The 72,089-nt window shown below is 46.1% G+C and overlaps 2 pseudogenes; one reads left to right on the forward strand and one right to left on the reverse strand.

Moving 5' to 3' along the window:
* Positions 1-10,694: 10,694 nt before the first annotated feature.
* Positions 10,695-19,790, forward strand: LOC119271883 (annotated as a pseudogene).
* A 15,993-nt stretch (positions 19,791-35,783) lies between these two features.
* Positions 35,784-37,899, reverse strand: LOC119271159 (annotated as a pseudogene).
* Between the last annotated feature and the right edge of the window lie 34,190 nt (positions 37,900-72,089).

The following is a 72,089-nucleotide window of genomic DNA, read 5'->3' on the forward strand; positions in this document are numbered from 1 at the left end:
TGAATCTAGTCCTCGCGTCATTGTGCAATCGGAGGGATGTGATTAAATTTCCTCGGCGATTGTTGTGCGTGGAATCTAGCGGTTCATCAAATCGTCAATTCATCAATAATCCGAAGCCAGATCGATGTTGGAAATACCGTGTGCAAGAGACCGACAGGAGTTGTGTACGCGTACCAATCACTGAGTTTGCGGCTCCAATATCCCATATATTTTTCTACTATCAATACATTGACCAAGTCCAGGCAAAGGACAAGCTAGATCAGCCGAGTTCGGAATAAAATAAGAAAGGAAAGGATACGCCAGGAGATAGATCCGCCGCTGGAGCAGCCTGTCCAGCACAGTCAAAACCAAAATAGCAACAAGCATTGTTTCCTATCTGAAACAGGAGGCACGTGATGCCAGAGACAGCTGGGGGAAATTACTATTACTGGTAGTATTAATCCGATCAGATTTAAGCCCAAGTTCAAAAGGCAAAGTCAAAGATGTGTGCGAAAACCGAAGTCAAGTCATCAGCTACTACTCCATTATCCATTGGTACGTGTGAAGGCACTAGTACTTGCGCTAGTACAGAGTGCTAGTCCAGCCTTTTGCTTTTTACCAACATGTGCTACGTCCAGCAAGATCTATCATCGGTTGCGAAAGTTGCTCAGGCTGATTAAAGAAAGGAAAAAAAAAGGAGCAGCTGCCTTGTCCATCATTGGAAAAAAAAGAGGAAGAGAAAGACAGAATAACAGCCATGCATGGCACATCTACACTGATATTTGGTCTGATCAAATTCTAGCCTGTGCACAGATTATTTGTCGTCCGGATAAATCAGGTGATATTCATCCGAGTCTACTTTTAACACATATTATTTTTTGTTAAAAAACAATCTATTTTTGATGCAATGTTTTTATGCAGGATAATTATTTATGACAAATGTATTGTTATACCACGGACATGGAGCGTGTGCCGGCATAGTTTTGCAGTGGCGTTCTTCCGGGCCATGTTGCTCGACGGATACACATGCAAATCGCCGCCCCCGCTATTCGGTTTACATTCGTCCACGCATGCGGCCGACTCATTGTCCATGCCGGTTTACAAACATCATGGCCGACTCACCCGTCCGCACCGGTTTATCACACTGCGGCCGGTTCACCCGTGATTAATTTCAGCTTCATACAGTTATCATCAACTTCATGGCGGGTTATTTCCGGTCTAAACACATCAGGTGACACCCATATGAAATATATTTGATTAGAACATATTATTTTTATCAAAGAGCAGTTTATCTTTGCCTTGGTCTGCAATATTGTTTATGCAGGGCAATTGTTCATTACAAATGAGGCGTTATGTTATGGGCACGGAGCACGCGCTAGCAACGTTCTGCACTGGTGTTTCGTCCGTGTCCTACCACCCGGTGAATGAACGTGAGAAGGTCGCCGTCCCCGTGGCCCGGTTTACATCAGCTTGCCGGGAACGCGCCCGCGATTAACTCGCCCGTCCGAGCCGGTTTACGACACCGGTGCCGATCTTCCCCCTCCGCACCAGTTTACAATGTCGCGACCGACTCATCTGTCCGAGCTGCCTCTGATGTTGCGGTCGTCCTTGTCGTCCGTCTCTCGCGGCCTGGTCTACATCAACATATCGGGCCGCACCTGTCTGCATGAGCTATTTATTGAGTATGAGCAAGTCACAGCTCGGGTAGCCCGGTTTTTCTTTCAACAAAATGGAGGTAAATCATCATATACTATCAACCGCCGTCTGCACTGGGTGGTTCAATGGGCAGGCGCACAAATCTCCGCCACTACAGTTTGGTCAACTTCAAATCACCAGTTGGAAGGAACTATTGGCCGAGTTGCTGATACAGCTCATATGGGATCATTTACAACCCGTCGCAGTCACCTCAACCTTCTATGGATTCGCATCATGCTATCAACGCCAATGATATACAAGTTATGCCGGTTTATATCACAGTCAAATATGGAGAATCTCAAGCCAACTCCTCGAGTCACCTTGAGACTTGGGGGCTACAATGATATGACTTAGCAAACGTTGTCGGTTTTCAGTGAAGTCAAGAACCCCAATACGTTGGAGGGAAAGATAACCCGGTCCCGGATTCACATCGTGCTGTCAGAAGATTTCCGGATTAGAAAGTATATGACAGTTACAAAATCCCGGCTCAATGAAGAAGATCCGGGTCATCAGAAAGGATTCTGGTTTAAAATCCGGCTCAAGGGAAGTCAGTCTCACTGAAGCTCTCAAATATCCGGTTTACAATCCGGTTCAAGAGAAATTTATTCTCCCACAAAGCTCTGAAGCGCTCAAATCCGGTTTAAGAATTTCCGGTTCAAAAAGGAATTAACTTCTCGCAAGTTCGAGTTTAAAGGCCGTCAGAAAATTTCTGGCTAAAAATGAAGATTCCGGTTTAAAATCCGGTTCAAGGGAAAGATGTCTCCCACAAAGCTTTGAAGGTCTCCATATCCGGTTCAAGATCCCGGTTCAAGAAGAATTCATCTCTTGCAAAAAGTTAAAAATTGCCGAAGAGGACCTACTGCCATGATGCGCGGTTCAAACATGGGTATCCCGCCTTACTGGCCCGACATATTATTGATCACATGGGGCCTTCTGCTTCATAAAGCGGGATCTCTGGTCTTTTACATCATGTGTGGTTACACGGAGTTGTTCTAAAGCGGCCTCCGGTTTACCCCTTGAGTTTGCTTTTTAAAAGCATTGTGTTATATCACTTGGAGGATTGGTCGTGTCCGAACCAATACCATACCTCTTGATAGGCGAGAGCCACCAGATCACTTGGGGACTTGGTCACGTCTGAACCACTCATGCCTCTTGATCGGCCTAAGGCCACAGAATCACTTGGGGGCTTGGTCGAATCCGAACCATGACCATGCCACTTGATCGGCATAAATGCCACGGTTTCATTTGGGGACCTGGCTGACTAGAACCATAGTTACACCTAATGGGAGCTTGGTCGTGTTCGGCCATGGTAACACCATCTGATCAGCTCAAATAAACCTTTTTTTTGCAACGTTTTTTCATTGCACCCGATTTACACTTTTCTTTGAAGGAGTTTTTTTTGCTTTTTATTGCGTTTTTTAAACCGGCAAAGTTTTTTTAACCAATCAATTGACGGAACACAGTTCACGTCAATCCGGAGACTATTTTCCCGGTTTGATCCTTGTTGTTAACATCCTCTTATGGAGTAACACAGTGTTTATTATAACCCAACACGGTTTTATCATAAACCGGCACAATATGGAAGGAGTTATCAGTACTCAAGATTTGGGTCATCACCCTTACTACAAAAAGGTGGTAAAACCAACAATGTGATTCAATGTCACAGGTATGATATATTTCATATTTGATTATTCTTAAGTGCAGCCTTGGTTATAAACCCGGGTTATATGTTGGGCGTTATGACCCGTCCGGCGGTAAACCGCCAGGATACTTTACACTTGTTGTATGCAGAAACAGGTTGAATAAAGCATAATTACAAATCACCAGTTTTTATTGAACCGGCCTGGCTTTGGACTATAAGTTGCCAGTATATATTTGGATTGCGCCATTGGAATTATGGCCTTATAAATCATTGGGTATATTATTCAAATAGCCAACATGGCTGATTTTTATTATGGTTATCAATAACTAGTATTATGAGTAAGGTTTTCAAAGTCGCTTTAGCGCAATGGCTATCATATTATCAATAGAAATGATTCTACAATGGAAGGAATAGTCCCGAGTCGCTGCAGGCTTACAACCCGGCACTTGGGGGCTACATTATTCAAGTCAAGATTACATGCAAGTCTCATGTCGCTGCAAGCATGCATCATGACACTTGGGGGCTAATGCAAAGTCATTTTTATTAGTCTTATTAAAGACCCGACTCATCATATTATAATGAGCCGGCCCTTGGGGGCTACCAATTGCTCCTATCAACAATTCAAGGTACACAAGTTTTTATCCATTATATTAAAGGGTCCACTCCTCGGTTGGTAAAGCACAAAGCTCTTAACCTTGTGGACGTGGGTTCAAGCCCCATGATGGGAGTTACATCATATGATGTTATTTTCAATGAAGTATATATAAAGTCCCAGCTCAATATTATATTACTGACCCGGCCCTTGGGGGCTACACATCACTGCTAAAATCTACATGATTATATTTACAAAGTCCCTGCTCATTATTGCATAATGACCCGTCCCTTGGGGGCTACACTAATTGAAGTTTTTATAAGCAATTACAAGTCCCAGGTTGCTGCAAGCATGACAACCCGACACTTGGGGGCTACATATATGAAGTATTCAGTTTATATGATTGAGATGAACAAACCGGATTTCTTCAAGGTTGAAACACTTATTGGAGCAAGTCTTAAGTTATCATTTTGTTCTCCTCTTAAGACTTGGGGGCTACAGGTATTATGCATATAAAGGAGGAACATCTTCATTTCATTAGTTTTGAGCAAATCAGGAAGATCAATTACATGACCCGGTGTCGACAACAATTATGACCCGGCGCCATTAATATTTATAAACCGGCCATTTTGGTAATATTAAACCAGCAAGTTTTACATCTTCAAACCGGCTAAATATCAGATAAGTATTTTCAGACCCATATTTCTTAAAATCGGCGCTTTGGGAGCTGAGTCAAAGGTGTTATTCTTCATAATATTTCTCGGTGACAAACCAATGTCGGCAAATTGATTATGAAGCTGATCTGTTGACCCGGATTTCCTAGAAGGAGGAAATAACAAGGACTTAAGGATGATCAGGTACCGGTTTATAAAAATTCTTAACCCGGAGCATAACCTGTCAAATTTGTTCTTATGTTTATTTTGCAGTATAAGTTTACCATGAATAAATCCAAGCTAAACTTGGGGACTAATTTCGGGGATATACCCCGCGGTGTAAACCGGCCGGAAGTTAACCCGGCCGGACTTGGCGGTTTATCTGAAGACCCTGCTGACACTTGGCGAGTTACTGGCGACCCGCCCTGACCTGGCGGTTTACAAGCAACCCACCTGGTCATTATGACTCACTGGTGATCCGGCGAGCGGGACAGACGGATGACAAGGCCCAAGGCCCAGAAGGCCGGTTCACGTTTAACGGTGGGCCGGTTTAAGAAGAAAGGCATGAGGAACGTTTATCTTACAAGGAGTTAAGACCTGGACTTGTATCCGGTTTGTATTAGAGATAGACTAGTCCTAATCCTAATAGGACTCCACATGTAAACCGCCCCTTCAACATATATAAGGAGGGGCAGGGCTCCTCAAAGGGGGACAAGATTGACAAGTTCCACAAGTTGGACAAGTTAGGTTTAGACAATAGCTCCCGAGATAGAGCACTCTTGTAACCATGATCATCATCATCAATATCAATGAAGCAGAATGTAGGCTTTTACCTCCACTGTGAGGGGCCGAACCTGGATAAAACATCGTGTCTCTTGTCCCGCTCAACCCCTCTCAAGCTACCACATAGATGCGTTGGCCTCGCGACTAAGTCCTGACACTAAGGACATCTGCCGTGATAATTCCACGACACGCCCCGTGGCCGGGCTCCAATGGCCGCTGCTCCAAACTGCCCGAGAACTGCCACCGGTGCTCCGGTCCACCGCTGCATGCCGCTAAACTTCTCTGTCGACCCGCTATGGCCTTCTGTTGACTCGAGTCACTATCATGCTGGCCGCCTCCACTGAGCCACCCCCACTGTCATCGCTCCTGCGACCCGCCACAAGTTGAACCGCTGGACTCCGTCGCCGCGTACTTCGTTTCGCCGGCCGGTTTACCCTGCAACCTCTGAACCTTCACGGCCGATTCACTGCTGGCTCATCCCCCTGCCTCGAGACACTGCTGGCCCAGGAATACTACTAACTCGTCCTGCTACGAGTTCAAGTCTCAAGGTATAAGTATACGTACTTGCGGTTACTTCCTAATGTAGAGATGGAAGGAAAAATACTACGTCAAGTAGGACTCCACCGGATCAAAATTTGCTGTTGAAGATTTGTCTGAAGATCACGATTTACAAAAGGACCGGGACATGAGTCATAGCCGCTGTCGTCTGAGTCGCGACCCTCACTTGAGCCACTGGTTGCCACCAAGACAGCAACGGAAGAGCCGACACTTCATCAGCCGCGTGCCGCCGTCGCTGTAAATCGCCGTTGCAACCGAATGACACTGCGAAAGCAGTAACCCGCCTCGCCATATAAGAGGAGGTGTTGACCCGCACGGATGACTGCTAAAAATAATCAGTAGGAGTTAATTGTGCCTGATGATTCATCTTCATACTCGCCTCGTCATGACGACTGGGTTGATATCCCATAAAAAATCAAATCCTGGTGCTAACAGCCACCAGGCCATGGCATGTGTTCTGGCCGGTTTACTGTGGAGCAGTCGGTACGTGCAGACAAAAAGCATGCTACTACTCGCTGGTAGCACGGCCAATTAAATTTCCAGGTGCTATCTGTTCCATTTGTTTCTTTTTTATACATATTGTTTTTCCAAGAATGATTACTCTGGCCTATATCTTTCTATACAGGAAAAGTGCTCACTATAAAAGTGATGCCCTACTATGGACAAGACGCGATAGCTGTTCTGCGCCGGCATTTGTGCATATCACACTGGTGAACCGGAACACAAACCGCCGTCCCCGCAGCCCGGACTACATCAGCAATGCCGCGGCCGACTTTTTTGTCCGTACTGGCGTATAATCCAGCCATGTTGGATATCAACTGGACTGACATATCAGGTGAAATCCATCCAATATATATTTACATTATATATTGCTTTCTTTGAAAGAGCAATTACTCCGGCTTGCAAAGTTATCTAAATGCAGGACCCTAAACCGCCATATTGGTGCAAATTTTAAAGGCCGTCAGAAAATTTCCGGCTGAAAATGAAGATTCCGGTTGAAAATCCGGTTCAAGGGAAAGATGTCTCCCATGAAGCTTTGAAGCTCTCAATATCCGGTTTAACATCCGATTCAAGAAGGATTTATCTCTTGCAAAAGTTAAAAGGTGCCAAAGAGGACCTGCTGCCATGATGCGCGGTTCAAACATGGGTATCATGCCTTATTGGCTTATCATATTAATGATCACTTGGGGACTTGTGGTCACGTCTGAACCATAGTCACGCCTCTTGATCGGCCTAGTGCCACAACATCACTTGGGGGCTTGGTCATGTCTGAACCAATGCAACACCTTTTGATAGGCGTAAAGCCACAACATCACTTGAGGACTTGTGGTCACGTCTGAACCATAGTCACGCCTCTTGATTGGCCTAGTGTCACAGCATCACTTGGGGGCTTTGGTCGAACCCGAACCATCGCTACACCTCTTGATCGGCGTAATGCCAATGCATCACTTGGGGACTTGTGGTCACGTCTGAACCATAGTCACGCCTCTTGATCGGCCTAAGGCCACAGAATCACTTGGGGGCTTGGTCGAACCCGAACCATTGCCACGCCTTTTGATCGGCATAATGCCACTGTTTCATTTGGGAACCTAGCTGACTTGAACCATAGCTACGCCTATCGGGGGCTTGGTCGTGTCCGACCATGGTAACGCCATTTGATCGGCTCAATAGCCTCTTTTTACAAATGGTTTTATCATTGCCTTTGCTTGAAATTTTGTTTTGATAAATATTTCTTTTGTTGCATTTTTTAAACCGACAATTCTTAAACCGGTTCGACTATCAAATTACAAATTGACTGAACATGGTCAAATCTTAATCCGGAGGCTATCTGCCCGGTTTGATTTTCTGTTACCATCCTATTGTGGAGTAAACCGGTGTTTATCAACCCGGCTCGGCTTTCAACTACAAGTTCTCAGTACACGATCAAATTATAATCCGGAGACTATCAGCCCGGTCTGGTTTGACTATGAGTCGCCAGTATTATATATGGTTAAACCGGTGTTTATCACAACCCGGTACGGTTTTATCATAAACCGGCACAATATGAAATGAGTTATCATTACTCAAGATTGGGGTTATCACTCTTACTACAAAAAGTTGGTAAACCAACGATGTGATTCAATGTCACATGTATGATGTATTTCATATTTGATTATTCTTAAGTGCAGCCTCGGTTATAAACCCAGATTATATGTCGGGCATTATGACCCGTCCGGCGGTAAACCGCCAGGACACTTTAAACTTGTTGTATGCAGAAACAGGTTTAATAAAGCATGATTATAAATCACCAGCGTTTATCAAACCCGGCCTGGCTTTGGACTATAAGTCGCCAGTTTGAGATAAGATAATATCCAGTGTTTGTTGACCCTGCCTGGCTTTCGACTATAAGTTGCCAATATATATTTGGATTGCGCCATTGGAATCATGCGCTCATAAATCATTGGATTATATTATTCAAATATTCAAATAGCCAACATGGCTGGATTTTTATTATGGTTATTAATATTATGATTGAGGTTTTTCAAAGTCGCTTTAGCGCAATGGATATTATTTTGTCGATGAATATGATTTATTTTGCCATGGAAGGAATAGTCCTGAGTCGCTGCAGGCTTACAACCCGACACTTGGGGGCTACATTATTCAAATTGAGATTACATGCAAGTCTCATGTCGCTGCAAGCATGCATCATGACACTTGGGGGCTAATGGAAAGTCATTTTTACTAGTCTTACTGAAGACCCGACTCATTATATTATAATGAGTCGGCCCTCGGGGGCTACCAATTGCTCCTGTCAACAATTCAAGGTACACAAGTTTTCGTCCATAATATTGAAGGATCCATTGCTCAGTTGGTAAAGCACAAAGCTCTTAACCTTGTGGACATGGGTTCAAGCCCTACGATGGAAGCTACATTATAAGATGTTATTTTCATTGAAGTATATATCAAGTCCTGCTTCAGTATTGTCTTACTAAGCCGGCCCTTGGGGGCTACACATCACTACTAAAATCTACATAATTATATTTACAAAGTTCCTGCTCATTATTGCATAATGACCCGGCCCTTGGGAGTTACACTGATTGAAGTTTTTATAAGCAATTACAAGTCCCAAGTTGCTGCAAGCATGACAACCCGACACTTGGGGGCTACATATATGGAGTATTCAGTTTTTAGATGAACAAACCAGATTTCTTCAAGGTTGAAATACTTATTGGAGCAAGTCTTAAGTTATCACTATGTTCTCCTCTTAAGACTTGGGGGCTACAGGTATTATGCATGTAAAGGAGGAACATCTTCATTTTATCAGTTTTGAGCAAATCAGGAAGATCAGTTACATGACCCGGTGTCGACAACAATTATGACCCGGTGCCGTCAATATTTGTAAACCTGTAATGATAAACCGGCAAGTTCAAGTCTTAAACCGGCACAGTTTAACATTCTCAAACCGGCAAGTTTTACATCTTCAAACCGGCTGAATATCAGATAAGTATTTCAAGACCCATATTTCTTAAACCAGCGCTTTGGGAGCTGAATCAAAGGAGTTATTCTTCATAATATTTCTGTGACAAACCAATGTCGGCAAATTGATTATGAAGTTGGTCTGTTGACCCGGACTTCCCAGAAGGAGGAAATAACAAGGACTTAAGGGTGATCAGGTACCGGTTTATAAGAATTCTTAACCCGGAGCACGACCTATCAAATTTGTTCTTGTGTTAATTTTGCAGCATAAGTTTACCATGGATAAATCCAAGCTAAACTTGGGGCTAATGTCGGGGATATACCCCGCGGCGTAAACCGGCCGGAAGTATAACCCTACTGGACTAGGTGTTTCATTGGTAAACCGCCAAAGATTAGCGGTTTACGTATCTGGCAGTTCACTGGTATGACGATTCATGAGCCTGAAGACTCATTGGTGACCGGGCGCGTGTTTCAGATGGATGACAAGGCCCAAGGCCCAACATGCCGGTTTATGATAATCGTGGGCCGGTTTAAGAGAAAAGGCATGAGGAACATTTATCTTACAAGGAGTTAAGACCTGGACTTGTATCCGGTTTGTATTAGAAATAGACTAGTCCTAATCCTAATAGGACTCTACATGTAACCCGCCCCTCCAACATATATAAGGAGGGGCAGGGCTCCCCAAAAGGAGGGAGAGGGACAAGTTCCACGGGTTGGACAAGTTAGGTTTAGACAATAGCTCGCGAGATAGAGCAATCTTGTAACCGTGGTCATCATCATCAATATCAATGAAGCAGGATGTAGGCTTTTACCTCCACCGTGAGGGGCCGAACCTGGGTAAAAACATCGCGTCTCTCATCCCGCTCGACCCCTCTCAAGCTACCACATAGATGCGTTGGCCTCGCGACTAAGTCCTGACACTAAGGACATCTGCCGTGACAATTCCACGACAACTACGATACTGCAAAGGAGCATCCATGGTGCTGCTTGGCGGTGATTTGCTGCAACGTAGCATCCATGTAGATGCTCGTCGGCGACGGTGCTACAACGCAGCATCCATCTCTGCCGTTGACGGTGCTGCATCACCGGTGCTTCAATGGAGCGTTGCCTGGAAATTGGTGTCAAACTGGCAGAATAAAATAGAAATCATTGGTTAACTAATAAACCTCTTTGAGTTGATAAACAAAATCATATATAAGGAGATCGAGTTCAATCAAATCTATGTTTTCTTGTTCCCTCAAAAAAAATCTATGTTTTCTTGAGCACACGTGTTTGCGTTTGCAACTTTGCATCCTCATCGATCGATCTAGCGATCGAGAAGCTGAACCGCCCGGTCATGGCGTCGGAGCCGCAGAGGAAGGCGTCGACGCACAGGACAAAGCTCATCCGTGGCACACACCAGTTTGACATCGTCGGCTACAGCCAGCGGAAGCATCTCGGCAGCGTCGCCGACAAATACTGCTTCACCATCATCAGGTCCGGCGCCTTCAGCGCCGGTGGCCACACCTGGGAGCTCGGCTGCTGGTTCGATTATAAGGGTGAACTCTCGTCAATCTCCCTCGAGCTGCTCAGCCTCCGGATGACCAAGGACGTCGTCGCCAAGGCCAGTCTCCGGATCGAGGACCCGCTGGGTGAGTCGCCACCTGCCGTGTGGCGAAGCGGCAGCTCCAATGTCTTCTCCATCTCCACGACGGCTACATCGGGCATGACCTGGAAGCTCTCAGTTCCCCGCGCGTTCCTTGCCCATGAGAGCAGCTACGTGAGAGACGATCGCCTCACCATCCACTGCACCGTCGACCTCATAATCGAGGCGTGCACCCCCACCACCGAAGACACGCCACCACTTTGCATGGTGCCTCCACCCACCATCTCTCAGGATATCCGCAAACTTCTGCTCGCGGATGGACCAGAACCAGACATGAGACCACCTTGCTTGCAGCCAGACGTGACCTTCGTTGTGGAGCAGACCGAGATCCGGGCGCACAAGCTCGTGCTCGCCATGCAATCGCCGGTCTTCGCCGCGCAGTTCCGCTGGCAGACGAATGATGGTGCTGCTGCCGCGCGCGTCGTCATCGAAGACATGAGAACCTCCACCTTTAGGGCCATGCTCCGCTTCATCTACACTGATGAGCTGCCCATCAAACCAACAAGCAAACACCAGCCTGCTTGCAAGGAGAGATATGTGGCGAGGCGCCGTGGAGCCATGGCACGCGACCTCCTCGTGGCTGCAGATCGCTATGACGTAGAGAGGCTGAGGCTTATGTGTGAGAACATACTGTCCGAGAGCATGGACACCACCAATGTCATGGCCACGTTGCTGGTCGTGCGCGGCCGCTACAGCTGCCGCCAGCTCGAGGATTCTTGCATCGAGTACATAGCTTCCGAGTTCCGACCCTGCCATGTGCGCTGCTGTGACCAAGACACAAGAGTTCCAGGAGCTCATCATCAAAGAAAGCTGCACCTCTTTGATAACCGAGATCATGGAAAGAGTAGCCGCACATAACTCCTCGTCCTCGGACGTCGGACCGTATCAATGGCCTGCCACTTGGGAAGACCTGGTCTACTTATAACATGTCCCAAAAAGTGCATGGCGTGCACGAGTTCAGGATACCCAACTTCCTTTCCGTTCAGAGGAGCCATGGTGTTGGCCATGTGATCCATTCGGGTGCTTTCCACATCGGTGGTTACAACTGGAGGATAGAGGTGAACCCGGTAGGAGATGCAGCAGAGAACCAAGGGAACATCTCTGTGTACCTCAGGCTGTTGACTGATCCTCCAGACCGTGGTGTCGAGGTGTCCAGCACCTTCAACACTACCGGAAACTGGCCCTACCCCGACGGCCAAATCAATGCCGACGGCTGCCGTCGGCCTACTTTGCGCTATGCCGACAGCCACGTCTTGGCCGTCGGCGTATCTTGGCCGTCGGGCTATCACGAGCTAAGCCGACGGCACCCGTCGGCATACATATGTCGTCGGCCCAGCTGCGAACATGGCGACAGCAACCGTCGGCATACCCAGGCCGTCGGCATACCCGTGGGCCCGGCGACCCCGCCCGTGACCAGCGGCTAACGTCGTCAAATCTATGCCGACGGCCTGGACGGGCGGCCGTAGGCATATATCGTCATGCCACGTCACCGATCCGCGGCGCACCGTCCACGGCAAATGGGACCCCCACCACCACCCGCGGGAGAACCCCCACACGTGCCCACGTTCGATGAATGGGTGGCACTAGGCAGTGATGGTCCGGTTAGTACATTTGCCTAACTACTAGCAAACTAGTTCTCGTTCATGAAACACTATCATATCATATTTACCGTTAGAATCTTTTCTGAAACATGTAGGGGACCGGTGGCTCGACTCCTGCTCCGTCGACCCCAGTCACTCCGATCTGGCAGAGTGGTGGTGGTCGTGATGGCGGTTTTGGCGGAGGTGGTGGTGGTGGTTTTGGCGGAGGTGGTGCTTTTGGCGGAGGTGGTGGTTTTGGCGGTGGTGCTCTTGCTTGATGATTCCGTGCATGTGGCCATCGTGCCATGCCTTTCATATTCCTACTTTTATCATGTTTCATGTCTTGCACTACTTTTATGTTCATGAACTTCCGTCGGTGATGATCTTTAGATAATGTGATGAACTTGAGTATGTTTAGATGATGATGGTGAACTTGAGTATGTTTAGATGAACTTGAGTATGTTTACATGACGAATTGTCATATTTCTGCATAATTTCATATTGTTCTGTTTTGAAATGCTGTCAAATGAATTGAAAAAGAGAAAACAGAGAAAAAAAACTATGCCTACGGCAAAGCCGTCGGCATATATACGCCCAGGAGTTACTAGGGCTTGCCACGTGGCACATCTATGCCTACAGCAAAGCCGTAGGCATATATCAATATCTATGCCGACGGCTTTGCCGTAGGCATAGCCCTGCTGCCAGGAGAACCCAGGAGCTGCCACGTGGCAGAGATATGCCGACGGCAAAAGCCGTCGGCATAGATTCATCTATGCCTACAGCTTTGCTGTAGGCATAGCCCTGCGACGTGGCATTGCGTGATTCGTCAGCGCTTTTGACGGTGCCGTCCGTTGCCGTCAGACGAAAAACACTGCCGACGGCTATACTATGCCGACGGTCTGTCAAACTACGCTGACGCTACGCCGACGAGGCTATGCCGACGGCAGCCGTAGGCATAGATCTATGCCGACGGCCTAGGGGCCTATGCCGACGGCCCGTGGCCGTAGGCATAGCCCGCGAGTCCGGTAGTGCAAGATCTTTGACCCAAGTAGGAAGTCAAACATGGCCATAGATTACGTGGAACAACAAATATGTGCAGTATACGCCCAAAACAATGAAGGCTGGGGACTTGGAAGGTTAATCACCTTTGAGTCTGCAAAATCAAAGTACCTAGCACATGATGGCTCCTTAACCATACACTGCAACGTTGCTCTTATCACGCATCCCTACACTATTACCTGCTCTCCCACGACCAGGGCCATGATCACCGTGCCCGATTCCAGCATCACATCGCAACTCGGGAAGCTGCTGGTGAGCGGAGATGGGGCGGACGTGTGCTTTCTAGTCGAGAATAGCGAAATTCACGCCCACCGTCTTTTGATCGCCGCGCGATCGCCAATCCTATGTGAAGCGATGGCAGGAGCAGTCAACATCAGGGATGACAACCTCATACAGGTTGACGGTATGAAGGCTGATGTCTTCAAGGCCATGCTCAACTTTGTCTACACCGACAAGCTAGAACCTCTCGTTAGCACAGGGGCGGCAGGAGAGATGCTCGGGGCGGCATGTCGGTTCGGCCTGGACAGGATGAAGGCCATATGTCAAAACTTCTTGGCTGAGCACATCTCAAAAGATAACGCATTAGACATGTTGAAGCTGGCTCACGCTCACTGTCACAATTGCTCCAAGCTCGAGGATTATTGCATCGAGTTCATTCGTCCTTGGCCACTCTTAGCCAAGGAGCGCGAAGAAAACGGTGGGCATCCTTCAACTAACAGGCTAGACCTAGGTAATTTATAGAATATATTTGATCAATTATGCTTGCCATATATCTGCCAGCTCTTGGAGCTGATCAGTACCGACATGGCAAAGGATGTCATCGCCATGGCCGGCATAAGGATCGACGACACGCTAGTTGGCAGGTGGCCGCTGGCCATGTGGCGAAGCACAGTGCCAGTAGGCTCCTCACAATGAGTTCCGGCAGGGGCCAGAAAATTTCGAAGGATGTGACGAACAAGGTGAGCCTCGAGTAGCAAGTTTCTGGTTTACAAACTACACATTAGATAAATTTTGCTGTCATCTATTGGCATGTTCTTTTCTCATATGGTATATAATAGTTTTCGGCCGACTGAATTGACGCCTCTTTTTTATCTTCATCAACTCGTGTCGCTCTCCACAGAATTTTGCATGTTCCTGTATGAATTTTCAGTTTAATTTTGAGTTTACTAATCACATTTACCCTGCACAACGCAAAAAAAGATAAAAATACATTTGCCAGGCGGTCGAGTTTTTCATCTTCCTTGTTTGGTGGATAGTCAATCGATGGTGTTTTTAGAAAATTATTATGTGCCTTTCCTCGTTAGAGTTCCCAAGCAAACAACCATTTTAGGAAAGTTTATCCCTCTCTTTTTTTGCGAAAAGGACCCCAGAACTATATTAGCACAAGCTAGTGATACAGAGCACCCCATAAAGAAAAAAACTACAATCCGGTCCCTAGGGAGCCGAACCACCCCACACACCACCGTGAGCTGCCCGCGCGCTGCCGCTGCCGTTGCCGCTGCTCCCACACGAGGCCAGCGTAACCTTGACATCTGCTAGACGGATTAATCACGGACAGGAAGTCTTCAGCTAAGGCCCAACTGGACCAGCACGACGGACAGGGGAAGATCCAGCATCGCTCGACCACTGGAGCTGGCAGAACGAAGAACTGGAGTCGACCAAGAGGCCCTGTACAAGCAGCAACACCAGACGACACCGGCGCCACCGCCCAACCCCCAGCCATCCACAGCAAGACCAGAGCCTCCTTACCATGACAAAGACGAAGATGGGGGACCAAAGGCTCCAGCAGCAGGCCATCACCTTGGCGACGACAGCCCCGCGCAGAGCAGGAGCACCTCACAAGCACAGCCATCGACGCGACCTCGACCAGCGAGAAGGACGAAGATCACGCCAGATCCCAAGATCCGCGAGCACCAAAATCCGCAAGCTCGACGGCGGAGCCCCGGAGGACAGCGACACAGAGGGGAACGAGCGGCAGCACCCTTACTCTCCCCGGCAGCAACTCCGCCTCCACAGTGCCGCCGTCCAGAAACCTAACTACCCACAACGTATCTACACACCGGAGCGTAGATCCAGGGTTCCCCCACCCTCCCGCCGTTGAAATGACCGGCGGAGGGAGAGGGAACCCACGGGAACGCTGGCGGACGCAGAGGGGAACAGAGTCGCCTGGGATTCGCCCCTCTCTCCCTAGGAGCAGTTTCCCCATGACGAATAAGTTTATCCCTCTCTTATCCTTACACTGACAAAAAAGCAAATAGACAGGGCACAAATGCCGACCGGAACGTCTCCTCCCCTTGAAAGCGCATCGCCAGAAATTTTGAGATAAATTCAGGAATAGGAATGTGTTTGAAGAGACGGAGGATTAGTCGGGAAGGCGACTGCGCGGGCGACGCGCCTATTTCGGTGCTGGTGCCGACCGTGGAGGAGGCGGCGGGCTGGTCGGTGGTCCAGCCCGGCGCGAGCGGTCACTAGGGGAGCGGCGGGGCGGGCCGCGCCAGCTCTCCTGAGGCGGGAGGCGGCGCTCGACACAATCGCTTTTGGGCGCTGGCAGCAGAGGACTCGGAGGAGGAGGTCGAGGACGAGGCGCTGGTTTTGGAGCGGGGCCTGTGCGCGGTGCCTGCAGGGCCGTCGATCAGAGATTTCGTGGTCTTTGCGGCGAAGCAGAGTGCGGTGGGTTCGGGCTCGGGGCGTGGGAGGCGCTTTGCGCCGGGCGGCCGTGGCTCCAGGACCATGGCCTCGCGCATCTGGATACCGTCGAGGTTAGCGGCTCGGGCTCGGGTGCTGGCGTTTCGTCGGGGGCGGCGACGTTTATCCGATCCAAGACGGCGGCGAGCCTGCTGGTGGTTGAGATGGAGTTGTCCAGGGAGGACTGGCCGTGCCTGCCGGCGTCCCAAGTGGTGGCGGCGGCAGAGGCGGCGGTGGTGCTGTGCGGTTTGGAGACGATGCGCTCTGCACCGGGCCCTAGGGTTGGGCCGGATGGGCCGGCAGCGGGGGTCCTTACTGGGCCGGCGTCGGGTGCGGGGCTGGCTGAGGGTTCTGGGCCTGGGCGGCGGGGACAGACTGGGTGCATCTCTGCCCCACCAGTGGGGTTGGGCCTGGAGATGGCCTCGGACCTGCGGCCACACGTGCCCCAACGGCCCAACGCGCCTCGGCCCCTTACTCGCCCGACCACTGGGTATAAGTGGGTGAGGAGGGGTTACCTGGATCCCCATTTAGGGTTTCCAGCCACCACTCGCGAGGTGCGGCACCTCGCTCATCCGCCCGCACGCTCAAGATCTGCCTCCCTCCTCCCTCCTCCTCCATTCCTTCGCGGCGGTGGTGATGGGAGATCGGCGAGCAGACAAGAGACCGATGGAGATTTCAGACCCGGAGGCGGAACGATGCAGGGAACGGGAGCTACGCGACAAGGCGAAGCGCGTGATGCGCCATCGTTCGGGTGGCCGCGAGGCCAGAGAAGATCGTGGGGGATCTCGCGACCATGGCGGGCGTGAGGGGGATTCGGGTCCTCCTCCCCCATGGTGGATCCAGCGGCAGAAGCGCAAGAAGAAGAAGAAGGTTCAGCAGCGGCGGCGCGAGCTTGAGAGGAAGCATGAGGCTCATCCCAACTGTGGTGGGGGCCACGGGGATCCATTGGCCAAGAAGCCGCGTGTACCTATAGATCCACTGGCGATGGCGCTGCCCTCTGCGTCCAAGGGTACGGCGGAGGAACCCATCCCAGTGGAGGAGGCGCCGGATGTGGAGTGCTTCAAGTGCGGGCGACTCGGTCACTACCAATCCAAATGCAAGTTCTTGCCCCTCTGTGTGCTCTGCAAGGAAGAAGGGCACGGGTTCGCGCACTGCCCGACACGGGGCCGACAGCTTCACCTACAAATCATGGGAAGTGCCATCTCTGGGGAGGGTTTCTTTTGTCTAGAGTTTGAAGAGGAGGACGAGGACGAAGCCCCCATCGATGCTCGCATCAAGAACGTTGCCATCCTCTCTGCGGAGCCGGGGAAGCTTAATCTTCGGATTCTCAAACAAGAACTGAAGCACATGGTGACCGGAGAGAATGGGATTGGCAGGTCACACAGGTGGGCGATGACGATTTCGTGGTGGTCTTTCCTTCTGCAGATCTATTACACATGGCGAAATCTAGCGGTAAGCTATTTTTGTCGATCAATGACATTACTGCGCGTGTACGCGACATGCTTCACGAGGAGGTCCATCCCATGGTGATGCCGGCGACTTGGGTGCGGCTCCATGGAGTCCCAAATAAGCATATCCGTGAAGACCGCATCAGGGAGGGGTTCCGGATGCTGGGACGGCCAATCGTGGTCGATGAACTGTCTCTGATCAGGTTGGGGCCTGTTCGGATGAAGCTCGCTTGCAAAGCCCCGGAGAAGCTGAATGGTTCGTCGAGGTGTGGTTCAACCACGAGGGAGATCAAATCAAGGTGGAGCGTGAGACCTTGCCCAAAAGGGGTGGTGCGAGGGCCGAGCTTGGATCTGGTCGTTCCCATCCTCCTTCCATGGACGCGAATCCGGGCGTACGGCCACAGGGCAATGACAAACATGGTAGGGCTGAACCACGCAAAGATCTGCATGGGGGCGAGGGTGGTCCTAGTGCTGCGGCGAACCAGGATGCCAAGATGCAAGACAGGGGGATAGAACCAGACGACAGCCTCCAGGATACATCCATTGGCACGGAGATTGACACGGAAACGCGGGATAAGCTGGGTACGCTGTCGGCTAAGGCTGGTGCCATTGGGGTGGCGAGTCAGGACACCGCGGTGAGCGTGCCTTCGCTCGCCCGGTCGCTGGAGCTTTCCTTCAATGAGTTCGGGACCAACACTGCCCCGAACGAGGTGGCGGCGTCCCTGAGTGGAGCGGGCGGGGTATCCTCGGCTGTTTCTCTTCCCGCCTCATCCTCTCCAGTGACCGTGGGGGCGGACTCTGGTTGAGTGGTGAACGAGGGTGGCGACCTTACCCCTGCCCCGCATCGGGGTTCCAACAGCGCTGGTCATCAACCTAAGAAAACGGCGGGGAGGAAGCCGGCTAACAAGCAGGCGATGGTGGTGGCGGAGGTGGCGACTTCTGACCTTGGTGGCGAGCTGGGGGCGGCGCTAGGGGCGACGGGTACTAACAACAAGGCCAGGCGCACCAAGGCGATCCCGGTGGTGCAGCGCGCTCCTAGCGTTCGGGCCAAGGCCAAGCTCGGTGATCTCTCTTCCATGGAGAGCGCCAAAATCCGCATCGCCGACAAGAACATGGACGCTGCAGGTGATCCCTTTCCATCTTTCCGCATTCTTAATGCCTTCTCGGATGATCACCTCGCGAGCATTTTAGACGATTGCGGCGTGGAAACCCGAGGGTCTCAGTCCGACATTATTTCACTCGTGCGTGCTAGGGAAGAGGCGCAGGCTGTGCTGGCGGCTGCCGTCATGCGCTGCGCTAACAGCAACGAGTTAGCCATTGTTCCAGTAGAGACTGGTGACGAGAGAGTGCCCGACGAGGCGACACAAGCTAGGGAAGCTGGTGTCCTTCCTTCTAATGGCTGAGTGGCGGCTAGGAAGAGAGTGGCAAAGGCGGTGACCTCTCGGGGTGTGCGCCTACGTAACGGGATTATTTAGATGCGGTACATGTTCTGGAATATACGTGGTTGTGGCCACGGTGGCCTGCGCACACAACTTAAAGAATACATGGCCAAAGAACGTATTGACGTGGTTGCGCTCCAAGAGACGATTAAGACTGATTTTACCTTTAGAGAACTGCTCGCTTATGACCCCTTACAACGTTTTGATTAGCACTGGGTACCCTCTGTTGGGCATTCTGGTGGCATTTTGTTGGGTTGTAATAAGGATGTATGTGATGTAATGTAGTGGGACGTTGGTGTTTTCCTTTTAGCCGCTACTATTAAACATCATGTATCTGGTTTGTCGTGGGTGGTCGTGTGTGTTTATGGACCTGCCGATCACTCCAGATCGCCGGCGTTCCTGCTCGAACTAACCAACCTGGTTGGGGCCAAAAGGGCAATCAACCTCCCTGTGGTGGTGGGGTTGATTTTAATTTGATTCGCTTGGGGGCGGATAAGAATAATGCTAATATCACTAGTAGAAAAAGGGTCAAATGAGAAGCACATTAGTGCCGGTTTGAATTTGAGCCGGCACTAATGTGTCCATTAGTGCCGGTTCCAACGGCTAGGCGGGCGGACATCATTAGTACCGGTTCGTGGTGAACCTTTAGCACCGGTTCGTGCCACGAACCGGTACTAAAGTGAGTGGTGGCAGGATGTTGTCAGTCCGGGGCCCCTCCAGCACCTTTAGTATCAGGTCGTATCACGAACCGGTACTAAAGGTCGTCCTACATAGACCCTTCATCCACCCGAGCTCGCTCTGTTCTTCCCCTTTCCCCTCTCCTCTCTGTTCTTTTCCCTCTTCCTCTCAAGCTCATCACACATTTTGCCCAAAATTTGTCAAGATTTGAAGGGCCCCATCCATTCAAATAATCACAAAGGTTAGCAACTTTGACCTTTCATCTCTCATTGCTAGATTAGCTCGTGCAATGCTTTATATAGTGATTGACTTTTGAGTTTAGTAATTTGGGAGGAATTATATATATGTGCTAGTATTTGATTTATATGCAATTTGAGGTCAAAATAACACTTAGTTTGCATATGTAGGTGTGGTTTACTTAGTGCCTTCTAAATCTCCGTCGTAACCACCATCGATCGCCCGCAACGTCCCGTCGCCGCCACCACCTTGTGGTGAGCCTCTTGTTCATGAAGTTTTATATAAAAAATTGATGTTTGTGTGATTTGGATATATAGTTACTCGTATAATTATCTTACTCATACGTTGTTTGTTATACATAGTGCCATGGTTTTGATATCCGTCTCCATCGGCCCTCGTCCGGGTTATGATTCGGATGTGGTATATTCTCTTTTAAAACTATTCATTGCATTTTGTGTTTATGACAAATTATGCCCATCAAGTTGACATAGATATTTGTATATGTAGGAGGTAGTTAAACCGGAAATTCCAACCGACCCTATTGCCGAGAGGTTAAATTTAGTTGAAAGAGAAAACGAGGATTTGAAGGAAAAATTGAAAAGAATTGAGGGGGAGAAGATAGAATTGGAGTTGCATGTTGCCGATGTCGTCGATGATCACAAGATTAAGATGGAGAAAATACGCTTGAAGATTAGAAAGATTAGAAAATATGCCATTCATAGTGAGGCTTGGTATCATTATGCTATTGGATCAATTGTTACCTTAGTTGCGATCTTGATCATATTTGTTGTTGCATTTAAATTCTTTAGCTAGAGATTTATTTGTTTGTGGCATTTAAGTGTTCTATGATCTTTATGTATGAACTTTATGTATTGTATTAATTTGGTGTTTTCGGTGATGTGTATTAAAGATGAGCCGGCAATGGATGTACGATGACCGATGCTCTCCCGAGTTCATTAATGGCGTGCGTACTTTTCTGCTTGCAGCTAAGGCAAACAAGCGTGCAGATGGTTTTATGCCTTGTCCATGCGCTGGCTGTAAGAATGGTCACAATTACTCTACGTCAAGAACCATTCACGTCCACCAGTTTGAGTCCAGTTTCATGCCCCATTATAATGTTTGGACCAAGCATGGAGAAAGAGGGGTTATGATGGAAGACAATGAAGAAGAAGAGGACGACGACAACTATCCTGGCCATGGGTTCCATGAATACGATGATACAACAATGAGGGAAGAAGCTGAGCCGGTAATGCGGGAAGAAGCTGAGCCGGCAATGCGGTAAGAAGCTGAAGAAGAGGCATTGGATGAGCCTGTTGATGATCTAGGTCGGGCCATTGCCGATGCAAAGAGAAACTGGGCAAGTGATTTGGAGAAGAAGAAGTTGCGGCGCATGTTTGAGGATCACAAAAAATTGTTGTACCCGAATTGCGTAGGTGACAAGAAAAAGCTGGGCACCACACTGGAATTGCTACAATGGAAGGCAAAGAATGGTGTATCTGACAAGGGATTTGGAAAGTTGCTGGTAATGATAAAGAATATGCTTCCAAAGGATAACGAATTGCCCGAGAGTACATACGAAGCAAAGAAGGCTGTCTGCCCTCTAGGGTTAGAGGTGCAGAAGATACATGCATGCCCTAATGATTGCATCCTCTACCGCGGTGAGTACGAGGATTTGAACGCTTGCCCGGTATGCGGTGCATTGTGCTATAAGATCAACCGCGATGACCCTGGTGATGTCGAGGGCGAGCGCCCCAGGAGGAAGATTCCTGCCAAGGTGATGTGGTATGCTCCTATAATACCACGGTTGAAACGTTTGTTCCAAAACAAAGAGCATGCCAAGGCGATGCGATGGCACAGAAAAGACCGTAAGAAACACGGAAAGTTGAGAGTACCCGCTGACGGGTCGCAGTGGAGAAAAATCGAAAGAAAGTACGGGAAGGAGTTTACAGATGACGCAAGGAACGTATGGTTTAGTCTAAGTGCAGATGGCATTAATCCTTTTGGGGAGCAGAGCACCAACCATAGCACCTGGCCTGTGACTCTATGTTTGTATAACCTTCCTCCTTGGTTGTGCATGAAGCGGAAGTTCATTATGATGCCAGTGCTCATCCAAGGCCCTAAGCAACCCGGCAACGACATTGATGTGTACCTAATGCCATTAGTTGAAGAACTCTTACAACTGTGGAATGAAACAGGTGTACGTGTGTGGGATGAGCACATGGGGGAAGAATTTGACCTAAAGGCGTTGCTGTTCGTGACCATCAATGATTGGCCTGCTCTCAGTAACCTTTCAGGACAGACAAACAAGGGATACCGCGCATGCACGCACTGTTTGGACGGTACCGACAATATATATTTGGCTAATTGTAAGAAGAATGTGTACCTGGGACATCGTCGATTTCTTCGGAGTAGGCATCCCATAAGAAAGATAGGCAAGCATTTCAAAGGTGAGGCGGATCACCGGACGAAGCCTCGCCACCGTACTGGTGCTGATGTACATGATATGGTCAAGGATTTGAAGGTGGTCTTTGGAAAGGGTCCTGGTGGACAACCTCTTCCGAATGACGCTGACGGACGCGCACCCATGTGGAAGAAGAAATCTATATTTTGGGACCTGCCCTATTGGAAAGACCTACAGGTCCGCTCCGCAATCGACGTGATGCACATGACGAAGAATCTTTGTGTGACCCTGCTTGGCTTCTTGGGCGTGTATGGGAAGACAAAAGATACACCCAAGGCACGGGAGGACCAGCAACGTATGCACAGAAAAAACGGCATACATCAGGGTCATGCAAGCTACACTCTTACCAAAGAAGAGAAGGAAATCTTCTTTGAATGCCTGCTCAGTATTAAGGTACCGTCTGGCTTCTCGTCGAATATAAAGGAATAATAAACATGGCAGAGAAAAAGTTCCAGAACCTAAAGTCTCATGACTGCCACTTGATTATGACGCAACTGCTTCCGGTTGCATTGAGGGGGCTTCTACCGGAAAACGCTCGATTAGCCATTGTGAAGCTATGTGCATTCCTCAATGCAATCTCTCAGAAGGTAATCGATCTAGAAATCATACCAAGGATAGAGAATGATTTGGTGCAATGTCTTTTCAGTTTCGAGTTGGTGTTCCCACCATCCTTCTTGAACATCATGACACACGTCCTAGTTCACCTATGTGAAGAGATTAACGTTTTGGGTCCTGTATTTCTACATAATATGTTCCCCTTTGAGAGATTCATGGGAGTCTTAAAAAAATATGTTCATAACCGTGCTAGGCCAGAAGAAAGCATCTCCAAGGGCCATGAAAATTAGGAGGTCATTGAGTTTTGTATTGACTTTATTCCTGACCTTAAGCCGATTGGTGTTCCTGAATCGCGGCATAAGGGAAGACTGGATGGAAAAGGCACGCTAGGAGGGGAACAAATAATATGTATGGACGGACATTCTCTCACTGAAGCACACTACACAATTATACAGAATTCCGCATTGGTGGCTCCGTATATGGATGAACACAAGAATTTGCTACGCTCCAAACACTCGGAGTGGTCTGATGACTGGATTACACGTGAACAAACCAGGAGTTTCGCCAGCTGGTTACAGACACGTACCATACATGACGCCTCTATTGAAGATGACTTGTACTTGCTGTCCTAGTTACCATATTTGAATATAACGACTTTCAAAGGGTACGAGATAAATAATACATTTTACACGATCGCCCAAGATAAGAAGAGCACCAACCAAAACAGTGGTGTCCTCTTTGATGTAGAAACGAAGACGGGAAAGGAAACATATTATGGTTATATACAGGACATATGGGAACTTGACTATCGACGTGGTTTGAAGGTCCCTTTGTTTTAGTGCGAATTGGTCAATATGACACGAGGCGGGGTAACGGAAGACCCGCAGTACGAAATGACAACAGTGGATCTCAACAATCTTGCCTATGCAGACGAAACATTCGTCCTAGCCAATGATGTGGCACATGTTTTCTATGTGAAGGACATGTCTACCAAGCCGAGAAAAAGAAAAGATAAGGAAGTGAATGCATCGTACGATGAGCCAAAGCGGCACATAGTTCTTTCTGGGAAGAGAAACATCGTGGGAGTGGATGACAAGACAGACATGTCAGGAGATTATGAAAAGTTTGATGAAATTGCTCCATTCATAGTGAATATTGACCCGAGCATCCAGTTAAATGATGAAGATTTTCCATGGCTACGGCGTAAAGGGACACACGCGAAGAAAAAGTTTCACACCCAAAGATCAGGGATGTGATCGGCTTCACTATCATCACTTTCTTCTGTGTTTCACACCCATGAGGGAATCTCTGTAACAGTTAGGATAGCTAGTTATGTGTTTTGGCATTTGAAACACGAAGAAATTTTATGCAAGCAAATTCTTTCATGCATTTAATGATTTTTTCAGCTAATGACCCTGAAATTGAAAAGCATTTCAAATGAACTCAGAAAAGGTTGAAAGTTGGCATGGTATCATAATTTCACCCACATAGTATGTGCAAAAAAGTAGAGAGGGTTACCGCAAAAACTGGATGCACTTCGTGTACAAAATGGACAATCTCTTTTGAAGTACGAGGGTTTCGGACGAAACTCATCCGTTACAAAGGCATTTCATTTTTAAATAACCTAAGCATTACCAAATTAAATATAATGATAAAACACACTAATATTAAACATAAGAAAAAAGAATCACTGAAAAAAATCTATTTTCAAAGTTAAGTTATTCACAAACTTGTGATTCACACAAATTTCAAATAATTCAAAATTTAAACTATTCAAATTTGTAAACTACCGGTACTAACAGAAAGTTTGTAATTTTTTGTACCTAAAGCAAAAATATTCACAAAGAAACTCTAAATACAGCAAAAAACAACTCAAAAATAAATAAAACAAAAATAAATAAAGCAAAAAAATAAGAAAAAAAAGCCCACCTACTGCGCCACAGCGGCCTGCATACGATTAGAAACCCAACCTGTTGTTGGGCCAGGATGCAGGCCCGGGAAGGCCCAGTAGGCCTACAGGGAAGCACAAAACATTTAGGCCCAGTAGGCCTGCTTTGGAGAGGAGCTCGAGGGAGCTACCGCACTGGGGCTTATAAACCAGTGCGGACGCCCCTCGGCTAGCGAGGTGGGACTAAACATGACGCACCGCACCTGTGCCAGTGCACCCCCTTTAGTACTGGGTGGTGGCTCAAACCGGTACTAAAGGGGGGTCTTTAGTACCGGTTGGAGCCACCAACCAGTACTAAAGGGGTGCCGTTCCCGCCGCTTGGCCTGGCCAAAACAGACCTTTAGTACCGGTTGGTGACTCCAACCGGTACTAAAGGTTGTTCTATATAAGAAAACACTTCAAAAAAATTGTCAGTTTCTCATCTCTCCCTCTGCCCCGTCGTCGCTGCCCCCGTCGCCGTCCCTGTCGCCGTCCTTCGCCGTCCCCGTCACTGTCCGTCGCCGTCGCCGTCGCCGTCCCCGTCCCCGTCGTCCCCGTCGTCGCGCCTCGCCCCGTCCTCCCGTCGTCCCCGCCCGGCCTGTCCTCCCCGTCCCCGTCGTCGCCGCCCCGTCCCCGTCGTCGCCGCCCCGTCCCCGTCCCCGTCGCCGTCTCCATCTCCGTCCCCGTCGTCGCCGTCGTCGCGCCTCGCCGGTGAGCTTCCTGCCCCGGCCGCCATGTACCACACACACACACACACACACACACACACATTGTTATAGAAATGTCAGCAATCTTTCTGTTTTTTAGTTATAGAATTATTAGAAATGTTAGTTATATAGAAAAGTTTTTTAGTTATAGAAATATTAGAAATGTTAGTTATATAGAAATGTTAGTTATATAGAAATATTAGAAATGTTAGTTATATAGAAATGTTAGTTATATTAGAAATGTTAGTTATATAGAAATGTTTTTTAGTTATAGAAATATTAGAAATGTTAGTTTTAGTTATAGAAATATTAGAAATGTTAGTTTTAGTTATAAAATTTAGAATTTGCATATATGAAATCACAATCCATCATTTAAAAAATGTTACTTTACTTTTGCGGCATATAGTATTTGTTGTCAGCGATGCCCGGCCCGCATCCTCGCCGTCGACCCGTTCGCGACGACGTCCTGCTTCAGAGGACCCATGTTCGGGACTGGGCTCCGCCGGGCTAGCACTGGGAGGTGCTACCTTCAGGGGCGCGACGCTTGGTGAGGAACCCGGCCCCGGGTCCCGTCGTCGACCCCGATCTCCTTTGGTGGCGTTCGCATGGGCCACTTTCGTTGAGGAGGGAGCCGGCCCCGCCGGAGGTGGTACATCGCCGTGTCAGGGAGGAGGACGAGCACGCCCATCGCTACATGGCTGCTATGGACGTCAGGTTCTCCAATACCTGGCAGGTTCTTTTGGGAGATCACCCGAGCTATGATCCAGTGATGGTTCCTTCTCTTTGGGTGTCCACCGCCCGCACCTCAGGAACCGCGAGTGGCCTAGATTACTCTGTAGTATTCGATCTTTATTAGCTTGCTAGATAGCTAGCTAGTGATGTATTCGATATTATATCTATTATTCGAGACGTTGTATTAGAGATTATATCTCTTATTCGAGACGATGTATTCGAGATTATATCTATTATTCGAGACGACGTATTCGAGATTATATTCTATGATGCTTATTATGTACTATGATTGCTTCAGTTTTTCCTTATTAATTGATTGCATCCATGCATTGTAATTTGAATATATTTCTTTTGGATTAGTTAAATAAAACCTATGGCGGACAATACCGGCAGAGAGGGAGAATAGGCCCTGTTCAATATCATACACAATCCTCGCGGGCCAGATGATGATCAGAATGAAGAAGATTGTGACGGCTCCGGATATCTAAACAAAACCGGGGAGGGTGATATGATATTCGATCGCGACGACCGAATTGATGAAGTCATGAACTATGAACATGACGAAGAAAATGTTGATCTTGAAACAACAAAGACCGGCGGGGTATATATATTTATATAAGCAGGCATCTGGTGATCATCACATGTTTTAAATGACTTGAAGATATATTAACGAATCGATCTTTCTTCTTTCAGCCATCCGGATTGAGCAAATCTTCAGGCAACAGGAAACGAGGCCCGAACAAAAAGCTGAAGAAGGGCGTAAAGTACAATATCGAGGCCATCAAACCTAATGGCGAACCATTAGCGCCTAAGAAGATTGCGGACAAGTTCATTCATCAGTGCAGAGTTCTTGTGAAGGACCAACTCTCGATCTCCCTTCAAGAATGGAGAGAGCCAGCAAAGCCACGTCCAGGAGTTACTTTTGTCGACGACAGACAAAAACTTCTGCTTTGGGAAACGCTCATGGAACATTTCACCCTACCAGATCATTTCACAGATGTAGATGTGGAGAAAGTCAAGGACGCTGCTCTTAGGAAGATGGCGGTTGCATTCAACAACCACAAGAATCGTGAATGGGACAAGTACGTCAAGGGAAGAAGGAAGACTCCAGTATTCGAGGGAACACTAGAGAAGCAAAGTGCTCATTGGGACGATTTCGTGAAATTCAAGGATTCGGAATTATCTAAGGAACGGTCGAGAATAAACAAGGCCAATGCCGCAAAAAAGGATAACTTCCATAAGCTGGGGCCAGGTGGCTATGCGGTGGGAATGCCTAAGTGGGATAAGTCTGAGAAAGAGATGGAGGATGCAGGTGCCACTCCAGAAACATTGAGCTGGCCCCCTAGGTGCGGGGCTTGGTTCTATGCTCATGGGGGGGAGTTGGACCCGAAGACAGGCAAAGTTTCGAAGAAGGCATGTCTGGACGGAGCCGAAGATAAGCTACTTGTTGCAATAGAAGAGGCTCGATCGGGGGTGTTCGAGCCCAACAGAGAGAATGGCGAGCTTATGCGTGCCCTGGGAAATCCTGAACACCCGGGAAGAACACGAGGCAAGGGCGCTATTCCGTGGTATGAGGGGTTTTCGGACTGGAACGCCGACTACAGAACCCGTGCGAGAAAGAAGATTGCGGAGGAGAAGAAGAGGAAGATGGAGGAGGAGCAGAGGAAGCTGGACTATGAACGCCTTCAAGGCCTAGAATCAGTGCACGCGGACTTGGCAGTCAAATTCCAGCGGCAGCAGGAGCAGATCGACTCACTTAGCCAGCAAAGGGGGTCTCAGTAGCTGCAGCAGCTAGCGGATGATCCAGCATTGGATAGCACCGTTCCATCCATGCCGAGAAGCAGCGTGGGTTCCGCCCCGGGCGACGCATTGCTGAATAGCTACCCAGTGGATGACATCATGGAGAACACTAACTGTGAGCTACACTTCAAAATGAAGAACATATCCATGAAGGTGGCGGACGACGTTGCTTTTACAAATCCTACTGAGGCAACCTTCCATTGCAACCCGATTCCAGCGGGCTATGCTCGTTTCTTGGTTGATGAGGTGGTGGACCAATATTTGGGGCTAGAGCTTGACATTCCTGGAGGTGACGAGGAGCACACACTGGGAGAGGCCAACCATCGTATCACCCTTTGGAGAAATGATTGCATCATCTTTCGAAGGCCACCGACACAGCGTCATCCGACTCTTCGTCGAAGTCCGCCACCGAGTCAGCACACTCCCGCTCCTCCAAGTCCACCAACGCGTCAGGCCACTCCTCCTTCAAGTCCGGCACAACTTCAGGCCACTCCTCCTCCTCCAAGTCCGGCAAAGCGTCAGGCCACTCCTCCTCCAAGTCTGGCACAGCTTCAGGCCACTCCTCCTCCTCCAACTCAGACACGTCAGCCGTCTTCGCCGCCTCAGCAATCACGGAAGAGAGCCGCCTCAACTATGGTGCGTAGCGGTACAAGTCGAGGTAGTACTGGAGGTACAGGCGGAGGCAAGCGATTTCAATATGGTCCAAGCAGCCTCGCGCCTCTTCCGCAGAGGCCTTACGACAAGTCCGAGGAGGAAAACGCAGCCATATCGAAGGCCGAGGTGGAAGCCCATTTTGCACTGAAACCGCCACCGCCGCCAAGGGAGAAAGTGCCTGAGGAAAAGATTGACCACTTCATTCGTATGGCTAGAGCACCAGTTCTCAAGCCCATTGACACAGACTATGAGCGCCACCTCAGGAAGTTAAATCGAGCACATCTACAGAAAGAGGCGAGCTCGAGCTCGAGCAAATCAGCTGGCAAAACATGTGGTAAAACCGTTCCCCAACTGGGAGAACAGGCGGCGCAACCAATCCCCCCGTTTGTTGTGTCAACAACACATGAGAGTAGGCTCTCCCAATATTATTGTGGGCAAACCGTTTACGTTCCCGAGTTGGGCGATGTGGTAATAACTGAGGAGCATATTGAGCAGGCTGAAAGGCTCATGATCACTGTTGGACAACTCCTCGATATTGAGCCCATGTCTCCGATCAGAGAGGAGGAAATAAAATGGAAATATGTCCGGGGCCAACCTTTGGTCGAGCCAAACAAGGTCAAGAAGCTCCCAACGAGAATGTATGAATTGCATCAATGCTACATGGACATTACCAAGATTTCCAATCGAGAGTCCCTCATGGTGAATGTCAAGAAGGATCATTACTACCATGAGAAAGCTGTGTCCGTTGAGTATTCAGAACTATTTCAGTTATACAATCAAGACACACTCGACAAATCTATCGTCAGTTACTATTGTTTGTAAGTGATTTTTTTCTGTAATTTAAGTCTCAAGCTAGATGTAGTGATCATTTTGATCAATCATTACCTGTAATTATCCTCACTATATTCTTTTCTATGGTATATGCAAGATGAAGATTTATGAAATGAAAAAAGATGGACGCTATGGCATTGGATTCGTTGACCCAAATACCATTAATGAATACACATGGAAATTAGATCCATATTACGAAAAAAAGTGTAGAGGAAAGCATGCTAGAGTTCTTCAAGCGCCTCAAATACAATGAAGATATACTACTTCCTTACAACTTCGAGTGAGTCACACTGTCTTGTACTACAAATTCTGTTTTTGCCTACTAGCTAGCTACATGTTTTTGCTTACATATGCCCACTTAATTAAGATATGCAAACATGTCTGCATGCAGATTTCACTGGATCTTGTTAATCATTAAAGTTGATGAAGGAACAGTTGAAGTACTAGACTCACTACTTAAGAAACCAACTGACTACACCATCATTAAATATGCCGAGATATAGTTAATAATGATTGAAATTACGTGTTGACTATCCCCTTCATGATGGTGTAGTCAGTTGGTTTCTTAAGTAGTGAGTCTAGTACTTCAACTGTTCCTTCATCAACTTTAATGATTAACAAGATCCAGTGAAATCTGCATGCACACACGTTTGCATGTCTTAATTAAGCGGACATTCTATTTTTATATATATGCATAACGTGTACATATGTAGTATCATAAAATACCAGCAAAGGAAAAGGAATTAAATGGAAAACACAAAATTAAATGAAAAAGAAACCATAAACCCAAAACCCCACAACCTTTTAATACCGGTTGGTGTCACCAACCGGTACTAAAGGGCTCGCTGCCCCCGGAGCTGGCTCATGCCACGTGGTTGCGCTTTAGCACCGGTTTGTGCTGAACCGGTACTAAGGGGGGGGGACTTTTAGTGCCCACACTTTAGTGTCGGTTACCGAACCGGCACTAAAGGGCCTTACGAACCGGTGCTATTGCCCGGTTCTGCACTAGTGTATTGATTGGACTAGTGTGTCTTATTCAATAATGCCATTGTGGGAACCAGTAAGGATTGGTGCCAGATATACCTGGACTAACAAACAAACGCAACCGGTCCGTAGCGTGTTGGATAGGGTCTTTTTACGCCTGAATGGGAGGTGTTGTTTCCCATGTGCTCGCTCGTGGCGGAGACGCGCATCGGATCAGACCATGTTCCGCTGATTTTTTCCTCAGGGAAGGATCTCATCCTGCGTAGCCCTAGGTTTTACTTCGAAAAGGCTTGGTTCGAAGCGGAGGGATTTGCCCAGATGGTGGTAGATCGTTGGGGTGCGATTTGTACCCAGCTGGGTCCTCAATGCGGGCCAGCAGAGAGCTGGAACGCGGCTGCCGGAAAGCTGCGTGCCTTCCTGCGCGGATGGGGCGCTAATCACGGTAGTGAGTCCAAGAAAGAGCGCGCGCACATTGTAGAGACAATTGCGCTGTTAGATGCCAAGGCAGATCGCCGTCCCTTTTCGGAGCCGAATGGGCCCATAGGTATGCATTGGAGAATAAAGTCACGGTGATTTTTGCGCGCGGAAGAGGAATATTGGCGACGCAGGGGCGGAGTCAAATGGGTCACGAAAGGAGACGCAAACACAGGATATTTCCATGCCTATGCGAATGGGCAGAAAAGGAAGAGCTCCATCCTGCGTCTCCAAGCAGATCACGGTATCCTGTTGACGCAGGAACAAATCGTGGCTCATATCTATGAGTTTTTCATAGGTCTTTTGGGGACGGCCGTTGAAAAACCGTTATGCTTGTGCGATGATCTGTGGGGTCCCGCGGAACGTGTCTCGCAAGAGGAGAATGATAGGCTTGTCCTTGCTTTCCTACACGAGGAAATAGATCAGTCTCTTCATGACATGAAGACGAGCACGGCGCCTGGACCGGACAGATGGCATGTCGAGTTCTTTAAGAAGTTCTGGCCATGCCTTAAGCACCTGTTCTATGATATTGTCAACGGATTCACTTTAGGCATGGTCGACCTATCTTGTTTGAACTATGGTGCCATTAGCCTTATTCCTAAGGTGAAAGGGGCAGATAACATTAAGCTTTTTAGACCCATTACCTTGATTAACGTCCCATTCAAAATTTGTGCGAAAGCTTATGCCTCGCGCTTGGCACCGGCCGCTCAACGAGTTATTAGCTCTAGCCAAACAGGTTTTCTCAAATGACGTAACATTCTCGAGGGACCAATTGTGTTACAAGAGATCGTTCACGAGCTGAAACGGACCAAGGCACAGGGAGTGCTACTTAAATTAGACTTCGAGAAAGCGTATGATCGCGTGAACTGGGAGTTCGTGAGAGAGGTCTTCCTCAAAAAGGGTTTTGAGGCAGGATTCGTTCACCGCATCATGCACCTCGTGTGTAGTGGGCACACGGCGGTCAATGTAAATGGCACAATGGGCAAGTTTTTCCGTAACAAACGTGGCCTTCCTCAGGGAGACCCAAGCTCGCCGCTCATTTTTAACTTTGTTGCGGATGCCCTGGCGGACATGATTAATAAAGCGAGGGCAGCGGGGCACATTAAAGGGCTGGTAGCCCACCTTATTCCTGGTGGGGTTACGCATCTGCAATATGCAAATGATACGATGCTCTTATTTGAACCCGGCGACCAGAGTATAGCTACCATCAAGTTACTTCTGCTTGTTTTCGAGATTTTGTCGGGGCTTAAGATCAACCTTTTGAAAAGTGAAGTGATCACCATTGGGATGGAGGATCTAGAAAGAACTAGGATTGCGAACCTTCTTAATTGCAAGCTAGGGAGCTTCCTGATTAAATACTTGGGCCTACCGATATCGACCACGAAACTAACCATAGCGGAATGGGAGCCGCTGTATGGGAAAGTCGCTAACAGAGTGAGCCCTTGGAGGGGCAGGTTTATGTCCTCGGCGGCAAGGCTTATCCTCACCAACTCGAGCTTATCCTGCCTTCCTATATTCACAATGGGAATGTTCCTACTTGCGGATGGGGTTCACGCGCGACTTGATACTCCGCACTCCCGGTTCTTTTGGGAAGGAGCTGGGACCAAGCGCAAGTATCACTTAGTGAAATGGGCATCGGTTTGTAGGGCAAAAAAAATTTGGCGGCCTAGGTGTTATGAATTCTAAACTCATGAATGTGGCCCTGCTTACTAAGTGGTGGTGGCGTCTCGCCCAAAATGAGTCGGGACTCTGGGCAGACATCCTACGGGCTAAATACTTCCCGGATGGGAATTTGTTCAATGCTAAAAGCAACGGTTCGGCCTTCTGGAACGGGATCCAGACGGTTCGACCGACATTTACAGTGGGTGCGCAGTTCCGGGTAAACGATGGCAAGTCCACATGCTTCTGGCTCGACCATTGGTGGGGGCAGGAACCGTTGTGGCAATCCCACCCGGAACTGTACCAATTGGCAACGGACTCCAACATTATGGTGGCCGATGCTATGCGCGCCCAGCCCCCAGCCAGCTCTTTCATTAGGTCTCTAGAGACAACGGAGGCCGCTAGCTGGGACGCTTTGGCGGCTAACTTGGGAGGGCTGACTCGTGGTATTGGGGCGGATACGATTACGTGGAAGTTGACCTCCTCCAATAGATTGACGGTCAAGTCCCTCTACGATAAGCTATCCGAGGGTACTACGCTGGATATAGCTAGGGGGCTATGGAAGGCGGGAATCCCTCTCAAGATCAAGATTTTCCTATGGAAAATGTTTGCAACCGCTTACCTACTTCGGATAACGTGGCCAAACGCAACGGGCCGGTGGACGGAACGTGCACCACTTGCGGTTTAGGGGAAAACGCGAACCATGTGTTCTTTGGCTGTGTTCTCGCTAGATTCGCGTGGAGTGCGGTTAGAGACGCTTTCAATCAAAATTGGAATCCACAGTCTAGCCACGATATGCTTTCTATCTTAACGACGCAAAGAGGGGCCAATGCTAGGATCGTTTGGAGATGCGTTGGGGCGCTACTTTGGTCCCTTTGGACAGTTCGGAACAAAATTACGATGGAACACAAGTTCCCGGTTCACCCCGCTGATATCATCTTCAAATGTCATATTTTCCTTCAGGTATGAGCACCGCTGGGGAAGAAGCATGACGTCGAACGCATGAACGACTATGGAGCAGATCAAGAGGACCATGGTGAAGGCACGACAAGGGATGACGGCTTGATCATGAAACCTCTAATTTTAGCTAGCTTATGTCTTGTTGCTCCACTTTTGCGCTCTTAAACTTGTGGCTGTGAACTTCTTAGCTTTATCCTGAGCTGCGGGCTCGATGACTGTTTTATTCGGTTTGTAAGACTTAACTTGTGTGGATCCTGCGTGGTGGCTTTACTAATTTAAAGCCGGATGCTACTAGCGTCTACGTTGCAAAAAAAATTAAGAATAATGCGAGCATCAGAACTTAAACCCTGATGTAAAGAGGGGCCAATGCTAGGATCGTTTGGAGATGCGTTGGGGCGCTACTTTGGTCCCTTTGGACAGTTCGGAACAAAATTACGATGGAACACAAGTTCCCGGTTCACCCCGCTGATATCATCTTCAAATGTCATATTTTCCTTCAGGTATGAGCACCACTGGGGAAGAAGCGTGACGTCGAACGCATGAACGAGACTATGGAGCAGATCAAGAGGACCATGGTGAAGGCACGACAAGGGATGACGGCTTGATCATGAAACCTCTACTTTTAGCTAGCTTATGTCTTGTTGCTCCACTTTTGCGCTCTTAAACTTGTGGCTGTGAACTTCTTAGCTTTATCCTGAGCTGCGGGCTCGATGACTGTTTTATTCGGTTTGTAAGACTTAACTTGTGTGGATCCTGCGTGGTGGCTTTACTAATTTAAAGCCGGACGCTACTAGCGTCTACGTTGCAAAAAAATTAAGAATAATGCGAGCATCAGAACTTAAACCCTGATGTATAGGCGGTGCCATCAGGGATTGAACTCACGACCTCCATATTACAGCCGCAAAGGATTCACTCCACCAAGCTACCTCATGGTTGTGAGTTGAAGGTAGGATTCGTTTACCGATGAAATAGTCCCACCTCGCTTCCTCACAGCTCAGCCCACCAGTTTATATATGTTTGTGATTTGAAATTAATAAACAGCTCCAAAATCAAAGCGAAGGGTGATGAATCCGTCCCATTCGCTCAGAAATATGAGCAGGAAGAATGAAACTAAAAGAAGGAATAAACTTCAACCGTGCCTCATGAAGTATCAATGATCATATTTTTTTGCAAGGATAAAGGAGTTTTATTCCAAATGAATCGGGTTAGATAAATTTTGCTGTCATCTATTGGCATGTTCTTTTCTCATATGGTATATAATAGTTTTCGGCCGACTGAATTGACGCCTCTTTTTTTATCTTCATCAACTCGTGTCGCTCTCCACAGATTTTTGCATGTTCCTGTATGAATTTTCAGTTTACTAATCACATTTACCATGCACCACACAAAAAAGGTAAAAACACATTTACCCGGCGGTCGAGTTTTGTATCTTCCTTGTTTGGTGGATAGTCAATCGATGGTGTTCTTAGAAAATTATTATGTGCCTTTGTTACGCCCAATATGCGATACTATCCTAAAGAGACTCGAAGGTTCCACCAAGGATAGAACCACATATTGATACGCTTTTGTAAGGTGAATATCATTACATCAATATTACATAATAGATGGGGATACATACCAGGCATCAATATGCCACAAGAATACATCAATACATAATCCATAAGACCAACATCCCACTGTGGATGAAACACAAACAGAAACTCAAACAATATCCACCATGCCAGCCCAGGCTGCCGACCAGGAACCTAACCCAAGATCGACGAAGAAGGAGAACTCCAAAACATGCAAACATCGCTCCCGCGTCATGAACATGGCATTACCTGTACCTGCAACAATAGAGTTGCACTGACTAGAGCATGTACTTCTATAGTAACAATAGAGTTAGACCAAAAAAATCATACATAGTTTAGTCATGTAGAGATGAACTTGACACAGTATTTTTCTAGTTCCAAGCAGTGGTGACGTTGCGCCAGTTTCAACGTGCACAATGCATTCTTATTCGAGATGTGGTCAGCGAAAAAGTTCTCGCACGCAATCTTCAACCTCTCGAGACGGAATCGGCAGGCTGCCGCGAGCATGTCTTCAACAGCAAGGACTGGGTTATCCATAGAGGGTAGCTTGTCGGTGTAGATGAAGTGGAGAACAGACCTGAAGACCGCCGCCTTCATGTTGTCAACCCGTACGATGTGATGGTCATCCTCCTTGGTCGCCGCCGCTTCAACCACTTTGTATAGGACTGGTGATCGAGCCGCGATTACGAGACCATGAGCACGTATGTCACACTCCTCAACCAGGAACCTCACATCGTACCTTTGCCCACTCACCAACAACTGCTCAAGGTGCAAACCGATGTAGGGTGGAGGCACAACGACCGTTACTACGGCACCATGGGAGATGGTGCTAGAACTAGTGCAAGCAGCCTCCTTGGTGACATTGAGATGGCAGTGTACAGTGAGGGAGTCATCATGTGAGGAGTTGGTTGATTTCATGAGGGTGAACTCTGCACGCCTGAAGTTTTCTGCATTGGTAAAAATTTCTTCTACCATTGTTATCGGCGGCAACGACTTGCCACAAGGGTTATCTATCTTGAAGCCAATTGACGTAGTGACAGGGGAAGTTTCAAGACTACTCCTCACCAAACAGAGATACACAACGAATGCCGAAGAATTGGATGGGTATAACCACCGTACGCATAGCTGCCAGTTGTAGCCGCCAACCTGAAAAAGGCCGGAACCGATTGTATTTTTACCAACAGCAAGCAGGCTCCTCTGGAGAGCCCTAAAGTAGGGGATCGTAAACTTGTGTGAGCCGTGGACTACCACCTGATCTGGCAAGCCATCATCTCGCTTTCTTTTGTTGGAGCTTGAGTTTGGAGCCATATTAATCGTGTCTACTTTGTCGGTGACCTCAAGTAGGAAAGAGCAGCCACTATTCATGATTTCGTTATACTCCTCGGTCGCCTTCAGGTCACTATAAGAATTTGGATGGGACGCTATGTACTCGATGCATAAATCCTCGAGCTGCCGACAACTGTACCTACCGTGCACCACCATCAGTGTAGGTATGACAGACTTATCATCCATGCCCTCAGCCAGTACTTTCTCGCACAAAAGCCTTAGCCTCTGTAAGTCATACCGATCGGCGGCTACCAGCAGGTCGCGCACCATGGCCTCGTACCGCCTTGCCGCATGTTTATCTTCGCTTGTTAGTATCATGCGGTCGTTGTTTGGTTTGATGGGTAGCTCGTCGGTGTAGATGAAGCGAAGCATGGCCCTGAAAGTGGAGGCGCTCATGTCGTCGTCGTCGACCCTGATTATGATATTCTCATTCACGTGCCATCGAAACTCCGCCGCGAAAACCGGCGACCGCACGGCGAGGACAAGCTTATGCGCCCGGATCTCGGTCTGCTCCACGATGAACGTCACGTCTGGCCTCATGGCGTGCTTCACGGAATCCGATTTAGACATGGACGCAAAAAGAAGCATGAGGAGATCTCCGGAGATGGTTGGCGGCGGCACGGCGGAGATGAAGCAGCTCCTGGTATTTGGGAGGGTGACGTCCAGCCGGAGGACATGGACGACGCAGAGGATGGTAAGGCGGTCATCTACCACGTACCGCTCCTCTTGGCCATGGAAGAACGCCTCGGGGACCGACAGCTTCCAACTCCTGCTTGTTGTTGCCGGCGAAGCGGGGAAGGTGTTGGTGCCCGGGCTTCGCCATACTGCGGCAGGCCACCGGTGAAACGGGTCGTCCATCCTCAAGCTGGCCATGGCGGTGGCGGCGTACTTGCCGCAGACCAGCTCCAGGGAGATGGACGCCAGTCCTTGTTTCCTGAAGCGACAACTGAAGGCCCAGGTGCATCCTCCGGCCTCGAAGTCGCCGGACCTGACGACGGAGGTGTTTCTGGCGCTCACGCCGGCGAGAGCCTTCCGCTCGCTGTAGCCGACGATATGAAACTGGTGCTTGCCTCGGACTAACGTCCGACCTGTGCGTGGACGCCGTCTTGTTCAAAGGCGTGGACGCCATGGCCGGCTCCCGGCTGCTACTGCTAGCAGATCAATTGCTTGCTTGCTCGGTCGATCACGTACACGGACGAGCCATCGGGCCTTTATATCGATTTCTTCCTTGTTTGTCGTATTGATTTTGATCCCGATCGCTTCTCGTCTGGATCCGATATATGCTAGGACCCAAAAAAAGTGGATCCGAGATGAAGTGTATGTTTGATGCAGGAACGGCACATATATAGGGCCCAAGGGGTGAGTTAGTTAAGATTAGACGGGATCCCCCATCGTTAGCTAGTATCCCCTCACAAAGAAAAAATTATACATGTGGGTTTTCCTCTTAGTTATCTCAATCTACTCTACTCAGATTACAACAACACACCCTGTCAACGACAAGGTACCTACGGCGACTTCATAAATTTTAAGATAATATGCCGGCTCAGTCTTTCAAAGGTGCTCATAGGGGTAGGGTGTGCGTGTATGCGTTCATAGGGGTGAGTGTATGCGCGTGTATATGAGCGCTTACGTCTGTACCGTGTTAAAAAAAACTCTTCTAAACCTGTTCTAAACAAAAAAACTCTCCTGAACCCGCCTTAAAAAAAACTCTCCAGTAAATATATCGGTTCATTTTCTTTCTATGTATTCAAGACAATTTTGATTGGCAGTATAACTATTTGCTAGTGTGTGTTTTTTTGTTGTAAAACTATTATTTGGTTGTAAAACTATTTGTAGTGCTTAGTTCAAAAATTGTCTATATTTGGCCCCCGGTCGTGGCGGACCAAATGTGTCGGCCACGTTGGGTGCATTGTCAACACATCTAGAAAAAGGGCTAGACGTCGTCCCCTTAGTCTGATCTAAACGAATAAAATTCGGACAAAATGGATGTCCGTGCTGGAGTTGGAGTTGGCTTTAGAGTGTCCGTTTAGCAACTCCAACGCGCGCGTGTCTGTTTGGGTCAAAACAGACACAAAAGTCGGCCCAACACACTGACCCAAATGGATGCGCGCCTGCTTTTCATCCGCCGGGTGACCCATCCCGGACTCAAATTTGGGCCTCATTTGAGTCGCAGAAACGAGGCGAACGTGCGCGATGCCCGCCTACTCCTTCCCTGGCGCGCCAGTCGGTGGCACAACTACCCCCATTTTCCCCCTCTTTCCCAAAAAACTCTCGCCCGCTCGCGCTCTTTGCTACTTGCCATGGACGACAAGCTGATCCTCGACATAGCCGGCCTTGCCTCTGAAAGGATCGAGATGGACCTAGAGGGGGGTGAATAGGTACAATTACAAATTTTAATTATTACTTAGCAATTTTAGGCAATAATGCGGAATATGAAAGTGAGCCTAACAATTGCAAGTATGATGCTAAGGGCTAAGCAAGATAAACAAGTAACACAAATAAGTGAGAAAGCAAGTACAATATGATATAAGTAAGTGCTAAGAGACAAGTAACCACAAGTAGAGAGTTAGGGTTAGGAATAACCACAACTCCGGGAGACGAGGATGTATGCCGATGTTCATTTCCTTGGAGGGAAGCTATGTCACCGTTAGAGAGGTGGATGTTACCACAAAGGCACACCAACGCCACGAAGGCTCACCCTATTCTCCCTTTGAGACAACACCGCGAAGGCGTTTCTCAACCACTAGTGGTAGACCTTGGCGTGGTCTCCAAACCCTCACAAACTTTTCCTGGGATAATCACAATGGTTGATTCCTCTCCGAAAGACTCCTACCGCCTAGGAGTCTCCAACCTCCAAGAGCAACAAGAACGATGGGGAAAAGCTCAAGACTTGCTCAAATCACGAATTCCTTTGGTGCAAAGAAGGGGAAGGAGTGGATCTATCACTTGGTTGGACAACTTTTCTCAAATGCTCTCAAATCCCTTAGGGATCTAAGATTTGGTGTGGAAGAGTGAGAGAGAGAGTGAAATATGTTCTAGGGTTTGCTCAAAGTGAATCGTCAATCCTCTCCCATGGGGAAGAGAGCTATATATAGTGTGAGTGCAAATGTGGCTGTTATAGTGCAAGTGACCAGGCAGACCGGACATCCGGGCTCGGGGCCGGACATCCGGCCTGGCAAGTCACTTGAAGAACATAGCAAAAGCAGAGGTAAAAACAGAGGGGCCGGACATCCGGGGCCAAGCCCGGACGTCCGGCAGGTGGCCGGACATCCGGCGAGTTCACAGAACGGTTACAAAACCTTATTTAAACCACGGGTAGTAGTGGCCGGACATCGGGGATAGAGCCCGGACATCCGGCGTGGCAGTAGGGCCCGGACATCCGGCGAAGACCCGGACATCCGGCGTGAACACCAGAACCCTACTGGACATATAGTGGCATGAAGTCGGATATCCAGCGTGCGGGTCGGACATCTGGGGGAGCAGCCCGGACATCCGGCAACCCCAGAGGCAGAAACACAAGCCAAGAAGAACTTGATAGATCAAAAGAATTTTAGGAAGGAGTTTTGTGGCAAGAGCAAGTCTTTTACTAACCCTACCGATCCCCTCTTAATAGTGTGGGATCCTATACTCAAGAAAACAAATATGTAATCATTTTGATACTTCTTCCTTGAGTAAAATCAACTCCATGTGCTCATGATCCACACACTTTTGGTGAACCGCGGACTAACACCTGAGATTCACTTGACGAACATAGTTAGTCCCCTGCATGTATATTGTCATCAATATCAAAACATGATGTAAGGGCATGATTGCACTTTCAGCCTCCCCCGCCTCTGGCCTCACCTCCATCGCCCCCGCCAAAGGCAAGCCACGCACTGCCGTCCACCACCGGCAACACGGCGGCAGGGCCCAAGAAGAAGTAGTTGACGGCCGAGCAGCGGGCGGTGTAGTCGGCCAAGAGGAAGACCAGAGGCACGCGAAGGACCGCATGCTCGAAACCGTGGCTGCCGCTGCCCTGGCCGCCGCCGCACAGAAAGAGGAAAACAATGGCAGAGTTGCCGCAGCAATGAGGCGGGCCCTGATCATCCTAAGTTAAAACTAGGCCAGCACGGGCTCATCAGCGCCGTCGTGGCCGTGGCCAGTACGGTCTCGTCGGCCTTTCCTTGTGTGACACTGTCGGAGCCACCGCGCACGTATGCAACGCCGCCAATTCCTGACTTCAATCCCTATCCGCAAGCCTCCCGTTTCTCCGGGGAATGCTTGCTAGAGGTGAGTGTGGTGACACCGTCCACGCCCGTGGCCATGCCCATCGACCTCAACACCGCACCTGTTGAGGGAGTCCTGGACTAAGGGGTCCTCGGGCGTCCGGCCTATTAGCCATGGGCCAGACTGATGGGCTGTGAAGATATAAAGATCGAAGACTCCAGCCGTGTCCGGATGGGACTCTCCTTGGCGTGGAAGGCAAGCTCGACGATCGAATATGAAGATTCCTTTCTCTGTAAACCGACCTTATGTAACCCTAGATCCCTCCGGTGTCTATATAAACCGGAGGGCTAGGTCTATAGAGCCGGATACTCATAGTCATAGTCATACATGCTAGACTTCTAGGGTTTTAGCCATTACTATCTCGTGGTAGATCAAGTCTTGTAATACTCATATTCATCAAGATCAATCAAGCAGGAAGTCGGGTATTACCTCCATAGAGAGGGCTCGAACTTGGGTAAATATTGTGTCCCCCTTATCATGTTACCATCGACCTTAGACGCACAGTTCGGGACCCCCTACCCGAGGTCCGCCGGTTTTGACACCGACATTGGTGCATTCATTGAGAGTTCCACTATGACATCGAAGATAGGATCGATGCCTCGCCTTGTTCTCAAGGACAATATCACCTCTGCAGGAGCACTGGCCCCAGGCCAAACCCTCCGACTAGGCGGCTTTACCATGACCACCCGTTCGGCCGTTAAGCCGACGATGACCTCTCAGGTCATCGAAAATCCCCTTCGCATTGACTCTGAACACTGCAAGCAGATGGATCCGGCAGAGCTTTCATCTTTAAACGAGCTCTTAGATCGCATCGCCGTCCTGAGGGTCACTACAGACTACGATCGGATTAGGCTTAAACCTGATCAGAGAGAAATCAAGGCTCCACCGATCACCCACCAGATAGCGGTAGTCGAGGAGTGATACGTCTCCAACATATCTATAATTTTTGATTGTTCCATGCTATTATATATTCTGTTTTGGATGTTTAATAGGCTTATTTATACACTTTTATATTATTTTTGGGACTAACCTATTAACCGGAGGCCCAACCCAAATTGTTTTTTTCCTATTTCAGTGTTTCGCAGAAAAAGAATATCAAACAGAGACCAAACGGAATGAAACCTTCGGGAACGTGATTTTCGAAACGAACGTGATCCATAGGACTTGGAGTGGACGTCAAGCAACAGACGAGGAAGCCACGAGGTAGGGGCGCGCCTACCCCCCCTCCCCCGGCGCGCCTTCCACCCTCGTGGGCCCCTCGTGGCTCCACCGACCTACTTCTTCCTCCTATATATACCTACGTACCCCCAAACCATTAGAAGCGACCACAAAAACCTAATTCCACTGCCGCAACCTTCTGTACCCGTGAGATCCCATCTTGGGGCCTTTTCTGACGTCCTGCCGGAGGGGGCATTAATCACGGAGGGCTCCTACATCAACACCATAGCCTCTCCGATGATGTGTGAGTAGTTTACCTCAGACCCTCGGGTCCATAGTTATTAGCTAGATGGCTTCTTCTCTCTCTTTGGATCTCAATACAAAGTTCTCCTCGATTCTCCTAGAGATCTATTCGATGTAATCTTCTTTTGCGATGTGTTTGTCGAGATCCGATGAATTGTGGGTTTATGATCAAGATTATCTATGAACAATATTTGAATCTTCTCTGAATTCTTTTATGTATGATTGGTTATCTTTGCAAGTCTCTTCGAATTATCAGTTTGGTTTGGCCTACTAGATTGATCTTTCTTGCAATGGGAGAAGTGCTTAGCTTTGGGTTCAATCTTGCGGTGTCCTTTCCCAGTGACAGCAGGGGCAGCAAGGCACGTATTGTATTGTTGCCACCGAGGATAAAAAGATGGGGTTTATATCATATTGCATGAGTTTATCCCTCTACATCATGTCATCTTGCTTAAAGCGTTACTCTGTTCTTATGAACTTAATACTATAGATGCATGCTGGATAGCGGTCAATGTGTGGAGTAATAGTAGTAGATGCAGATCGTTTCGGTCTACTTGTCACGGGCGTGATGCCTATATACATGATCATACCTAAATATTTTCATAACTATGCTCAATTCTATCAATTGCTCGACAGTAATTTGTTCACCCACCATAACACATATGCTATCTTGAGAGAATCCACTAGTGAAACCTATGGCCCCCGGGTCTATTTTCCATCATATTAATCTCCCATTATTTCCAATATTGTTTACTTGCTTTCTTTACTTTTACTCTTTATCATAAAAATACCAAAAATATTATCTTATCATCTCTATTAGATCTCACTCTCGTAAGTGATCGTGAAGGGATTGACAACCCCTTTATCGCGTTGGTTGGGAGGTTCTTATTTGTTTGTGTAGGTGCAAGGGACTTGAGCGTGACCTCCTACTGGATTGATACCTTGGTCCTCAAAAATTGAGGGAAATAGTTACGCTACTTTACTGCATCACCCTTTCTTCTTCAAGGGAAAACCAACGCAGTGCTTACGAGGTAGCAAGAAGGATTTCTGGCGCCATTGCTGGGGAGGTGTGCGCCAAGTCAAGTCAAGACATACCAAGTACCCATCACAAACTCTTATCCCTCGCATTACATTATTTGCCATTTGCCTCTCATTTTCCTCTCCCCCACTTCACCCTTGCCGTTTTATTCGCCCTCTCTTTCCGTTTGCCTGTTTTTTGCCTACTTCTTCGTTATGGCTAGTCCTTTATCTACTCCTCTATCTCCCGAGAATGGAGTTCTTAATTTTAAACAAAGGGAGGGAGAAAATCTAAAAGATGCTTGGTATAGAATTTGCAACACTCAAAATAAATCTGCTAGAAAGCAATCTACTACCATTTTTCTTCGCAATTTTTATGTAGGCATCACCCCTTGGCATAGATATATTCTTGATACCATTACCGGAGGAAACTTCTTGGGTAGCCATGCTTTTGATTCTTATAATGCTATGATAGATTTGTTTGGCTCACCACCTCTTTTGGTTAATGGAACTATTTTAACTTGGAACATGTGATGCAATGGCTTGAAATTATTGAAAATAAAGTTGCCACCGTAGAGTAGATTGAAAATTTGGATAAAAAGATCCATAACCAAATTACCCAATACGGATCTAAGGTAGGAGTTGCTCTTAAATTTTTTAAAGAAAAGGGTCCTATGGTTAATGAAAGGATAGATAAAGATTCCACTAGAATTGATAAAATTGAGGATATTATTACCAACCTAGGATCTGCCTTTTCTTCCATGAAAAACACTCCTTCTAATGCTAAGATTGCCAAATTAATGTATGTTCCTAAAAATAAGGGTGAAACTTCTAGCAAGGGGAAGGCGGACCTCAAATCCATAAGTGTTCACCCCAATTTTTTCGCTATCCTTAAGGAACCTTTTGCCACAAGAGATTTCGTTGATTTCGTGCCTAGAAGTTTGATTATTAATAAAAAGGAAGAAACTCCTAGGGGTGATAGGCGCCTTATTGAAGAATTGCCTACCAAAGATGGCAACACCTAGATCTATCCGTGTTTTTATGCCTAGCTACGGGCGTCAAACGATAGTGCTTGTTGGGAGGCAACCCAATTTTATTTTTAGTTTTGTGCTTTTTGCTCCTGTTTAGGAATAAATCTTTGATCTAGCCTCTGGTAAGATTTGTTTTTATGTTTTAATTAGTGTTTGTGCCAAGTTAAACCTATAGGATCTTCTTGGATGATAGTTATTTGACCTTGCTGAAAATTCCAGAAACTTTCTGTTCACGAAAACAATTGTTAAAAATTACCAGAATGTGATATAATATTGATTCCAATTGCAGCAGATCAATAAATTATTTAGGTCTTCCTATTTTGGCAGAATTTTTAGAGTTCCAGAAGTTTGCGTTAGTTACAGATTACTACAGACTATTCTGTTTTTGACAGATTCTGTTTTTCATGTGTTGTTTGCTTATTTTGATGAATCTATGGCTAGTAAAATAGTTTATAAACCATAGAGAAGTTGGAATACAGTAGGTTTAACACCAATATAAATAAAGATTGAGTTCAATACAGTACCTTGAAGTGGTATTTTGTTTTCCTTCGCTAATGGAGCTCGTGAGATTTTCTGTTAAGTTTTGTGTTGTGAAGTTTTCAAGTTTTGGGTAATGATTTGATGGAGTATGGAACAAGGAGTGGCAAGAGCATAAGCTTGGGGATGCCCAAGGCACCCCAAGGTAAATCCAAGGACACCAAAAATCCAAAGCTTGGGGATGCCCCGGAAGGCATCACCTCTTTCGTCCTCATCCATCGGTAAATTTACTTGGAGCTATATTTTTATTCACCACATGATATGTGTTTTGCTTGGAGTGTCTTGGATGATTTGAGTCTTCGTTTGTTAGTTTGCCACAATCATCCTTTCTGTACACACCTTTTGAGAGAGAGACACATGATTTGAAATTTGTTAGAATACTCTATGTGCTTCACTTATATCTTTTGAGCTATATAGTTTTTGCTCTAGTGCTTCACTTATACCTTTTAGAGCACAGCGGTGGTTGTATTTTATAGAAATTATTGATCTCTCGTGCCTCACTTATATTATTCTGAGAGTCTTAAACAACATGGTAATTTGCTTTAATTGTGAAATTAATCTTCTATATTGAGTTCATTGAATGTTATGAGAAGCTAGATACTTGATAAGTGTTTTGAGATATAAAGGTGGTAATATTAGAGTGTGCTAGTTGAGTAATTGTGAAATTGAAAAATACTTGTGTTAAAGTTGGCAAGTCCCGTAGCATGCACGTATGGTAAAAGTTGTGTGACAATTTTGACACATAGATGTTCTTTTATTGCTTTCCTTATGAGTGGCAGTCGGGGACGAGCGATGGTCTTTTCCTACCAATCTATCCCTCTAGGAGCATGCGTAGTAGTACTTTGCTTCGAGGGCTAGTAAACTTTTGCAATAAGTATATGAGTTCTTTATGACTAATGTGAGTCCATGGATTATACGCACTCTCAACCTTCCACAATTTTCTAGCCTCTATGGTACCGCGCATTACCCTTTCTCACCTTGAGAGTTGGTGCAAAATTCGCCGGTGCATCCAAACCCCATGATATGATACGCTCTATCACACATGAGCCTCCTTATATCTTCCTCAAAACAGCCACCATACCTACCTATCATGGCATTTCCATAGCCATTCCGAGATATATTGCCATGCAACTTTCCACCGTTCCGTTTATTATGACACGCTTCATCATTGTCATATTGCTTTGCATGATCATGTAGTTGACATCGTATTTTGTGGCAAAGCCACTATTCATAATTTTTTCATAAATGTCACTCTTGATTCATCGCATATCCCGGTACACTGCCGGAGGCATTCACATAGAGTCATATTTTGTTCCAAGTATTGAGTTGTAATTGTTGAGTTGTAAATAATAAAAGTGTGATGATCATCATTATTAGAGCATTGTCCCATGTGAGGAAAGGATGATGGAGACTATGATTCCCCCACAAGTCGGGATGAGATTCCGGACTAAATAAAAAAAGAGGCCAAAGAAAAAAAAAGGAGAAGGCCCAAAAAAATGAGAGAAAAAGAGAGAAGGGACAATGTTATTATACTTTTTCCACACTTGTGCTTCAAAATAGCACCGTGATCTTCATGATAGAGAGTCTCCCATGTTGTCACTTTCATATACTAGTGGGGATTTTTCATTATAGAACTTGGCTTGTATATTCCAATGATGGGCTTCCTCAAAATGCCCTACGTCTTCGTGAGCAAGCAAGTTGGATGCACACCCACTTAGTTTCTTTTCTTGAGCTGTTTTTGTGCTGTTTTTTTTCCTATTTTAGTGTTTCGCAGAAAAAGAATATCAAATGGAGTCCAAACGGAATGAAACCTTAGGGAACGTGATTTTTGGAACAAACGTGATCCAGAGGACTTGGAGTGGATGTTAAGCAACAGACGAGGAAGCCACAGGGTAGGGGGCACGCCTACCCCCCCCCCAGGCGTGCCCTCCACCCTCGTGGCTCCACCGACCTATTTCTTCCTCCTATATATACCTACGTACCCCCAAACCATCAGAAGTGACCACGAAAACCTAATTCCACCGCCGCAACCTTCTGTACCCGTGAGATCCCATCTTGGGGCCTTTTCCGACGTCCTGCCGGAGGGGTCATTGATCGCGGAGGGCTTCTACATCAACACCATAGCCTCTCCGATGATGTGTGAGTAGTTTACCTCAGACCCTCGGGTCCATAGTTATTAGCTAGATGGCTTCTTCTCTCTCTTTGGATCTCAATACAAAGTTCTCCTCGATTCTCTTGGAGATCTATTTGATGTAATCTTCTTTTGCGGTGTGTTTGTTGAGATCCGATGAATTGTGGGTTTATGATCAAGATTATCTATGAACAATATTTGAATCTTCTCTGAATTCTTTTATGTATGATTGGTTATCTTTGCAAGTCTCTTCGAATTATCAGTTTGGTTTGGCCTACTAGATTGATCTTTCTTGCAATGGGAGAAGTGCTTAGCTTTGGGTTCAATCTTGCAGTGTCCTTTCCCAGCGACAGTAGGGGCAGCAAGGCACGTATTGTATTGTTACCATCAAGGATAAAAAGATGGGGTTTATATCATATTGCATGAGTTTATCCCTCTACATCATGTCATCTTGCTTAAAGCGTTACTCTGTTCTTATGAACTTAATACTCTAGATGCATGCTGGATAGCGGTCGATGTATGGAGTAATAGTAGTAGACGCAGAATCGTTTCGGTCTACTTGTCACGGATGTGATGCCTATATACATGGTCATACCTAGATATTCTCATAACTATGCTCAATTCTATCAATTGCTCAACAGTAATTTGTTCACCCACCGTAATACCTATGCTATCTTGAGAGAAGCCACTAGTGAAACCTATGGCCCCGGGTCTATTTTCCATCATATTAATCTCCTGTTATTTCCATTACTGTTTACTTGCTTTCTTTACTTTTACTCTTTATCATAAAAATACCAAAAATATTATCTTATCATCTCTATCAGATCTCACTCTCCTAAGTGATCATGAAGGGATTGACAACCCCTTTATCGTGTTGGTTGCGAGGTTCTTATTTGTTTGTGTAGGTGCAAGGGACTTGAGCATGACCTCCTACTGGATTGATACCTTGGTTATCAAAAACTGAGGGAAATACTTATGCTACTTTACTGCATCACCCTTTCCTCTTCAAGGGAAAACCAACGAAGTGCTCAAGAAGTAGTAAGGAGCGAGGAGACAACTCTTCCTTCACACTGAGAACGGACTATGTCCAGATCTCCGACCCCGAAGAACCGGACACCCACCTGCGAAGAGATGCATCTTGTCCTCCGAACATAGAATCGGACGACAAGCCTAAAAAAGCAGTTGATATCCCGGAGCCTAGACTGTTGAGTCCGGAAGATCTTCAGACTCCGGCTCCAAAATTGGGTCAAGGTTCAGGTTTAAATCCACCCACCCACCTGGACATAAGCGCTCTCAGGAGCATACAACAGCAGTCTCAGGAAACGGTCCATCACTTCTGGGCCAGATCCCTTCTTGTCAAAGACAAGATTAAAGATTGCTGTGACGAAGATGCGACCTCAGCGTTCAGCACCAACTGCATGAACGAAGGAATCCTGAACGCCATCAACCGCCGTTGCATATTACACTTCGCTGACTTGGCAACTATCATATAGAAGTAGAGCGCAATGGAAAGCGCCTGGAAAACTTAGGCAACCCATTGGGAACCATCGGTCCCCACTCAACCCCCCATTCAGGTGAAAAGGGCGCACCCTTGTGGCACACCTAGTCCAATAGTAAAGAAATACAAGCCCACTACGGGGCATGGAATCGTTCTGGAAGGATGGCTCGATGGGCCATGCAAAATACACACAATGCCGGATAACATACCAATCCATAGCCTTAGAGCATGTTGGATACTCCGGCAAGTGGCCAAGAGCAGTGAGGATATCCTCACCAGGAATACCCCAGAACAACACCCCCTAGAAGACGACAACCTCAAAGTATTGACGGTCTTCGAGACATTTTCTTCAAACAATAGGCGGAAAAGGGCACTCCGCGAACTCGCCGAAGTCTACCAAATCGCAGCAATAAACCCTTGGAATGACACGACTATAACTTTTAATGTCAGTGACGAACCAAAATATAGGACAGTCCGAGCACCAGCCGCCTTGGTCCTCAGTCCAATCATGGATGGCTTTTGGCTCACCAAGGTTCTCATGGACGGCGGCAGCGGACTAAACCTCATTTATGAGGATACACTCCACAAAATGGAAATAGACAGGAGCCACATCGAGCAAAGCAGCACGACCTTTTGAGGAATCATTCCCAGTCGGGAGGCGCGGTGTGCGGGAAAAATCACACTTGACGTGGTATTCGGCACGCCGGAGAATTATCGGTCCGAAGAGATAACCTTCCAAGTGGCCCCTTGATACGTCTCCGTCATATCTACTTTTCCAAACACTTTTGCCCTTGTTTTGGACTCTAACTTGCATGATTTGAATGGAACTAACCCAGACTGACGCTATTTTCAGAAGAATTGCCATGGTGTTATTTATGTGCAGAAACAAAAGTTCTCAGAATGACCTGAAACTTCACGGAGATTATTTTTGGAAAATATAAAAATATTGGCGAAAGAATCAAGGTCAGGGGGCCCACACCCTGGGCACGAGGGTGGGGGCGCGCCCCCTGCCTCGTGGACCCCCTGGAGCTCCACCGACCTCAACTCCAACCCCATATATTCGTGTTCGGGGAGAAAAAATCAGAGAGAAGGATTCATCACGTTTTACGATACGGAGCCGCCACCAAGCCCTAAAACCTCTCGGAGGGCTGATCTAGAGTCCGTTCGGGGCTCCGGAGAGGGGAATTCGTCGCCATCGTCATCATCAACTATCCTCCATCACCAATTTGATGATGCTCATCGCCGTGCATGAGTAATTCCATCGTAGGGTTGCTGGACGGTGATGGGTTGGGTGAGATTTATCATGTAATCGAGTTAGATTTGTTAGGGTTTGATCCCTAGTAGGGTTGCTGGACGGTGATGTTGCTATGACTTTGCTATGCTTAATGCTTGTCACTAGGGCCCGAGTGCCATGATTTTAGATCTGAACCTATTATGTTTTCATGAATATATGTGAGTTCTTGATCCTATCTTGCAAGTCTATAGTCACCTACTATGTGTTATGATCCGGCAACCCCGGAGTGACAATAATCGGGACCACTCCCAGTGATTACCATAGTTTGAGGAGTTCATGTATTCACTATGTGTTAATGCCTTGGTCCGGTACTCTATTAAAAGGAGGCCTTAATATCCCTTAGTTTCCATTAGGACCCCGCTGCCACGGGAGGGTAGGACAAAAGATGTCATGCAAGTTCTTTTCCATAAGCACGTATGACTATATTCGGAATACATGCCTACATTATATTGATGAATTGGAGCTAGTTTTGTGTCACCCTATGTTATGATTGTTACATGATGAACCGCATCCGGCATAATTCTCCATCACCGATCCAATGCCTACGAACTTTTCATATATTGTTCTTCGCTTATTTACTTTTCCGTTGCTACTGTTACAATCACTACAAAACCCAAAAATATTACTTTGCTATCATTACCGTTACTTCCATATTACTTTGCTACTGAACACTTTGCTGCAGATACTAAGTTATCCAGGTGTGGTTGAATTGACAACTCAACTGCTAATACTTGATAATATTCTTTGGCTCCCCTTGTGTCGAATCAATAAATTTGGGTTGAATACTCTACCCTCGAAAACTGTTGCGATCCCCTATACTTGTGGGTTATCAAGACCATTTTCTGGCGCCGTTGCCAGGCAACATAGCTCTATTCTTTGAGTCACTTGGGATTTATATCTGCTGGTCACCATGAGAAACTTGAAAGACGAGAAAACCAAAATTTATCCCTCAACTACGAGGGGAGGTAAGGAACTGCCATCTAGCTCTGCACTTGATTCACCTTCTGTTTTGAGTAAGCTTGCGACACCTAAACCTGCTTCTTCTATTAATTCTGATATGTCGCATGTTATTGATGATGCCACTTCTGTTATGCATGATGCTTATGATGAAACTACTTCTATGCTTTATACTACTGTGCCACTTGGTGATTTTCTTGATGAACAACTTGCTAGGGCTAGAGAGAATGAAACTATTGAAACTGATAATATTGATGAAAGTGATGATGAAGACTCTCCCAATAAATATGAATTGCATGTTGTGCCTGAGGGCTATGTTATGGATGAAGAAACTGCTAGAGACTTTCTTGCTTGCAATGATAGGAGTGATCTTAAGAAATTATTAGCTAAGCTCAAACAAAAAACTCTGAATGCTAGAATGAAATATGATCCTGCTTATGCTACTTCACCTATCTTTGTTACTGATAAGGATTATGAATTCTCTATTGATCTTGATATAATTACTTTGGTTGAATCTGATCCTTTCTATGGCTATGAATCTGAAACTGTTGTGGCACATCTTACTAAATTAAATGATATAGCCACCCTGTTCACTAATGATGAGAGAACTTGCTACTTTTATATCCTTAAAATATTTCTGTTCTCATTAGAGGGTGATGCTAAGATATGGTTTAATTCTCTTGATCCTGGTTGTGTGTGTAGTCCCCAGGATATGATTTATTACTTCTCTGCTAAATATTTCCCTGCTCATAAGAAACAAGCTGCTTTAAGGGAAATATATAATTTTGTGCAAATTGAAGAAGAGAGTCTCCCACAAGCTTGGGGGAGGCTTCTCCAATTACTTAATGCTTTGCCTGATCATCCTCTCAAGAAAAATGAAATACTTGATATCTTTTATAATGGACTAACTGATGCTTCCAGAGACCACCTGGATAGTTGTGTTGGTTCAATTTTCAGGGAAAGAACACCGGATGAAGCTGAAATTCTATTGAATAATATGTTGACTAATGAAAATAATTGGATGCTTCCTGAGCCAACTCCTGTGCCTATTCCTGGACCAACTCCGAAGAAAAGGGGTGTTCTATTTCTCAGTCCTGAAGATATGCAAGAGGCAAAGAAATCTATGAAAGAAAGGGGTATTAAAGCTGAAGATCTTAAGAATTTACCTCCTATTAAAGAAATACATGCTCTTAATTTACCGCCTGTTGAAGAAATACATGGTTTTAATTCATCGCCTATTGAAGAAACACATGGTCTTGATTACCCGACATAGGTAGTAAAGGTAAATTCTCTCTGTAGATATGATAAAGCTGAAATCCCTCCTACTAAGTTTGCTAGCCAATGTTTGGATGACTTTGATAATTTTATGGTTAAGCAAGAAGACTTAAATGCTTATTTTGGTAGACAATTAAAACAAAATGCTTATATGATTGAACACTTGGGTGATTATATGTCTAGAGTTAAAGGTGAACTTAAACTCATTAGTAAACATGCTTCTATGGTTACCACTCAAGTAGAACAAGTACTTAAGGCTCAGAATGATTTGCTCAATGAATTAAATAATAAGAATAATGATTATGCTGTTAGAGTGGCTACCAAAACTGGTAAAATGACTCAGGAACCTTTGTATCCTGAAGGCCATCCTAAGAGAATTGAGCAGAATTCTCAAAGAAATAATCTAGATGCACCTAGTCCTTCTAAAAAGAAGAAAAAGAAAAATGATAGGACTTTGCATGCTTCTAGTGAACCTATTACTGAACCACCTGAGAATCCAAATGATATTTCTATTTCTGATGCTGAAACACAATATGGTAACAAACATGAACCCAGTGATAATGTTATTGATGATGTTCACGTTGATGCTCAACCTAGCAATGACAATGATGTAGAAATTGAACCTGCTATTGATCTTGATAAACCACAGTCAAAGAATCAACATTATCATAAGAGAGACTTTGTTGCCAGGAAACACGGTAAAGAAAGGGAACAATGGGTTCAAAACCTATGCCTTTTCCTCCTAAACCATCCAAGAAAAAGGATGATGAGAATTTTGAGCACTTTGCTGAAATGATTAGACCTATCATTTTGCATATGCGATTAACTGATATGCTTAAAATGAATCCTTATGCCAAGTACATGAAAGAAATTCTTACTAATAAAAGAAAGATACCGGAAGCTGAAATTTCCATCATGCTTGCTAATTATACTTTTAAGGGTGGAATACCAAAGAAACTTGGAGATCCAGGAGTACCTACTATACCATGCTCCATTAAAAGAAATTATGTTAGAACTGCTTTATGTGATCTTGGAGCCCATGTTAGTGTTATGCGTCTCTCTTTATATCATAGACTTGATTTGAATAAGTTGACACCTACTGAAATATCTTTGCAAATGGCTGATAAATCATCTGCTATACCTATCGGTATTTGTGAGGATGTGCCTGTTGTGGTTGCAAACGTTACTATTTTAACGAACTTTGTTATTCCTGATATGCACGAGGACGATAGTATGTCTATTATTCTTGGAAGACCCTTTTTGAATACTGCAGGGGCTATTATTGATTGCAACAAAGGCAATATCACTTTTCATGTTAATGGTAATGAGCATACGGTACACTTTCCGAGGAAACAACCTCAAGTCCACAGTATCAATTCTATTGGAAAAATTTCATCGATTATTTTTGGAGGTTTTGAATTTCCACTACAAGGATACCCCCTATAAAGCAACACATATTCTACATCGTTTTGACTATTTGTTGCAAAATTCACAGTAGATACGCATATAAGCGGTGTAGCATATGTGTTGCAGACTTGCATCTCGTCACCCTATCGTGGTGCAACAGATCTTATATGTTGCCATGTATTGGTTGCAAATTGTATCTATTATAAGATGACAAATATACATAATAAAAATAAAAAATAATCCAGACAAAAAAATTAGGGATCCAAAAAATCAATTAGACACGCCGGTACACATTTTTTAGGAAGGTACACATTATGAATGTGGGGCAAAAATAATTTTTTTATATGTGGTGCGAAAATATGTGCTAACCGTCCGAGCAAAACCAAATCGCGCGAAATCCACCACTTTTATTCTGCGATCCAGATTGATATTCGCCTTCAAGTCCGGATCGATCTACGTCTACTACGACACAAAGCAATCATCCAATCTCCTCTAGCTGAGCGGGAAGGCTGGAAGGCGGACATATAGGGGGGCTGCGGGAAGGCGGCGACAGACAAGGGGGTGGCGGGAAGGCGACGACCGACAAGGGAGCAACGGCGGATAGCGGAGCGGTGGGTTTGTGGGCAGCGACAAAGGGAGAAGCGGCAAGGCCGCGGTAGGAAAGCTGCAAGTCGTCTGCTGGCATCCCCTGCTCGCTGCCCATCCAGCCTGCCCGACGCGCTGCTCCTCCAGCCGCCCTTCTTCCCCCTCACCGTGTACGATGGCGAGACTGGCCTCCGAGGTATCCTCCCTCCTTCCTGTCTCTCCTCTCATCCAGTCACCTTATTCGTAGCCACCTCAAGACATGGCCATGGGATGTAGGGGGGTTTGGTAGATGATTAAGGGGATGGACCGTCAGATAGGAGAGATGGATCTATTCCCCTGTGTTTGCGATCAAATCAACTGAGAGAGAGGAGCTTCGGGCTTGTTACAATTTCAGAGATGTACTGTACCACCTGAGCTATGTTTAGTTTGGGATTTGTTCCCAACAGTGAATTAATCAACATGGGGATTGAGTGAAACCTCTTTCTGTCACTCTAATCCCTATTGGGGTTTGTCCCCTACCCCTCCTAATCCTTGTCCACTTCATCGTTGTTCTGTTGGTCAAAGATTGAACAGAATTTATAGAGGAATACAGTTTAAATTTTGCACGAAGTAAACATTCATCAATGAATTCAGTTTGTACAGAGAATGCTTGAAATATTCAGGGAATGTAGTGTAAGCATCACACTGAGTAAACATTCATATTTGAATTCAGTTTTTCAGGGAATATTTGATACAGTTATTATATAGTGTAAGCAAGGTATATCCACAGTTAGATATTATAATTGAAGTTTCAGAAATATTCAAGAGTTAGGGACTGTAAATATTCAAAAAATTTCTTTTATGTGAGCACGCTTGCCGCTTTGAATCTCGATGCCACGTGCGCCGTTGATGCGCTGCGTGCAGATACCACTACGTGCATCGATGCACTTCTCTACATCATCACCAACACATAATAGCAACTCTCTGAACTGTATGATCTCCCCCAGCTTCAGTCTTTCCTTGTGTACCTGCAATCACAAATGTCGGTAATATTTTTGTAACATTTATTATCGGTTACAAGTCACTGAAAATGTGGCATGGATTTGCACAAGGAAAAAGGTAAGTAATTCAGTCAATCATGATTAGAAAGTTGGTTGACCTAAGAAAAAGTGTACAAAGTCCTAGTACTCCTCCCTTCTATTTTTAACTGTGAATCCCTTGTTGTCATATCCACTGCGAAACTAATAACATCTAAGTTATTGTTTCAGTATAGAGTCCATGTATATATGGGAGTAAGAGAACACAAGTGAGAATACTCAGAACAGGGACCCTAATTTGTAACATAAATAGGAACATGTATGTTCAGGACTCTTCTAAGGCAATAACAGATTTGTGCCAGGAGAACATCAATAATAAGAACAAGGAAAAGATTATATTCTTATAAAGCAAATGTTTTTTTAGAACGAAGGCTCCGGAGGAGCCCATCTTTGAATTAACAAAGCCATCAACCGGCCAGGATTACATAGCAAGATTACAACCACACACCAAACAAAGAAAAGGAACAGAAAAATGGCGAAAGGTACAGAGGCGCCGGGGAGCAGCTCACAATGCTTACATACAACAAGCTAGAGAAACAAAGAGCAAATGCTTGGAGATGCCAGCGACCTCTTGCATGCACAGAGCCAAGGGGGAGACGGCAGTCGGCTCGGGAGAGGGGAACGACGACAAAACAAAGCATGCCATAGCCAAAAAAAACTCCAGGACTTGGAGAAGACGCAGCCTACCGGATCCATCATCAAAGAAGGCCCCTGCCTCCTCGCCCAGCTCGAGGGCGCCAAACCGTTGAGTGATGGACATGTTCACCCTAGAACCTGGATGGCTGGTATCCAAGGAAGCCACAAGAGCGGAACCAGGCGATCCCCGCTTGTCGCCGTCGACTCACCTAGAGCAACCAAACGCCAAAGACCAGAGCTCTGGCATGAAAGAGGGTGAGCAGCCAGGATGAACACGCCCTCCGCCCACACCGCAACAAAGCCCACATCCCATCCTTGTTCCAAAAACAGCGCCTTCAAGAAGGTTACGGCACCAGAGGCGTCGCTGCCGTCCAACGGAGTTGAGGTGTTAACCCGGGAGACAAGGGGGACGGGGGTGGGGAACAGGACCTGACCGACACCTCCAGGAAGGTGAGCGGCGCTCGTGGGCATCGCCGCCGTCGCAGCCGGCAAGGCTGGCAGGGTTTCCCCCGGTCCTGCATCCCGGCACCCGCTCCCACCTGATGAAAACCGGAGCTCCTAGACGGAGTAGGCCAGATCTGGGGGATGAGATCGCTGGAGAGGTGGTGGAGATGGCCAAATCTGATGTCGCCGAGGCCGACGCTGCCACGCCCTGGCCCGCATCCTCCGGTGGATTCGCCGCCAGCATGGCCGAGATCCGCTGGCCCGCGCCCGCGCCACTAGATGCCGAAAGCTGGGGCGCCTCACCAGCCGGGGCCGCCGCCTCGGAACCCCCCCCCTCCCGCGAGCGAGGCGGGGCAGCGAGGGCCCCGCCGCCACCTTCATCAGCAGTGCGCGGGCTAGCCGGCGGCTGCTTCAGGCGGCGGCGAGGGGGATCTAGGAAGGGAGGGAGACGGCGCAGCTAGGGTTTCGCCCCTCCGGCGGCCCGAGCGGGGCGACGCGAGGGAGGGGCGGATACATCTGTGCTCTAGAGTCTAGACCATAGTCTAAAGCAAATGTACAAGAGTGTTTAAAAATATAACAGATGTCTGCTAAACTAAATGACGACTTTGAGAATCTATATCGAGTAGTACTCTGAATCCAGTGTTGATTTTTTTATCCAAATCTGAATAACAGGTACAAGATGAGAGATGATTACATGAACCTCTATATTTGTATATGTTAAGAGTAATACTTGGACCTATATAAAATCAGTGGGAGTACATACACTTATATCATTTGTTGACAAGACTATTATATTTATTTCACAGTATTTTCTGAAACTCAAGTGGACAATAGTTTGAAAATGCACAAAGATATCACTCTAAAGATGCACCTTGATTAAACTTACTGTTGACTTCCATTTCTTTCCGTTAACATGTGAATGCCTCTCTGTTTAGCCTCTCGGTTTCCTGGAAGATCAATGCTTTTGTTTTATTTGGCTTGAGTGTTTGTTGTGTTCGTCTCAGCTTAGTTCCTTGCCGGTTTCAGTCAACCAAGAAAGAAAAGAAATCCTTGATTTTTTGTGTATACTTATGGCATATGTTTAGAATATTTTTGCTTGTAGTGAATTGTTAGGTCAAAGAATTCAGATTGTACAACATGGTTCTAGGTGTTTGGGACTAGCTGAACTTTAGCAGCTGCAGCTGGTGTTGTATCATGATGAAAATTCAATGGATCAACAATTGAATTGGACTATTTGAACTTGCTAGCTATTGTCGTACAAGAGGTGAAAGCTAGTTATACTATTTACTGCTTGTGATGCACTATGTCTTCACAGATATTGCCTAGTTGTACTATGTGTTCGCAAATTTACAGTCATTCTGTGTTGTTGGATGTCAAGTTTACCATTGTTAGGAAATGGTGTATAATCTGCTGTATAGATTTCGCACATGAAACTTACTACTATATTGCTTCTGCATGCAGGTTTGATGGATAATGGAAAGGTCACTGATCTGAAAATGTGGAGCCTAGTTGAAGTGACGAATTCATTAGTGTTATTTGCTATTTTTTTTCTTTTATGTCCATGTAGTATTTCAGACAAGAAGATTTGTAAGTGTGACTGTCCTAATCTTCCTCTCTGCTTCTCCTCTCCACGCTCTCCTAATGCAGATCGCTGCTGCTGGTCTTCTTCACGTCCTCCATCTGCAACAATTTCGAACTGAAGATAATTGTCTGACAATATATTTTTTAGAAATTTAAAAACTACTACGTTTTGGGAACTCGTCATAAAATTTGAGAATTTTTTTATAATACAAGTCATTGCTCTATATACTATTTATATAAAAAGTATGAGCAGGTACATTTCAAAGTTTATTTAAATACTCCGGCCCATTCAAAATGAATTAGAATGAACTGGACGAATTTTACCAAACACGATGGAATTCACTAAAGTTCATACATAATTTACATAAAATGGACGACATTTTGTTTGTCTAACTAATTTTTTAAAATAAAAACTAGGCTAACTTATAGCGGAGGTGTCCTGGCGGCGGCGACGGCGGAGGTGTCGCTTAGCGCCACTCATCGCTGATCCTGGCGAGCTCCCCGTTGATACCAGGAGTCGGCGCCGCCGCGGCCATCAAGATAGCAGAGGAGGTGGGCGCGCGCCTTCGCGATTGTCGGCGACACCTCTTCCCTTGAAGGAATTGCTGCGTTGCACCATTGCAGCCGTGCCTCTTTGCTCCTGCTTGGCTGCCCTCTCCTCAATCGACAGGATGGCCCGCGACGAGGAGTCCGCGCCTCGGCCACTGAGGTAGTGAATGAGATGGTCGTGAGCCTTCGTGATTGTTGCCAGTACCTCCTACTTGACGAACATGCAGTGTTGCGCCACTCATGCCGTGCCGCCTACATCACTGCCCCCTCCTCTGCTGACACGATGGCCCTCGACAAGGAGTCGACGCCGCTGTGATCACCGAGGTAGTAGAGTAGGTGGTCATGCGCCTTTGCGATTGTAAGTGGCACCTCCTCCTTGACGGCTTCCCGCATTGTGCCACTCCTACCGCGCCGGCCGCCTTGCCTCCCTCTCCTTAGCCGACACAATGGACTGCGACAAGAGTCAGCCCCGCCGTGGCCCCCGAGGTAGTGGAGGATATGGCCGCACGCCTTCGCTATCGCTAGGGACACCTCCTCCTTGACGGACTTGTCGTGTTGCGCCACTCCTACTGCGTCGTCTGCCTCGCTGCCCTCTCCTCACCTGACACAATGGTCCGCCATGATGAGTTGGCGCCGCTGCAACCGCTAAGGTAGTGGAGGAGATGGGCGTTCGCCTTCACGTTCGTCGGCGGCACCTCCTCCTTCATGGAATTGCTGCATCATGTTACTGATGTCGCCTGCTCGCCGCCCTCATCTCAGCAGGCACGACAGTTCTATGTCGGTAAGGGCGACTCCTCCTCACGCGGCGCTCGATCTGGACGGCCATGTTGCATGTGGGGGACAACTAGTGATCTTGGATATGATGGACGACAACTAGTAATTTTGGATGATAATTATACATGTAGGTCGGAACATGCAAGCTAGGAAATTTCTTGTTTTTGGATTAACTTTTTCTATTGTTTGAGTAATAGTATTCATTTTTACTTCACCCATATTGCACTTAATTTGTACAAACATAGAAGAAGCATCATTCTACTTGACACAAATATATGTTGGTTTCAAATTGTTAGACACCCTCGTACTTTTGTTGGTTTCGCTCCAATTTTGACCTTTCCCTCCATTCTCTCCCGCCAATAGTGACTAATCTGAAGAAAAAAAAATCAAATACACGCGCGTCATTACCAAGGCCCCACCTATCATTGGAATCCAAGACGGATACTAACATCAGTCAAACAGATCACGATGAGGTAACTGCGCAAATAAAATCGGAAACCTCCCCCATATCAACACTGCTCCCTTCCTCGTCTCCTGCTGGATTCATCGCATGTCCGGCTGCCGGTGGCGGAGGCATCACCATGAGGAGCTGATCAAGGTTAGTTCCGGACCCACTCTCCCACAATCCATCCTCTCTTGCTCCCTGCTCTACCGATCTATTCTCCTAATCAATTCAGATCTCTCGCAAGACAAATCTGGCTGGCACATTCCCCAGCTCCGGCTGATACGTGGTGGCAAACAATCCTGCGAGTTCATGTAGTTAGTGCGCTGCTCCTTATCCCATCTCATTGCTGCAATTCCTGCCCTCCGTATTGGTTCCAATCTGTTTTTTTCACCCGCCAATCGATATACAGAGAGATTTGTTTTTTCGATTTTCTTTGTGCAGTTACCTCAATTCAATTTATTTTCGAGAACAAATGGACAACGGGTGTAGGCTTGCTCTAGGATGGTGGAAGACATTGACACCTGGACATTAGCAGGGAGGAATAGGATCAAAAGTTTAAATAATGTATGCAAAATACAATATAGGTTGTTTTGGAAACTGCAGTATATAGCACACGGAGATTTGAAACATTACTATTCAATCCGTGAGAGAGACCAAACATAAGAATTTGGATAGGATCCATGGGAAGGGGTAATCTTAGACACCGGACATAAGTACAATTTGAAGCATCTTTCCTATATATTTTACATCATATCATCTCTGCTTATGTTCTGAATATATCTTTCTGATGCTAGGGCTGCTGACAACCAGGTATGAGGGACATTCCACTCCTGTTGAACCGGTGAGTTGATTACAGATTTTAGGATGCCAGTAATTCTGTAGTTTGCAGCGACCTCCAGATATTTTGTGCTCTGGAGTCCAGACTTGAAAGTTACACCCAAGACTAACACAAGTAATAGTATGTTACTGCTAGTAATTTTGCCTTGAGCCCCGCTGTTTCATACAAGCATTCTGTAAATTCTATTTCAGTGATGGGGATGGTTATCTCCAGTTTAATTGTTGGCATTTTGTTTCTAGTTTGGTGAGGTGCTTGCTACCACAGAGCAGGATGAAGCAACTATAATAGTTAAGATTGATTATTCATTTATGGAGAAGAGGAGGTAAGCAGAATAAATCTATTGCTTTTCCATGTCGCTGTTCTCAGCTTGGTAGAATAGACCGATATTTTGTTGACGCAATTTCTTCCTCTGCGACATCAACGACGTGGAGATCTTTAACAGTTGGTAGATGTCCAGGGATCGGGTTCCATGTGGACTGTCCGGATTGCTCAGGTAGAGGCATGATCCGGGTGCGAAGCAAGAATCGCTGATTGTGAAGGCAAGCTCATGCTTCGGTTCATGAGATGTTGTATGTGCCACACCTTTGCCTGTAGTTTGCATTCCAGCCACATAATGTGTGAAAAGGGGGCAAAACCAATAATGAGAAATGTAACTTGTACAACTGCCTGAGTTGCGAAAAAATCGAACCCCAGGAATAAAATTCATTTTTTACTCAAACTTCTGTATTGGATGTTGCTGGTCTTTTTTTGGCAGGCAGAGGTTGTTGGTCTACCTATTCGATTACCTCTATTATGGTTAACATGGCAGGCAGAGATAGGTGTCCTGGATTTTGTCAAAAAAAAGAGAGATAGGTGTCCTGGATCAAATGGACCCCATTTTTCGGCTTTTTTGGGCCTTGCGTCAGTGGATGCTATAAATGAATCATCTGATGCCTAATATAACTACTAATGCTGAAGAAGGATTCACAGATTGTGATGATCCTGGTGCCGATGAAAATGAAGATGGTAAGTTTGTTGCTCATTCCTTACTGATTTCAATATATGTTTATTCATCATCGTATAACATATATAATTCATGTTTCTATGTATTCAACTGAAAATGCAGTAACAAAAGACTGTAAGAAGAGGAAGTTGAAATATATTTGGTACCTTCCAAAAGGGAAAAGGATAATGGTTTGCTGCAATGACCTTCCAAATAAATTCTGCTGCACACAAGGTATATTTCCATTACCTTATACAAAATGTTCGAAATATATTGCTCTGATGTTTATGTATGTACTGATTGTCTTGCTATCAGAATGCTGTTCGGGACTCCTAAACTTTGCTTGAGAATGCGAGTGCATGTCAGGGAGAAAAACTTCTACTGCAAACAAGCTGGTATATTTTCATAATCATATACTATACAAATTTGTGTTCAAGCTGTAGTGTCGACTTGTTGATTTCTTTATATTTCCTTTTTGCTGTCAAGAGGGTTGTCCAGACAAAAAAAAACAACAAAAGGTGCTGATACAGCCTATAAGACTGCTCAAGGTGGTTCGCTGAGTTCGTTGGGTGCTAGTGAAGTACATGTAAGAGTGCTCAAAATCATGTCATATGTTCCCCTATTTTGTCTTTGTTTTGTCATGGGTGGTGAGGATGATTCTGCCAGTGGTAACTTTGGTTTTGAAAAACCATAACAGTGACGTAGCTCTTGCTACAATTGTAAGTTGTGATCCTAAATTTAAACTTGATGGTGCTGAAATTAGAAATGAATTATGGGCATTTCATGTCGATATGTCACTTTTGAAAACTGAAAAATTGGTACGGAGTCGCAAAACCTGCAATACTCTCGGTAATGCAGAAAAATAAAGATTGCATGGCCTTCAACCTTTGTACGTGACTAGTACCTTAACTGTATTACTACTTGCATCATGTCAATGCATTGTGTGTTAACAATTGATTCTGTTTTCTTGTTTGTAGATTCAAAAGACTAATGGATGAGTATATGGGTGCATGGCAAGTATATTGCAATGATGATGTTCATGTTCGAGTTCATGATGAAGATGATGATCGATGCTTTCAGTTTTAGTTAAGTAGTAGGGATGACGTTCCTCTTGGTTGTTGTTCGTCGGTTCAATTTTAGTTAAGTTCTAGGGATGTTGATGGATGCTTTCCGTTTAAATTTTGTTGTGAAGAAAATAGTTATATTATGCATCACATTTGGATGATGTTCCTCCTGTAATATACACTATTGTAATCCAGCAGTTTCATCTAATATATGATTTTTTTCCTCTCTTGAGTATATTCTCCTTTTTCATAATTATTATTACCATTATAGTGGAGCATTAATTTAATTCTTGGCAATTATATAGATAAAAAAATATTATTCACATTATATATGTACTAGCACATGAAGCGTTGGAAATTCTCTACAGCCAAGCAATGGGATTTCGATTCCTATACATTAAGGACCAACATATATAAGTGTTGTAGAAGTTTGTTTTATCTGTTGTAGTCTTGCAACGCTCCCTTTTACCAACGGAAATATAAGCGTTGCATTATGTGTTAGGAACACTGGATAAGGCTACGCATCCCAAACCGTTGGTAAAGACAGTAGCAACGCATATATGGACTTTTAGATACGGAAAAAGGCGTTGCTATATGGGGGGTCATGTTGTAGTGTTCCTCTTCCTACTGTCAAAAAAAGATATGATATTCTTATTATTGGGGATGTGCATATCCCCGTTGAGGTAACATAGTGTTATTCGAAATTTCTCCGATTTCATGCGATTCGGAATGAGTTTGTTAACAAGACTTGATCAACCTTGTTAGTGGATTCCTTTTGATGAGCATGAGATGGATGAAGTTAGAAAGCACAACCTTCTGTACCCTTATTTTACTTTCTATTATTTAGTTGAAATAAAGTAAAAATAGTATTTTCTGTCTGTTTTCTAAATTATTCGTGCAATATAAAAATACCCCGAAAATAAAACTTCTCCAAATGCCCTGCCAATTTAATATGATTTTTCTGTAATATTTGAGAATATTTGGCACTGAGAACACAGCAGGGGGAGCAAGCACCTAGGCACGAGTGTCCAGGGCGCGCCCCCTGCCTCGTGGGCCCACGGTGGCTCCCCTCCACTTATTCCTGCACCCACACACTTCTTCTTCCTCCCAAGAAAATCACCATCCATCTCAAGCACGAGTTCTAGCTCATTTTGCTGCGATTTTCGATCTCCTTGCTCAAAGCACCTCTCACAAAATTGCTTTTGGGGATTGTTCCTTGGTATGTGACACCTCCATTGGTCCAATTAGTTTTTGTTCTAGTGCTTTATTCATTGCAAATTTGTGCTTCCTAGGTGACCTTGTTCTTGAGCTTGCATGTCAAATTTATATGGTTCCAAGTAGTTCTAATGCATGATATAGGCTCTAGGCACTTGTAGGAGTAGTTGCTATCAATTTTGTTGAGCTTGGTGCACTTTTATTTGAAGTTACTAAAAATTTCAGAAATTTTTCAGAGGACGAAATATGTTTAGGAAAATGTACCAAAGTGATCCTTCAAGGAAGTAAGGACCCAGGCTTGCAATGCGTGATGCTGATGATGAACCACCAAGGGACGCTCCAGTGCGGCCTTGTGAATGGCCTTCAGAGGACTTCACGGATCAAGCAGGAATTAAGGAAGAATTTAACACATATTTGCGTAACACTGATCTTGTGAGCTTCGAGGCAGAAAAGTGCCGTCAGTACCACTATCTCACTAGTTCCTTTGTGAGGAGGTTTGAATTTTCATCTACACGCAATTCTCAAACTGTCATGTTTGATCTTTATGAAAATTCTTATACTATGGACTTAGAGGATTTTACCGCTGCTTGCAAACTTCCACAATGGGGTAGTACTAGTGAACCTCGCAAATCTGAATTTAGAGATTTTCTTGCTAGTATAACTGTGGGGGAATCTAGAGACATATCACAAGCTACCATAGGGAGCATTCATTTTCCTGCTTTACATTATTTCTCTCTCTTCATAGGTAGGTGCATAAATTGTAAGGATGAAGCATGTCACAAGTGTGTCCCTGACCTCAGTATTCTCAGGAGTGCTATTTTAGGAGATAAACATTATAATTTGGGAGCCATTGTTGCACGTAGGTTGCATCATAATAGATTTAATGGAGATTTCTTTGGTGGAATTTATGCAACCCGTATAGCTAATTTCCTTGGTATAACTATACGTGAGGATGATATTGAGTTGCCTCCTGCTTATTTAGATTATGAGGCTATGGTGCATCATCATTTTGTTGAGAGGAACGATCAGTTCCTCCAGTACCGACTAATCTTTGACAGATGACGCACCTATCACGTCGCTCTCCCTGCTTCCACTTTCTTTGAATTTCAGGCAAAGGGGAGATATTACATAACCAGAGAGGAGGCGGAGGAGTATAAGAGGAGGGCTGAGATAGCTTGCCTCCAAGCTGGAGCCCACGACGCAATGACTGCTGCATCTCAGTACGACCCCAACTACAACTTTGGATATCCGCCAGGCCATCCGTGGCAATAGACCAACTTAGGCCAAAAGCCTAAGCTTGGGGGAGTACGTATTTCTCACCGACATTACATTTATGTTCACACACTCATTGCTAGATGTCGGTGCTCATACTCTTTCATTATAATATCCATGCTAGTTTATTTTCTTTTTCTTGCTTTCTTCTTGTGTGTTTGATAAACCTTAAGAAAAACAAAAAAATTAGTTGTAGCTTTAGCTAGTTTACTTTTCTTGTTGTAGTAGTAATAATTAAAAAGAAAACCCAAAAAGATTTCATGTTCCTCTTTTTCTTGTTGGGAGCTTTCCCGTGTAAATAGTTTTATTTCTTTTCTTTTCTTTGGGGGTCAATAGGAGAAGACCTTAATGAAATTGTTGAAGTAGCTCTTATATGCATTATTGTTGATTTAACAAAGAGCCCATATTGCCTTGTCTTCTCTTGTTTATTGAATGCTCACAGATTCCAGCTTAGTCCAATGCACGTGCACTATTATTATTATTCACATCATTCAGTCGTGCAAGTGAAAGGCAATAATGACGATATATGATGGACTGATTGAGATAGGAGAAGCTAGTATGAACTCGACCTCTCTTGTTTCTGTAAATATGATTAGTTCATCGTTCCTGATTCAACCTATTATGAATAAACATGTTTGAAATGACAATTAGAGATTATAGTTACTTATGCCATGCTTAATTAGCTAGGAGTTTATAATGGTTTACCTTGCGTGCCAACATGCTATTAAAATGGTTGTGATGTGGTATGATGGGGTGGTATCCTCCTTTGAATGATTCAAGTGACTTGACTTGGCACATGTTCACGCATGTAGTTGAAACAATATCAATAGCCTTCATGATATTTATGTTCATGGTGGATTATATCCTACTCATGCTTGCACTCAATGTTTATTAATTTTAATGCATGTTCATGACTGTTGTCGCTCTCCAGTTGGTCGCTTCCCAGTCTTTTGCTAGCCTTCACTTGTACTAAGCGGGAATACTGCTTGTGCATCCAATCCCTTTAACCCCAAAGTTATTCCATATGAGTCCACCATACCTTCCTATATGCGGTATCTACCTGCCGTTCCAAGTAAATTTGTATGTGCCAAACTCTAAACCTTCAAATGAAATTATGTTTTGTATGCTCGAATAGCTCATGTATCAACTAGGGTTGTCCATATCTTCCATGTTAGGCGGGTTATTCTCAAGAGGAGTTGACTCCGCTCCTCACTCGCGAGAAAATGGCTGGTCACCGGGATACCCAGTCCCATGCTTTATGCAAATCAAATCAAAATAATTGCAAACAAAACTCCCCCGGGGCTATTGCTAGTTGGAGGCACTCGTTGTTTCGAGCCAGCCATGGAATTATGATTGTTGGTGGAGGAGGAGTATAAACTTTACCATTCAGTTTGGGAACCGCCTATAATGTGTGTAGCATGGAAGATATCGCAATCTCTTGGTTGTTATGTTGACAATGAAAGTATGCCGCTCAAAACATTATTTATCTCTATTTCAAAATCGAGCTCTGGCACCTCTACAATTCCCTGCTTCCCTCTGCGAAGGTCCTATCTATTTACTTTTATGTTGAGTCATCACCCTCTTATTAAAAAGCACCAGCTGGAGAGCACCGCTGTCATTTGCATTCATTACTGTTAATTTATATTGGGTATGACTATGACTGGATCTCTTTTACCATGAATTACAATGTCTAGTCAGTCCTTGATATTTAAAGGTGCTCTGCATTTATGATTTGCAGTCTCAGAAAGGGCTAGCGAGATACCATCTTGTTATATCATATTATGATTAATTTGAGAAAGTGTTGTCATCCGAGATTTATTATTATTGCTCACTAGTTGATTATGCCATTGATATGAGTAAACATGAGACCTAAATGTTATTGTGAATATGGTTAGTTCATAATCTTTCCTGAAAACTTGAATGCTGGCTTTACATATTTGCAACAACAAGAGAAAGCAAAGTTTGTAAAAGTTTTTCTTTATCACTTTTAGTTTATCAACTGAATTGCTTGAGGACAAGCAAAGGTTTAAGCTTGGGGGAGTTGATACGTCTCCATCGTATCTACTTTTACAAACACTTTTGCCCTTGATTTGGACTCTAACTTGCATAATTTGAATGGAATTAACCCAGACTGACGCTGTTTTCAGCAGAATTGCCGTCTTTTTATTTATGTGCAGCAACAAAAGTTCTCGGAATGACCTGAAACTTCACGGAGATTATTTTTGGAAAATATAAAAAATATTGGCGAAAGAATCAAGGTCAGGGGGCCCACACCCTGGGCACGAGGATAGGGGGCGCGCCCTACCCCCTGGGCGCGCCCCTGCCTCGTGGACCCCCTGGAGCTCCACCGACCTCAACTCCAACTCCATATATTCGTGTTCGGGGAGAAAAAATCAGAGAGAAGGATTCATCGCGTTTTACGATACAGAGCTGCCGCCAAGCCCTAAAACCTCTCGGGGGGGCTGATCTGGAGTCCGTTCGGGGCTCCGGAGAGGGGAATCCGTCGCCATCGTCATCATCAACCATCCTCCATCACCAATTTCATGATGCTCATCGGCGTGCGTGAGTAATTCCATCGTAGGCTTGCTGGACGGTAATGGGTTGGTTAAGACTTATCATGTAATCGAGTTAGATTTGTTAGGGTTTGATCCCTAGTATCCACTATGTTCTGAGATTGATGTTGCTATGACTTTGCTATGCTTAATGCTTGTCACTAGGGCCCGAGTGCCATGATTTCAGATCTGAACCTATTATGTTTTCATGAATATATGTGAGTTCTTGATCCTATCTTGCAAGTCTATAGTCACCTACTATGTGTTATGATCCGGCAACCCCGAAGTGACAATAATCGGGACCACTCCCGGTGATGACCATAGTTCGAGGAGTTCATGTATTCATTATGTGTTAATGCCTTGGTCCGGTACTCTATTAAAAGGAGGCCTTAATATCCCTTAGTTTCCATTAGGACCCCGCTGCCACGGGAGGGTAGGACAAAAGATGTCATGCAAGTTCTTTTCCATAAGCACGTATGACTATATTCGGAATACATGCCTACATTATATTGATGAATTGGAGCTAGTTTTGTGTCACCCTATGTTATGATTGTTACATGATGAACCGCATCCGGCATAATTCTCCATCACCGATCCAATGCCTACGAACTTTTCATATATTGTTCTTCGCTTATTTACTTTTCCGTTGCTACTGTTACAATCACTACAAAACCCAAAAATATTACTTTGCTATCATTACCGTTACTTCCATATTACTTTGCTACTAAACACTTTGCTGCAGATACTAAGTTATCCAGGTGTGGTTGAATTGACAACTCAACTGCTAATACTTGAGAATATTCTTTGGCTCCCCTTGTGTCGCATCAATAAATTTGGGTTGAATACTCTACCCTCGAAAACTATTGCGATCCCCTATACTTGTGGGTTATCACCCCTTTCAATAGCGGATATCACGCCCTCTTGGGGCGAGATGCATTTACACGCTTCCAAGCTATACCTCATTACAGGTACATGAAGCTTAAGATGTCTGGGCCCAACGGCACAATCACTCTCGCTAGTGATCTGGACATAGCACTCTGCGCCAAAAATAAAACTGCATCCCTCGCCCTTGAGGCATTATCTGAAGCCCCCACGGCCGAAGAGTTAACCGCACTACGCTCCACGGTAGACAGGGACAATGTGATCCTAGACAAATGACCCAAATCCACCTCCTTCAAGCCGGCAGAAGAAATAGTCAAATTCCAGGTCCATCCAACGGACCCCAAAAAGATAGCATCTGTCGGGGCACAACTCGATCCAACAGTTGATGCCGCGCTACGAGAGTTCCTGCGTGAAAACTGGGACATATTCGCCTGGCACCCCTCTGACATGCCAAGAATCCCACGCAGGCTAGCCGAACACATCCTTAATATCTTAAAGGGATATAAACCGGTCAAACAAACACTGTGGCGTTTTTCCGAACCCAAATAACAAGCTATGGGAGAAGAGCTAGCCAAGTTACTCGAAGTCGGGTTCATCAGAGAAATCAAACACCCGGACTGGCTAGCAAACCTGGTGATGGTACCAAAAAAGGATAAATCCTGGCTCCTATGCGTCGATTTCGAAGACATCAACAAGGCTTGCCCTAAGGATCCCTTCCCCCTCCCTCGCATCGATCAGATCATTGACGCAACCGTAGGACATGATTCACTATGTTTCCTCGACGCGTACTCCAGATACCATCAGATCAAGATGAAGGAGTCCGATCAAGCCGCAACGACATTCATTACCCCATATGGGCCTTTCTGCTTCAACACTATGCCTTTGGGGCTCAAAAATGCTGGCGCCACCTACCAACGCATGATCCAAACATGCCTGGAGAAACAGATTGGCAAGACATTTGAAGCATATGTGGACGACGTCGTCATCAAAACTATACACGTCGAAACACTCATAGACGATTTACGTCTCAGATTCAACAACCTCTGTGCATATGACATTACGCTCAATCCGGAAAAGTCTGTTTTCGGCGTCCCTGCTGGAAAACTGCTGGGCTTCATCGTTTCCAATAGAGGAATTGAAGCAAATCCAGCCAAAATCCGAGCTTTGTCACAATTGACTACGCCAACAGACCTTAAACAGGTCCAAAAACTCACCGGTTGCGTGGCAGCTTTAAGCCGCTTTATCTCCAGATTGGGAGGAAAGGCATTGCCACTCTATCGCCTTCTACGATGCACCGATCACTTCGAGTGGACGGATGCGGCAATGGCCGGACTGGAAGAAATAAAAACCCTTCTGGCGAGCAACCCAATCCGGGCCGCGCCGAACGTCGGCGAACCCATGTTATTGTACATATCGGCAACACACCAGGTGATGAGGGTCGTGCTCGTCGTTGAATGAGAACAGTACGGACACAAATTCCCGCTTCAGAAGCCAGTATACTAAATATCCACTGTCCTCACACCATGCAAATCCTGGTACCCCCATTATCAAAAGATAGCATACGCGGTCTTCATGGCATCCCGGAAGCTACGACACTGCTTCCAGGAGTGTTTGATCATGGTGGCTTCCGAAGTACCACTCAATGACATAATAAACAACCGCAATGCTACGGACCGGATTGCCAAATGGGCCATTGAGCTTCTTCCATTCGACATAACATACAAACCGCGTCGAGCCATTAAATCCCAAGTACTGGCTGACTTCATCGCCGAATGGACAGAGGCCGAACTCCCTAAATAGTATGGCACATATTCAACTGGGTTATGTATTTCGATGGCTCCAAAATGCTGGCAGGATTAGGAGTGGGCATCGTTTTAACGTCCCCCACTGGAGATGTAGTCCAGTACGTACTCCAAATATTATATACAGACTCCAACAACGAAGCCGAATATGAGGCCTTATTGCATGGTCTTAGGATGGCCGTCTCCATGGGCATACAACACCTAGAAGTGCGCGGGGACTCAAACCTCGCAATATCTCAAATAAATGGAGATTTTTACGCCAAGGATCCGAAGATGGCGGCTTATCACAATGCAATCCTGAAAATGTCAGCTCGGTTCGAGGGGCTCGAGTTTCATCACATGGCTCGCGAAAGTAATCAGGCGGCGGACGTCCTTGCTCGCATTGGCGCCAAGCATGACCCCATCCACCTAACATCTTTCTGTAAAGGCTTTTCAAGCCATCCGTGGTGTGGCAACAGGAGAACGGCAACACCAGTCCGGATCCGAACACAACCCCAGATTCCGAACACATCGATATCATCAGGGGCTCAGCCACCGAAATAACACCATCGACCCATCTCATTATGGCAGTAATTGCCCCATGGACTGAACCTTTCTTGGCCTACCTCAATAGGAAGGAACTCCCGGAGGATCAGAACGAGGCCCGTCGCATTGTCTGGCGTTCAAAGGCTGTCGTGGAATTGTCACGGCAGATGTCCTAGTGTGAGGACTTAGTCGTGAGGCCAAGGCATCTATGCAGTAGCTTGAGAGGGGTTGAGCAGAATCGAGAGACGCAACACAAGACAAGGATTTAGACAGCTTTGGGCCCCGGGAAACATCATCCGATAACAACCCTACATGTTGTTTGTGGCTAGGTCTCATTATCATCATGAGGAAGTCGCCGTAAACTGGCTCTCCCAGTTATGTCTAGGCCTAAGATTCTTTTTTCTCCCTCTTGGGGTGCCCTGCCCCTCCTTATATATGTTGAAGGGGCGGGTTACATGTAGAGTCCAACTCGGATTAAGACTTAAACTATTCTGACTTCTCTTCATGGGTTTCTTAACGTCTTGGGCTTCATAACGTCTCGGGCTTCATAACTCCAGGCGACTCTATCTGCCGAGTTATGACTGTCAACCAGTTATCATTGTCTGTTGGGTTATGACTGTCAACCAGTTATCACTGTCTGCCGGTTTATGATTGTCCGTCGGGTTATGACTGTCAACCAGTTATCACTGTCTGCCGGTTTATGATGGTCTGCCGGTTTATGATGGTTTGTCGGTTTATGATTGTCTTAACACCTGCCGAGTTATCATCTAACTTAACACTTTCCGGTTTACCACCTGCCGGTTTACCGTCTGTCTTAGCCATCTGTCTTAACTGTCTGTCGGTTTACCATCCGCCGGTTTACCAAGTCCCAGTCGGGTTATGACTCTAGCCGAGTCATACCGCGGGGTATATCCCCGACATTAGCCCCCAGTTTAATTTGGATTTATCCATGTTAAACTGATCCTGATCATCCTTAAGTCCTTGTCATTTCCTTCTTCTAGAAAATCTGGGTCAATAGGCCAACTTCATAACCAATTTGCTGACATTAGTTTGTCACTGAGAAATATTGTGAAGAATAACTCCTTTGACTCAGCGCCCAATGCTTAACAAAAATATTGGTCTTTGAAATACTCATCTGATCTTCAACCGGTTTAAGAATGTCGAAATTGCGGGTTTATCATTGCAAAAATTGTCGGTTTATAAATATTGATGGCACCGGGTCATAA

The sequence above is a fragment of the Triticum dicoccoides genome, chromosome 3A (assembly GCF_002162155.2).
Source record: "Triticum dicoccoides isolate Atlit2015 ecotype Zavitan chromosome 3A, WEW_v2.0, whole genome shotgun sequence".
Taxonomy (NCBI): Eukaryota; Viridiplantae; Streptophyta; class Magnoliopsida; order Poales; family Poaceae; genus Triticum; species Triticum dicoccoides.